The 72,089-nt window shown below is 34.1% G+C and overlaps 1 long non-coding RNA gene across 1 annotated transcript; it reads left to right on the forward strand.

The window, feature by feature from the left end:
- The first annotated feature begins 3,240 nt into the window (after window positions 1-3,240).
- On the forward strand, window positions 3,241-36,093 carry LOC129229402 (uncharacterized). The gene is made up of 3 exons (XR_008581092.1): window positions 3,241-3,367; window positions 17,820-18,048; window positions 35,896-36,093. It is a non-coding gene; the product is annotated as an uncharacterized LOC129229402 (long non-coding RNA).
- The last annotated feature ends 35,996 nt before the right edge of the window (window positions 36,094-72,089 follow it).

Genomic DNA, 72,089 nt, shown 5'->3' on the forward strand with positions numbered 1-72,089 from the left:
GCATTAAAAAATGTGTGTGTGTGTGTGTGTGCTAGGGCAATGTTCGAAAAGAGCGATAACGAGCCCCTCCCGAAAAAAAATTCTGGATACGGTCATACCGCAGGCCCCACAACACTAAAAGGCCGACGGCCCAAGAAACCAAGAAAAAATCAAAAAATAAAAGAAATCTTCACACAAATTTTAAAGGATTTAAATATTTTTGTAATGTTTTAGTAAAAAATTCAGGAAAATTAAACGCATACTACGCATCAAGAACAAAAGCGAATCTTAACTAATAGGAGCCGACATTGAAATTACAAGAATTTTTGAATTTCGGGAGAGGGGAGCAATGTTAATTTATGGGAGACTTGTTTCTTTGCTAACATAATTCATAAAATCGGGTTTAAAAAGCCCACATAACTATCTAGGAGGTAGAAATATTAAAGCAGGGGGGGGAGGGGGAGGTGAGCAATCCCGTAGGCTATTATGGGCATTGCTGATTTTTTTGCAGGAGGGCCCAAAATTTTCAGATCCGGGTCGGCAAAAACTATTTCTTTGCGAATTTCAAAGCAGTTACAGATTTGTTTTTAAAGCCATGATGCAGTTGAGGTGACATTTTGAAACTACCTGCTGTTTCTATTAATATAATTGTTTTACAAAGAAACTACCATGTGAGTTCTTTCATTTTGCATTTTTATGAGCTGAAAAAGAAATCTATTATTTTGAAAATAGCTTCTTGATAGAAACGACTGTTTTAAGAACGTCTACATATTTTTTAAAAAAATTATTGATTCCATCAAAGAAGAATTAATGGACGAATCGTGGTATTACGTTCCCTTGAATTCGAAGCGAGTAAAAATGCTTTTATTCAAAATATTCTGTGTATGTTTGGTGGTCTTTTTAAGCAAAAAAAAATTATGTTATACAGAAGTCAATTAAAAATAATTAATGAATTAATTTATCCTTTTGGGGGGGCTCTGCCCCCCCCCTTACTCTTCCATAATCCGCTACTGATCTGTGAGTATGAGAATCATTTTGGTTTGTAGATATTTTTTCCTGCTAAGTTTTCGGAAGAAACACGTTGAATTGTTTGAAGCTTTTGTTAATAAATAGTTTAAACTAAATTTTATTTCATACCCATGTATTAAAAAAAAAAGATAATGAATGCTGTTTAATGGATAATTGATTTACGTTTTTTTTCCGGTAAAGGTAAGCGGTAACCACTTTTATAGTTTGGACTTTTAATTGGGTGATTTCATCTTGAGGTGGATTTAAATCAAAATTCATAACTCATGTGTGTGTTTTAAGTAGTTATCATAGTTATCATATTAACAATAGAACATGAAGCATTTCACGTATGACAAGAAAATATATGCAAAGATAATTCCCAAAATTATGCAAAGTTAATTCCCCCTGAAACACTCACAAACTTTTTTTTTTTTTAGGTTTTTATTTTTTCAAGAAAAATTTGTTTTACAGCTGTTTGAAAATAGAACGGAAAATTGTTCAAATCAAAACACATTATCTATTTCTCATCAAAAGCTCTTTCTTACAAAGTTTTATTGAAGCTAATTCGCCTCTAAGTTCAAAATTTATATTTGCCTTGAAGTTTTTTTTGAACTGTTCAAAACTGAACGAAAAATTGTTCAAATAAAAAATAAAATGTGGGAATGAAGTGTCCTCTTTCGATCAAAAAAAAAATGTTCAAATTGGACCGTTCACTCAAAAGTAATAGGGGGGGACAGAACAGACAGACATTTTCCCCCATCTCAATACCCTACTTTGAAATTTTTAATTTTTCGATATTAATTTATCTATTTTATTTATTTTTGACTTTTTTTTTGTTTGTTTTTCGCAATGTATTTTTTAAGTTGCAGAAAGCCTTTGATGATATTTTCTTCTTTCTCTGACTTTTAGTGGGAAAGTAAGCTAAAAATGAAAATATACAAATGTGCGCAGATTTAAATTGTATATTTAATTCAAATTTTTTAAAATTTGATTTAAATTTTAATTTTTTAATATGTTTTTTACGAAAATTATAGGTTTTTTTTAAATCTTAAACTGAAGATCATATTGCTTTTAAGAAATGAAATCAATCCCTTTACATTCTGCTTCAAATAATTCTTAAAATCCAAAAAAAAATAATAATAATTGATATTATTAAAAATATGTTTTTATTGTTTTATTATTAATTGTTTTTTATTAGTTTAAAATCATAAATTAATTTTAATAATTAAACTATTAATTTATCCCAAAAATTAATGTAAGAAAATATAATTAAAATAATTAGAAAATCACTTGCAAAATGCGTGATAAAAATATATCAAAATATATATAAATCGAAATGCGTGATAATACCAATTTTATTAAAAAAATCAACTTTCATGGTATTCGTATATGAAAAGAATGTTATACCTATGTCATTAAAAAAAGTATATCCGTTATGTCATTAAAAAATATTTAGTCGATACGTTATGTTGTAACAGGTTACAGAAAATTGTTTTTCATAGTCTATTTTCAACAAAAAAAGAAAAACGAAACTTAATTTCGCTCTTCGCGACGCGGCAAACGAAGAAACAAAACTTGGCGACAAAAATATCTTCAAGATTGAGCTACGTTTTGTAAAGTACTTAAAAGAATTCGTTGGCCACAGAAAAAAATCAATCCTGGTAGCTCAGAAAATGAAGAATTTTTAATCACTTATTGCGTTTGTAACTTTCGAAAAGATTAAAATAAACGTTCTGCCCGCATTTAAAGTCGAGCAAAATTCCGTAGGACTCCATGGTCAAGAGTGTCCGCTCGGGTGGGGTAGGGGCGTTTCCTCTAGGGGGTTGCTGGCCTTCATTTCCTCCACGAGCGGCGGCGGGGTGTAAGCCTTCCAGTTCTATTGAGTTCAGTGGTCTCCCCACTTTGTCCCCTGTGCAATCAAATCGAGACAATTGACCATTTCCTGCTTCAATGTCCCTGTCTCTCTAGCCTGCGTCGTTCCCTTTTTACTCGCCTCAATATCTCGGATCCCAATGTTCCTCTCGCCCACGTGATCTCTCGTATTTGTGCCAATTGTTCTTCCATCCGTGCTTTCTGCACTTTCCTCGCTTGTTCCAATCGCTTTTGAGTTTTTTAAATTTTTTTTTAATTTTTTTTTTTTTTTCCTCTCCCCCGCCCGTGCATCTCCCGAGCTCTTCCTCCCTTTTTTTCCTGCCGTGGTACAAGCCTCCTCTCGTAGGACAGGCAAAAACCACTCAACTCTTTCAATCAATCAATCAATCAATCTTCACTATGAAATGGCCACAACATGTGTGAGTGTTGAAAAATAGCTGGACAGGCGTTGAGTACGAAATGTTCTTCGTCACGTTTTAAAAAAAATTACTCTAAAATACAAATAGTGGTATGTTCCTGTTCTATATTTTCAAAAACTTTTGTTGTTGTGTTTTTAAATGTTTTTCATTTAACCTTCTTATTAATTTGATTACGGTCAAAAAAGCAGGGTAAAGGAAGGTCACGGTTTTTTTTCTCTTTCTTTTAAAATTTTGATCATTACAATATTTATCATAGTGTGCATATATACAAGAAAGAGAACGATGTAAGAACAATTGTTAAATATGTTTGTTAATGTCCTAAAATAAGACATTATATTGAACAATTTTTTACCCTTTGCATTGAAATTCACCTGCTCTTAAGGTTGAATAGATGTTTTATCTTTCTTTCCGTTATTTACTTTCCCCTACTATTCCAAAAGCTTTAAATTTGGCTTCTTATCAAGATTATTCCATAGGTAAAATTAGCTGTTCACCGAAATTTGACTGTAAATTAATGAAAATCAATACTCGTGTGTAATACATTGTAACTATGTACAAGAACACCCACAGCTCTTCTTTAATGATGAAATTCTTCATACGGTTGAATATATACATATCAGTTACAGATTGGAGTGGGTTATTCCGTGTCAAATCATCACACGGTTTAGGATGCAAAAACGTACCATCGCAGAACTGGATGAAACTTGGAACATCGAGAGATTTAACCTAGTTATGAATGAAAATGCTGGGAAAAAAAAAAATTCTTTCACCTCATTCAAAAGTTATTAATTATTCAAAAATTCGTTAAAAAGTGCTACACTTTAAGACGGTTAATTCTCATTTTCTCAAAAACTAAAAAAGATACAAGCTTAAATTTGGTCTTGTTTTAAAGCTCTTTTAATCTGTTTTAATTTGATTGTGCAACTTTATGAAATCAAAAAAAAAAAAAAAAAAAAAATATTTAAAAATTTAATTTTTAAAGAACGGACAATTTTAAAGATTTGAAAATTAAAAAAATTACTTTGTTATCCTCTCTCATCTCACCAAATTTCATAATGGGATCAGTTGATACAGAGAGGACAAGCTTCACATATATATCCAAATTTTCGCATTTTGGACAGATCGCTTTCTGATAGATCGATCAAACATTATTCTAAGTTATAAAAATCAGCCCAGCAAACTGTAAATAAACTAGTAATAGCAATGTAAATCCTTCTAGCGACTTACACTTACACAAATTGAATGAAATATAATAATTTAAAAAAAAAAATAAATAAATATTTTTTAAAAAAAAGTGTAATTTTTTATCAAGTTGAACATCAAATTAAAGCAGATTAAAAAAGCTTTAAAACAAGACCAATTTTAAGCTTGTATATTTTATAGTTTCTGAAAAAATGAGGATTAACCGTTTCAAAATGTAGCATTTTTTAACGAAAACTTAAATAATTAATAACTTTTGAACAAGGTGAAAAAATTTTTTTTTCAGCATTTTCATTCATATTTATGTTAAATCCCTTAATGTACCAAGTTTCATCCAGATCTGTGACGGTCCATCTTAAATTTGTTCCAAATTGTGTTGATTTGACGTGGAATGACCAGAGTATAAAATTAAATAGGATTTGTAGGTGATTTTCATGCATCTATGATGTAGCCGATCACCAGTGGTGACCCTAGGTTATTGCTGGGCACTGGGTGAAGACTTTAAGCGGGTTGAAAAACATTAACCCGTAACAGGGGAGGTGAAAAAGTGGGACGTGAGGTCTCGGAGACTGCTCTATTTAGAAATGTTTTAAAAATCGTGTAATTAAGATACATTCCTGTAATTTCTCGTAGACGTTTTTTAAACTTTTATTAGCATAGGGGAAAAATTTTATTTTTGAATTTTGAATCGAAATATGCCTTTTCCGAGGAAATTTTGCTTGAGTCTTAAGATTTTTCCCGAAAATCATATGCTGCAGTAAATTACTAACTACTCATAATAAAAATGAATCAGTTATTTATTAATGATTTCATTGTTGTTCTTTAATATGTACAGAACATTTTAATACCAGAAAGTTGATTATATCATGTTACGGAAACATTTTGACGGCCCTTTAACTATTTGTATTTCGCATCGTATTTCAAAGAATAATTCAACCTTTATTGTCTCTAGAACATCATTGCATAACGTTTGTGAACATTTCAAACAACTCTCAACCTCATCTAGAATATTTTGCACCTCTTCAGCATAACGTGGATAAAATGAACCTATATCTGCGGTTTTAACATTACTTTGAGCGATGTCTACAACTTACTGTCTAAAATTGCAACACTGAAGGGGAGGTGGGGTCTCATAGACCACTTCTAAAGAATGCAATGAAATTTAAACCAGATGAACTTGTCTAAAGACACTGACAAGCAAGGGGGGTGTTCAAGGTCACAAAACAAAATTCAATTTCAAAATTCAACCAAAATTTCATCATTGAAATGAAATAGGGGTGATCGGATGAACTTTTGAGCAGTTTGTGAGACCGCACCTCCCCTGTTAAGGGTTAAAAGCTAGTTTTTATAAGAATTGAGCGAAAATGGACATGGGCGCCCATATACAAAATTGTAAGGGGGGATCAGGATAAGGACAGATTCGAGTCGTTAAAATTTGACATTTTTAATTACTTATTCATTAATGGCTGGAGAGCAAATGTTTTTTTACATTTTTGCAAAGAAAAAAGTACTGAAAGCAAGGAAGCTCTAATTTCTAAGGGGGGCTGGCTTGAGCCCCCTCTTGCCCCCCTATATGGGCGCCCTTGTAAATGGAGTGTTCGGATATACACATTTTTTATTTTGCTCAAATTTTTATGGTAGATTCTTTTAAAGATTTTAGAAGACACATACTTTTTCTCTTCCTCCAAAATTTTTTTTGGGGGACTTGTAAAAAGCGTAGGTGTAGGTGAAAATGTGAGTAATTAGTAACATTTTTTTGAAGGTGTTTTACGTATACTTTTAAATATTTTAATTATGATTGCTTTTTTCATGTGATAATGACTTGTTTTCTTCCATTTAAGGCTTTGCTATAAGTGACAAAAAATATTTTCTCTGCACTAAACTACCCCTATAATTAACAATTACTAAGTCATATTTTATTACTTATGATAAAAGAAATATTATTACATTACGAAACAAGGGTATGGTTGATAACTGACTTGTGGGACAGTAAAAAAATGCAAGACAAAGCATATAACTTGAGTACAACTAACTGGATTACCCATTAACGCGTATGCAATTTCCTCATCTTGAATTACATTTTATGAGTCTGCAGAACCATTGCCCATTGTTATGTCCCTTGTTTGTCAAAAGACATACACTCTTAGTTTGAATTGCAGGCATCAAGTTCTATACTGACCCTCAGTGCACTAAGATACAGGCCCCTAAAAGTACACTTTTTATCATATTTTGCAGTTATAAGGGAAAGTTGAAAATATATTTTAGACATTATTTTGTTTTAAGTTAAATTAGAAATGCATTCTTCTGGTGATATTTTTTCAAAAATTAGAGAACAGATACATGTACGACAGGACCCCAAATTCCAAATGCTAGGAACGTTGACCTTTCCATATTTTGGATTCTGACTAATAAAAGCAGGAAAACCTGTGCTGTGTGGCATTTGTCGCTTTTGTTTTGGATTTGCTAATTGTCCGGCTAAATTTCTTAATTTTTTTATCAATCTGAAATCCGAATGGGGTAAACTTTATTATGCTAAAGCAAAAGTGTTAAAAAATTTGTAACTTGTCTAGTCTGCAGATGTTACTTTTTATTATTGTGCAATGTGTTGATCGATCCAATAAATAAATCATATTTTTATTAATAAGTTTGTATTGTTCAATAGGCTTTGTATTGCATATTTATGAGAAGAAAAAAGAGAGTATCATTAATCAAAAGGGAATCATGTTAAAAGATTGTTACACAATGGGGTCCTTTCCAAAATTTTAAAAGTATTTTTTTTTTTGAAAGAGCATGCTTAAAAGCATAGGATCTAACCATTTTTTAAATAATTTATTCAAGTTTAATATTTTAAAAATATTACTTAAATCGGTGCACTTTCATTGTTTACACTTCTGTCGTGTGACGTCACAAATGATGTAATGCTATTCAATGTTGCCATTCACAGAACAAAATATTTAATCCGCATCTTTACTCACGTGTATTGGCAACGATATCGTTGATAGCAAGCGTAGAGCGCAATTTTAATTCGCTGCTTAATTATCATAACGTGGAAACGTAGTAGAAAGATGCGCCAAATTGCATCATTTGTGACGTCATCAAGACCACGCCTTGTTTGAAAAATCGCACATTTTAAAAAATTAATTAAAAAAAACTATTGGGAAAATGAAAGTATTTTCTCGGTCCATGTTTTTTTCTTTTGCTTATTCTATCCATTTCAACGACTAAAAATAGTACTTTTGACAGAAGGAAACATCCGATTGAAACGAAATGCTTATTTATGAATAACATGTGGCATCAGAAAACTTTTAAAAAGAGCTGAACTGACTATCTTATTTTCAAAAAATAATTTCCTAACTTTACAATTTTGAGCTTTGAAAACTGAAAAAATTAAAAAAAAAAAAAAAAAATCTTTAAAAGAAATATTTTAGATTTCGTAATTTTGAAATTGATGTCTCATACTGTAGGTACTTATTTTCCACACTGTTATGCTTGCACCTGACTTTATCTGTTTGTCCAGCAAGCAGCAAGAAAATTCTCCTGGTGTGATAATGAAAAATGGCTGAATCAATGCTGTTGTAGTTATAAAAAATCTTTGGGAAAGGTTCAGAAAACCTTGGGTTTTGGTTTGGGTTAGACTTGCCAAAAAGAAAAGCTCGTTCGAAAACAATTTACGTAAATTTAAAAATTAAAAATTGAGCATTTTGAGGGAGCACGTCCTTTGACCAACTGCAGCACTGACTGTCATCGTACACTTATAAATTCTTTTGTTGCATGACTTAGACCTCAAGATTCAGAAAATTTTCAAGTGGCCAATGGCCACTAGACTCAAAAAACTTGGTGGCCACCAGTTTTACCAGGTTTTGAAAACAGCGCTCTAGTACAAGAATGGGGGGAGGAGGGCGATTTCGATTCGTATTTTCTGAAACAAATATTATGAAAGTGATGCTAAAGCAATGCTAACAAGAAATATAAGATCTAGTGTATAGAAATGTAGTTTTTTTTCTTTCTATTTTCAATGATGTATAGGATTTTTAATGAAATACAGGATTTATGGGACAACATGGAACGTTGACTATGGCAAAGGAATGATAAAACGGGGCGGGGGGGGGGGGGGGGGGGGGGGGGCTTTGTGCGGTCAAAAACAAGTTGCTTATTCAAGTTTTAAATTAATTAATTTGTTTTCCTATTCTGACGATTTTCAGAATAAAAGCTGTTTGAGTTAATTGGGAATCAATTAGGATCGGAACGACCTTGGAGGGTTTATGTAAAAAAAACATACATTATGGCGTGGTTTTTTTTTTTAAATACTTTCAGAACAAGATTTAAAGCAAAACATAAAATTGTTTTAGAACGAGAATTTGAAAAAAGTACAGGGTTCATACCCTTTTGGTTAAAAAAAATTCCCTGACTTTTCCAGGTTATTTTTTAGAAAATTCCAGGTTACTCTGTTCATTCAAAATTAAGTTAAAATAACATTTTTTTCAAAATAGTCAAAATTGTTCAAAGTAGCAATGTGTAAGAATTGAAACTTTACCACTTGTAAAAAAAAAAAAAAAAAACTGTCACAAGTGTTTTTTTTTTTTTTAAATTTTTTTTTTTTTTTTTTGTTTACTATTTGTTAAAAACAAAGTACTTTCAACTTGTTTTAACGTTTCTTTGATGCCACATGTCATGCATATTAGCCTTTTGCTGTAATCGGCAGCAATCTTTCTCCACTTTTGGTTTACGATTCTTCTTTTTATTTTCTTATTAGTATGTAACACAAAACATATTGAGCAAAGTACAAAGCTATTTTTCAGTATAAATATGATTAACTTGTTGCATCGATGGGCATACCATATAATGCATTCTAACAAAAGTCAACATCCGTCAATCATAGGCCAATGCCAATACTCGTTTTTTTTTTCCTTTTGCAAATAAAGGATGCTTGCATTAAAATTAAAAATTTTCTTTTTTGCACATTTACTTTCAATAGACATTGCTTTCAATAGACATTGAGATAAACATCACTTTTGTTTTTGTAAATTTTACTCTATTTCCATCTCGCAAATGACCAAATATGGCGACTAAGTAAAAATTTAAGATAATAAGTAGATTTTCGAATTTGTAGCATAAAAGTAGTTATAAATAATAATTAATCCTTAAAAAACTACGATTATAAGACAAAATAGTCAGTTTTTAGCACATAAGAGTCTAAGTCAATTAGAATTTTAAAAAAATGTTCTGGAGATAAAATTTCGCATTTTTCCAGAAAATAATTACGAATTACCCGGAAAAAAGGCACAATTTACGTTATCAATAGTTTGCATTGTAATAAATATCCAACGCCACTTTCGGAAACTTAGGCACTTAAAAAGTCTTGTGTACTGCTATCTTGGGAATGACCAAACATGGCGGCTACAACAAAAATTAAGAAATAATTTTTTGAATTTGTAGCATGAAAACAATTTAAAAATAATAAATCTTCATGAAACCACAATTCAGTTGAAAAGTTTTTAGCACACTTGCGTCCAAGGCAATGAGGATAAGAACAAAATTTTTCATTTCTCAAGAAAATTACATATTTAAAATAAAATCAAAAAAAAAAACAAGTTACAGCATATTTTGCGTTGTTTTCATTAGTTTGCAATTAAAGAAAACATCCAATTCTGCTTTGTTTTTGGAAACTTAGGCATTTAAGCATAGTGTCTAATTCCATCTCATGAATGACCAAAAATGGCGACTACGTTTCATTCGTAGCTGAAAAGACTTTTCGATTAAAAAACTCCCAATTGACCCTACCATCCGCAGGCTTGTGCTTTAGATGCAGGAAAATGTTCTTCTCCCGTTAAATTTGTGCATAATTCCTGTTCACCCTAGGAATTCTTTTCTTTGGAACTGTTGAGGGGCAAAAATGGCGTCCGCGTAATTTTTTTTTTTTTTTTTTTTTTGGGGGGGGGGGGGTCGCCTTTTTATTTTATTGCCTGCGTCATTTTGCCTCAAAACTTTTACATTTTTTTTTTCTTCCGGAAACATCGATAAAAACGAAGATTAGAACTCAAGGCACCAAATTTCCAGGGAAAAAATTTTTTGGAGCAAAATTTAAATCTTCCTGACATTTTTAACTATGTCATTTTCCCTGACAATTCTAGGTTTCCCGGGAGCGTACGAACCCTGTAATTTAATAACCATATTTTCCTGCGTATTATCCGCGGGCGGCCTATAATCTGCAGGTTCTAAAATGAGTCTGAAGAAAAAATAAAGCTTTATATAATCCGAGGCGGTGTATAATACGATGTAAAAAAATAAAGTTTGAATTTTATATACCATTTAAGCAACTAAACTAAAAACGTAAAAAGGTAATTACTTTGAAGGCATGATCAAAATTTATCTGAAATATAATCTAAAATATAATGATTTCTTCTTGAAATCATGATTATAGTAAGCTAATTACTTAAAAAACAAAGATTCAAGGCAAAGGAGCAAACGCTCTGATCTTGTGCAAATGGCTTCCTAATTCACTGTATTCTTGCTTATTTTACATGACCTGATTCAAGCAACGTAAAATAATCAACATACAGGCAGGCAGTGAGAAAGGACATGCAAGCTTCGTAAAATAAACAACATTCAGTCGGTGTACGGTCTCTATCGGTGAATCCTTATTGTACTGATGCATCTGTGGAGTGGTGTGGACTTCTTTTCTTAGGATCTAAAATAAAAATAACCCCCCAAAAAAGTTGGCGACTGTAGAAGTTTTTTGGGGTCGCCAATTTTGAAAAACGAGTCGCCACGTGGCGAGTGGCGACCGTAAATCTTGACCTTTAGCATGACTGTATTGAGTGAATTAACGGAAATAGTGTTTCTATAACTTATCCATGCTGTTTCTCTTTTTTTTTTAATGTTACGAATACAATTCTTTGTAAAACATTTTGCGCATTAAATTAATAAAAATAATAAGAGAAATTAATATGTGTTCCTGTTCATAAATTGAATATTCCAGGAGTTCCCAAACTTTTACAATTTGGGGCATTTGTGAAGAATACAAATTTTTTCACAGTGCCCTAATTTATTATATACATACAGGGTAATTCTAAACAAGTTTATTACTTCATAATGCTCCAAATTTAAACCTACCTGTCAGAATGGCTAGATGTGTCACTAGAACAATGACAAGGCAATGCAATTATGTTTAAAAAAATAAAACAAGTCCCAAAATATGCAGGTAGTCGGCACTATGTGTTTTGCAGTTATCTAACTACTAAGACGTGACATGAAAACAGCAGACATAGCTGTGATATCTTCTGCTCTTCAAAAGTAATTTCATTTCAAAAAATAAAGTATTTTAGCTCAGCAGGGGTCGATCCAGGTTTTATTTTTTGGGTCCCCATTTTATGAAAAAGCAAAATATTTTTGTGAATTTTCTTAATTTTTGTAAAAAAGAACTTCTTGTGTTTTTTTCTTGGAAAAGATTATATAAAAGCATTTTTAGCTGTTGTATTGTTATAGAAAAGCATTAGACAGGTTTCAGGGGGTGATTGCAAGTTCTTGAAGAATACCTGAAAGCTGTCTAGAGAAAATGCGCTGGGGGAGGGGGGAAGTAAGACCCTTAACATTTTAATTGTAATTTGATACACATTACATTTATTGTTTTTTACAAATATACATATGCAAGGCACACTTTCTTAAGGTGAAAGTCTCACAACAGATTTACTGTTTGCCCCCTCTCAAATACTTTTAGATCAATGAAAATTGCACATGCTGCTGAACGTAATGATAACTCCCAATAAATACAATATGAACAGACTTAAAGATATCACATATTTCTTAACACAAAAGAATGTATGTGTTTGAAAAACTTAAAAGTAATTAAAACCCAACATAATACTGCACCAGCATTCAGCGTTTAATTTTTTGACATTTGACGTTCTTACAGAGTAGGTATTTCGTTTAAAACTTTGCAATTTAATGATGTTAATAAATATATAAAGAAATTTTATTTGTTTGCCACTTAACAAGGTACAGTCAACATCAAAAATGCGAAAAATTCATTTACCATGGCGCATGTAAGGAAACCAAGATCTTCGAAAGAAATAAAAATATAAAAACAGCATATAAAAGAATTTTATTTTTAGTAAAGTTATTTTAGAATTGGATTTCGAAACTCAATACAAATTAATACTAAATATATATTGCGTAATCAAAGTAAAATTTAGGATTTTCCTGAAAACAACGGAATTTTGGTATTTTCAGAGATAAATGTTTTGAACTGAAATGTGGGATAAATACGTCGCATTCTTACCACAAGTTAGCAAATGTTTTTTCATTTCATTGTCATCTAAATTTACTCCCAAAAATCTAACTAGAGATTCAAAATTCTAAAAAATGGCCCATTGCTTCATGATTATAAGTACAAAATTTGAATAAACTTACCAATCAATTTTCTGTTTTTTTTTTCTGTTTTTTTTTTTTTTTTGCTTCATTTCCAATCTCTTCATTTTCAGATTTTTTTGAGAATTCCTTCTTTTGCACTAGATTTTTGTATATTGACAGCCTCTCTGTGATTTTTGCTGCACTCATGTTTTTTTTTAAAACTCTATAGGGTGACAGCTTTTCTTGATATCAACTCCAATATTTACTCAAGGTTTGTTCAAATCACTAACATTCATGAAAGATGAACATATTTTGCACAAAAAACCCTTAGCTGAATAACTATAGTAAAGCCAGCTATACACCTTTTCATAATTTGCAATGTACTTTTTATTTATTGCATGCTTCTTATTTCCATTTGTACTCCCAAATACAATGCTTGAATCATTATTTGATGGCTCAATCTCAATATCATCATCAATTGAAGTTGCTCCAGATTCACTTCCAGTATTTTCTGCTCAAAAATCGTTATACTTTCGCGAACTGCCTCACTGCCATTTGATGTACTATCTTTTACCGCATTTCCCGAGCCCTCCAAAACGGGAACATTTGCGTTACCGTTACTGCATGGTGAAGTGGTGGTAGCGATTTTATCGGGGTTGTTAATTGCTGACTTGAAGAAATTCACAATATTTTGGGACCGAACGTTCGAAGAGCGAAATTTTTTAACATAATACACACAATTTCGGGAGGTACCTCCCGTTGCAGGACGTCCTCGTTTCATATTTTAATTTCTTGAAGAATAATTTTCAACGAACAAGCAATCTCTCCAAACTGAGATTATTGCGGCTATCTCCAGCGCTCCATTATCCGCTAAAATTATCCATTATCCGCTCCCACACAAATTATAATAGAATAGAATATCAATTTATTCTTTGATGCGCCTAAAAAATGTCCTCTTAAACACGCGAAGGCGCGAACAAGCTAACTACGAAAAATATCGTCTGCGCTCCTAGATCGCAGACGATCTGTTACAAAAGAAAAATTAATACCCAGAAAGAAAACGAACTGGAATAATATACAATTACCACATTTTTTTAATTTATCGTCTGCAGATTACGCGATTCCCGCCACTTTTTAATAAAATCCCACTCAATAAAACTTACTTTGCTCGCTGTTCCCGTTGCTCACCATTAGCGGACATGCGTTAAAAAATTGTGAAATTGCTCATCTGGAAGTTTCATATTTATTTTAAGAAGACAGCAAGATTAAATAGAATGACCGACGATATTTTTCAGCTGGCATTGTATTTTATCAATAAAAGAAGGAATCTAGGAATTAAACTACAAAAAAAAATAATACCGTTATTCTTTTGGTTTACTGTATGCTGTACGCTCAAACTAGCGTGACTTTGGAAGTTATCTTTTGCTCTTACGCGTACAGTCTACAAGAAAAATAGCAGGAAAGAAAAAATGAATAATGCATTTTAAACCAGCAATTCTCCGTAGGCACCGGTCCGCGAGAAAATTTGACCGATCTTCGAAGAATTATACCCGTTTCCAATAAAATAAAATTTCCTTATTTTAATTTTATTCCTAATTTTATACGATATTTTATGCATTAATATATCCATTACTTTGCATACGTTTTGTGGTTTCACTATAAGATTTATTCGCTTATGAAAATTTACACAAATTATTTGTGCTTATTTTTACATTCAAAGTGTGTAAGTTATTTTTAAAAAATCTTACAATTAACTTTTGTAAGTTTATTTTAAGTAGAAGGGTTTTCTTTCTGGCATTTGTTTAAAAAAAAAAGGACAAAACAGATTAGTTTATTTTAGTGAAAAAAAAAAAAAATTTCTACCGGTCCGTGAAATTTTTTGACGAAGTTCTACCGGTCCGAGATTCAAAAAAAGATCAAGAAACGCTGCTTTAAACTAAAGAATTTGAGAAAAAGTGGGTACCCCTGGCCTAATCACACCTTTTTTTTTCATTAAATGCAATCGTGTCAAGTGAGCTTTCGAGAACGCACAGTATCAACTACAAACTGCAGGGAATTTCGCCAGTCGGTTGTTCGGCGTTTCCCGCGTAATCACTCATACTCTAACAGGATTTAATTAATTGCCATACAATACGATTTGCATCAGCATGCGCCAGTATTCAATGCGAATTTCTATGCAATTGATTAAAAAAGGAAAATATAAGATTTTCGAATGTTCTTTTTAACCTTCGTTCGGGAATAATTTTCAGAAATTTTGCTCGTCCGTTACGTAAGATAACCCCCCAACTATGAACCTTAAACTTTTTCAAAATAAACTGAAGAAAATAGGAACAAATTGAAAAAACAGGTGAATATTTTAAAAAAATTAAAAAAAAAAAAGAAAGATGAAAAAAGCTAGAAGATCTGCAACTGGCAAGGTTTCAATTTGCAACTACTTTTGAGAATTAAAAGTGCATAATTTGGCAAAATAATATGGATAAAGGAAGGATGCGTGCAACTAAGACACAATTGAAAGTTACAATGATTCAAAGGAATATTTAATTCAGAAGTATTTGGTCATTGAAGCAAATCAAACCAACAGAATATAGGCGATTAATTTGCCGTGGCGTGAAATCAGTCTTCAATTCGCACTCGTAGAACAGCAGAAAATCATCGAATCAATTCTTTTATCGCGTGCTCATTATTTTTCTTGCATTTTCGCTAGCCACCAATCACAAGCGTCCCTCTCTCGTCCCCCCCCCCCCTCTGACGCTCTCAAGCAAAAACACCTCACGCAGCAGGCAAAAAGATAAGATGGGGGAAGGTGGAAGAGGGGTAGGCTTTCGCGTAGATGCGTACACATTTGCGGTTAAAAAATATTGTGAAAAGGCAGCAAAAATTTTTATAAATTTTTGTGAAGGGGCTGCTTTTACGACGCGTAATTTTGTGAATGGGGCCGCTTTTGCGATGGGGAATTTTGTGAATGGGGCCGCTTTTGCGACGCAGAATTTTGTGAAAGGGGCGCTTTTGCCATGCGGAATTTTGTGAAGGGGCCGCAAAGTGGCCCCAATTTCGCGCTGGATCGACCCCTGCTCAGGGTTGTTCGGTTTAAACCAATTGGTTAAAAAAAAAAAAACATGCGATGTTTTTAAATTTTTTTTTTTTTAACAAGCCAAAAAAAAAAAAAAAAATCCATTTTACAGGTTTACATCGATTTTGAATAAGAAACAAATTAGGATTGGAAAAAGCTTCAAAGCTAGTCTTTTTGTTCAAGGCTTTCAACTAAATGAATTTTTTCTAAAGACTGTTGGAGAAAACAATGGTTCTTTTGGTTTAAAGCAAAATATTTTAAATCTGTTACAAACAAAAACTGTAAAATTACATTTATAAATAAATATACAGGGTGTCCGAAAAGTCCTTGACACATTTAACCTAAAATACCATTGTTATGTGTTGAGGACTTTTCGGACACCCTGTATATGTAATGTATTCAACTCATTTCAGAAATATGTGTATAAATCTTTTTACAATTACATAAAATCAACTTTATACCACGATAACATATGCATAAATACATAGCAACTTTTACGTTATAAATTAATATTATTTTTATGTTATTTAGTACTTTGAACAAAACGCAAGTTTTGAAGCTTTTCCAGAACCTAATCCATTTTTGAGTTATGAATGATATCTAAATGACGAAAATATATGGACTGCACTTTTCTGAAGCTGGTTTTAGTAATGTTGAAGACTTTTAAAGACTGTTGCATTGCATTTTTCAAATTCTTTTTCCTGGCTTTTCCACCACTCAGTCACTGTTGCAGAAGATATAACATTTTTGGCAAAAAATTTTTCTTGAAATAGAATTTGCTACACATTTTTTTGTTCTAAAGAGTTTGCATTTAATATTTTTTAAACTTCAATGCTGGATGCAACATGTGTGCAGTAAATAAGCTGTAATTAAAGCCATGTTACACCAATTTTTGTATTTTTGATTTGGTTCTTTGTTTTAGCGATAGTCGATATCTTTTCCAAGTCTTTCCAAAATAAGAACGGAGTCGAATATGGAGCAGCACTTTTTTTAAAACTTTGTCAGTACAACAGCAATCGATTTTTTGACTGTTCAATCATGTGCTGTTGTATATTTTGCTTTACTTCAATATTTGCGACATTGTGTATATAAAAATCAGTGTTATGTAAGATCAGAAAGAAAAAATATGAAAATTGTTCTTTTAAAAAGATTATGCTTAAAAATATAACTTTTACCTTTATTCGATAATTATTCATATTGTGTTGATTTTTTAAAGTTTTTTTCTTGGATCTTCATTATATTTTATCTTAACCCGCATCACAACCACTTCTTGAAGTATTTCGTATCATAAAGGGTCTATACATACATGCATACTAATATGTTAATCAAGTCAAACATTTCAATCAATATTTCCCCTCAGAAAGCTATTTTAATTATTTAATTTAGTTACAAGATTTTGTTCTTATCTCTTTAATTAATCAAGAAATTAGGTATAATGTGACTATTGAATAACTGTTAATTACATGGAACCTTAATTACCTTCCGAAAATTGTTTTTCTCGCAAGTAGTATTTAAACCAAAAAAACCCCGGTTTAAACCAAAAAAAAGCTGGTTTAAACCAAAAAAACCGGTTTTTTTACCAACCTTGCTTTAGCTGCATTTTTCGTTTATAGAGTATTTTATTCTGACAGTGCAATTTCAAATTAACATTTCGCCTTTGCCAAACAAAATTCCATTGCCTCCTGATTATTCTGGTGAAATATGAAGTCATTTTGACCATAAGTTTAAAAGTTAAGACATTTTGAAATAAAAAAACAATCACTGTTTGTATAATGTTATAGTGTTACCATGAGCATTGTGGCCGTCATGACACTCTTTGCCACATCTTGTGACACTCCACGGTGCCATGACGCAAAGTTTGGGAATACCTGGTCTGTTCCAGTTTCTAATGGCATTGTTTTCTGATTATTCTTGTATTTCAGAATGATATCCTTGTGTGCCAAATGGGTCTGACTGGCCATATTCTGCGGGTGTTCTTTCGGTCCCATTTTAAACCAATAAGCCGTAAAAAAGCAGAGAAAGGTTATTTCTATTCTACTACACTTTATTTTATTACTGCATGGACTTGTTTCGGATATGCAGTGTATCATTATACCCAAGAGTATGAAAATATAAAAGACTCGCCTTATGCTCATGGCAAACTATTTACAGGTGAGTATTTTAATATAGTTGTAAGTTGCATGTATCAGTAACTTATATATTGTTAAAATAACAGTATTAAGTATCCTTTCAAAAAAATACTTGTTGTTACTTGTCTGAGGTTCTCTAAAAGTGCCGGGAAAGGATCAATAAACATGTTCACCTTATATAAACTTCATTTTTAGTTAAAAACAAAATGGTTTCAACAAGAAGCTAACATACACAAAAAGGGCTTCTTCGGGTTTTTGAGGGGATTATTATTGTAAATATTGGCTAAAGGGCAAGTCTTGTTTCTATTTAAGGGGTTTTGAACTTTTTTTTTTTGATGTATCAGTCGCCAAAACTCGACTTTAGACAAAATTTGGTTGCTTAAGGGTCGTTATTGTTAAGAAAATCAATTAAATTATTAAAAAAAAAATAGATTATGATCACAAGTAAAATTGTATTTTAGAAAAAAAAAACATTTATATATATTTGTATAAACAATTATAATAAAAAAACACTGTTCTCATTAGGGGGATTGCAATATTGCAATACCGGCATTCGTTTTTTTTAAAATTGTGATGCTGGTATTAAAACTGGTATTAGGAATTTCTCAAAAAAGATGATTGTCTTTATTACTGGAAAATCATTTTAGCGCACTAATTTCTTGCAGTTGAAAATACACTTTCTGAATTTATGCAGGTCTGTAATACTGTAACAGTGGGCAATATAACCTCTTTTCATTTTCTCTACGTACTTCATCGTGAAATATTTCGGTTTCTTGAGTGTTGTTTTTGGATAAATCCTTTTTGAATGTGTGTTTCTTTTGTATTGTGTGTATTATTATTGTTACACGTTCAATGCCAACTTCAAACTTTATTTTGGTCTGCTATGCTGTTCAGATGTCTTGCCAAGTCACCAAGCTGTCTCTCAAGTTCAGCGAGGTGTGACGACCTGGACTCAGACTCATCAGCTTCCAGAGTCTGGATTGGATGGTGATCCACACGGATTGCTTCGTGTGAGGCCTCGTATTTCATTGCTTACGCCAAAGCAGATTTCAGGTCATTTACATCCGCCATCCGGAGGGCCTTCTGGATTTCAGGATCCCAAACTCCGTCAATGAAGTAGTTGAGTGCCAGGTTGTCTCGAACATCTGCAGGACAGTCGCAAAAAGCAAGATGAGATAGTCTCTCGACGTCCGCCGCTAGCTCTTGCAGGGGTTCTCCTGTTTTCTGGAAATGGGATTTCAACTGGAGTCGACTGAAATCTTTCTGGCACTTCTCACCTAAGCGAAGCTCCAACGCAGATGTGAGGGCGGCGAAATCCAGGCGCTGCCTTTCCGGAAGAGTCTGTAGAATGTCCGCTGCATCACTTCTCACAGATGCCGCAAGATGGCACAGTCCCATCCATTTGCTTCGGAAACTATTAGAAACTGGGTCTTGTACACTTGCCATGTGGATTTGCTGTCAAATGTGGTGAGCTTAATTGAAGGTCGTGTGGCCGAATGCACAATGTCAGCAGCACCACTTCCAAGCGTCACCTATTTCCTTTCTAGTAGATAAAATTTTCTATCTTCTTCCAGTTTATTTTCTACAGCATTGTATCGGCCTTCAACGGTATTGAATTTATCTTCAAATTTTTCTTCAATTTTGTTTTCTACTGTGATGAATCGGCTTTCAACTGCCTCAAATTTTCCTTCAATAGCATCAATTCTATGCTCTATCTCATTAAATTTATTTTCCATCAGTCTTTACCGGAGTAAGGTCGTTTTTAATTTCTTCTTGGTTAGAAGTTGTCATTTTTCAGCACTATTAAATCACTTTTCAATTGTTCTTGATTTGCAGCTAAATCACTTTTTAATTGGTCTTGATTGGCCGATTACTTTTCGCTGTCAGATCACTTTACACAGCGTTAATTGCTTCCAATAATTTCCTCATCTGTTCCTCCATTGCGCGAGTGATCACCATAAAACTCACAGGTCCGAATATAAATAGTCTTCAAGATGAAATGTCCAAGGTCACACTGATTATTTCAAGAAAGTCCTAAAGAAGCCCCACGTTGGCTTCCAATTGTTGAGTTCCGGTGCAACTTTCTTTAAATGACGACACAGCAGACTTAGATAAAATAAAAAGCTTTCTGCAAACACAAATTCTAACTGAAAAATTTTCTGCAAGTAATTATTTTGCCCAATTCAACCCTTGAATAAAGAATTAAATTTATTCAAATATGAATGACAAAAAAATTTTTTTTTTGCAATACTATATAGTGTATGCTTATTTTTTACCGATTGAAGAAAACTGTCAACTATTATTGTTTCCTAAATATTAATCACATGTATTATTTTTATTTTAATTTTGTAATGAAAAAGTTCATGTGTTTCTGAAACTACTCTCAAGTTGTTGACCAAGATAAAACATGAGCTGCTTTTTACTTGAAATTTTTGTGAAGATTTTTCATTTTGTAAACAAATCAACAAAAACTACTCATTCCTTTAAAATTAAAGTATTTCTGCAAAAATATATACATATTAACAATTTAGAGCAAATTTTAAAAATTAATGAAAATAAAATACCCTCCATCCAGCCCCTGACGAAAGATTTCAAGTCATCAAAGATCTCCAGAAGTTGTAATAGCAAGACTCCGTATTGGTCATGCAAGATTTACCCATAGACATTTGTTTTGCAGTAAAACCAGCTCCTCTATGCAGCATATGTAATGTCAGTCCGACAAAGTTGCATTTTTTTCCATATTGTCCATGTTTTTATCATATTAGTTTAAAATTCTTAAATCATTTTCATCCATCTTTAAAGGCACTGTTAGGGGACACTCCATGCAAAATTGTTCCTCTTCTTTCAAGAAAGATTTTTTCTTCAATATAGTATTTGTCTTTTTGTCCTAGTTTTTGAATGTTTTTTGAGATACTCATTTTTAAAAAAAAATTTTCGGTTTGGTTTGTTTTTTTAAATTTGAAATTTTGTTTATGTGTTTATTTTGGCAAAACTGTTCAAAATTCAAGAAGTTTTCTGTCTTTAACTTGTTAAATAATTTTGCTTTTTTGGCACATTTTTCTTTGGAAAAGTCTGAAATTTTTTTACAAAAACAATAATTCTTAAAAATGAGGGAAACTGTTTAATTTGAAAGCATAAAGGGAAGGGAGGAATTTCTATTTATTAATTTATCCACACATTTTGAAACGGTCCAGTCTTTTATATTATGTGTTCGTTTTACAAAATGCCAATCTTCTTGCTGAGCAAAATAACTATTCATTGCTTCAGCTATTATACAGTCATAACTTGTAGGGAGAGGACCATTAATTGAAATCATCATCTCGTGGTGAGATGTTTCTTCGGTGAGTGGTCGCCTCCTGTTATTGTGATGTTCATAACTTGAAGTTAAAGATTCACATACCGATTCCACAGATGAAATTGTTGCTGCTACACAAATTGATTGCATGACAAGTTCTACATCTTTAAAAAGACATTGTTTGGTTGAAAGGAAAGTTTTAATCAGGTTATTACTAGTCACATCTTTAAATTCATTTGCAGGAATGGTATTGACTAATTCTGCCAATTTATCCAAAAAATTTCGACATTGCATTTCTAATTGTGATAGGGGTATAACTTTAAAATCATGCACTAGAGCTTTTGATGACAGTAAGAACTTCTCCAATTCAGAGGCAACTGTTTGAACTACCCCTTTCATTTTGATTTTTGTTGCAAGCAACTTCAAGTCTGTGATAGCTTTCACATGCTCAAAACATTCTACATCTTCTTTTGTGAAAATTTTGGTTAAGTTTTCTGCTATGTGGGATGAAAGCTCTAATAGTTCTTTCTCAACCTTAATTTTTGTAGCTGTTGAATCAATTTTTGCTTTTTTTGCACTAGTTCGAGTGCTAGTTAATTCTTCAGACTCTGATATGAAAATAGGGACACCTTAATATGTCTTATTAGACTCCAAAACTCGACAGTCTGCATGATAAAGGGGCCAAAAACAATCATCTGGAGAGTCAAGATTGCATGGACATTGTTCTGCATTGCTTGTGCAGGACATTGATTTTAAATAGTCCACTTCGGAAATGAAGTCTGCATAGCGTTCATGTGGGAGAACATCAACTTTCTGCAAAACACATATAATTGTGCTAAATTGATTATATAAATCACATAACCCGGAAATTTGAAGGCAAAACTTTATGTTAAAGATCTTATTCATTTTTAAATTAGCATTAGTAGCCTTTTCCCTTTGAATGAAATTTCCATCAATAGAGTCTACTTGTCGCTTCTCTAAAATTGTTATGATTGCCTTGAAATCTTCCCTAAAGTTTCCATAAACTAACTTGCAATGATTAGCAAAACGTGTTTCGCTGAAAAATGTGGGATTTTTGAAACAAGTTTTTGACTCATTTGGCTCCAAACTCAGTTGATAACTTGTATCTCTTAAATTTTCATACTCTTTTCTATAGTTGAATTCTACAAAAATTGATGTTACGGTCTCTGTGACTGCCACAATCCATGAAAACCTATTTTCTTTTCTGAGGTGACCATCAATGAGACCAGCTTTGTGCATGGGGTCCCAATCATAATGATGCGTTTTGCTTTCTTCTGCCGAAAAATGTTTGCTGAGATAATCGGGCACTGACAATTTAAAATACTGTCCATCAAAACTTCCACCATTGAATTGGGAATTGGTAACCCCATACTCAGTCATACATGAAATTATGCTTTCAGCCACTGCTTGGCCAGTATGTGCTTTAATCACTGGATGTCCTAAATACTAGGCCTGAATAAGTTCCTTAGAGTCAGGAACAATAGTGACAGCCATAATAAACTGCCGAGTACGATGTTTCCAAGTTGCTTTGTCAGCAATTATTTTTAAGGGTGGCTGAAATCCAGTTTGTGTTAAATGATTATTTAAAAAACTCTTCAGCCGATTTCTTACAGTATTTGAGACATAGGGCAAAAAGTTTTTCGCAAATGCTACGGAGTGATTAATATTGCCCATATCGCAACCATTTTGGATGCTTATGGCTATCTCTTCCTCAAAGTCAGTGTATGGTCGACCTTTATAATATATTCTGTAGGCAATACGTCTGATACGCATTCCTACATCTTCTCTTTTTGCATGTTTCCTTATTTCTTTTTCAGCTTCTTCTTTTAACTCTACAGATTTCTTATGTAACTTACTCAAGAGATGATCCTTCAGATGTCTTTTTAGGTTCCTGAATTTAGGAGGCAAGTTAGAGCCTATAGGAAAATCAGTGCCATTTTCTTTATTATATACAAAAACTGATGGATGACAATTCAATCCTTTTTTATCAGGTAGAAGGCAACCATCAGGAACACAAATGCGACATATGATGGTGTTGTCTTTTTCACTAAAAGTGAATTCATCAAAAAAAGAAGTTATATCAGAGATGGATCTGCATGACTGAAGAATATATGACAGATCTGTCCCATCAGCATCTTTTATGTTTGTTGAATTGGGACAATCAGTCTTTGAAGAAGTCTGAGACTGCATCATTTCTAATTTGTCTTCCAATCTTTTTATGTGCTGCAGAATGATGTCATATTTTTCGTTTTCATTTTTATTACTTTGCAATTCAATAACCTCTGCTGGGTTTTCTTTGCAAAATGTCTCATTTTCAATGAAAGTTGCATTATTTTCTGAAAAAGGTGCACTTTCTGCAGAGGATGTAGAATTTTCTTCTATAACAGATGCAGAGGATATAGAAACTTTTTCTGGGAGAGATGTAGAAGATGTAGAATTTTCTTCTGTAAGACATGCAGAATTATCGGTTACAAATGAAGAGACTTTTTTGGAAGGCACAAATGAAAACAAAGTTTTTTGACCAGCAGATCTTTTGTCAGCCGCAGTTTCGTTGGGATGTTTCCGCTGTATATGAGCTTGATAATTTCTTTCAAAAAGTTCGTCGCGGCAAAACCGGCATTTTATTTTACGTGCTAAGCTGGGATAACTCATATTCCAGACCAACAAGTGAGAAAAAAAACGAATAATCTTTTTCAGAAAATCAAGCAATGGTAAATGTCACGTATTGTTTGTCAACTCAGAATCAAACGCGAGATGCACAAGTGTTTAGCCCAGGGGTTTTGCCCGTCTCCCCCCCCCCTCCCCGGGAGTCCAAAGACTTTCACATAGTAAGTGTGACGATCCCCCAACCCTAATTGCTCGATCCCGAAAACCCCTTCCTCCTTCCGGATTCCCTGGAAGCAGTTGCAAACGTTGCGTTGCGAAGATTGGGCAGCGACGATTGGCTGCACTGGGAGAAACTTCGAATGACGGAGGTCGGAGGCGGCAAGTGACGTCAGGGTTTCAGCACAGTGTCGAAGGTTGCAAAGGTCAAAGGGAAAATACGAGCACGTGGCGGTGGAAAGAGCGGCTCGCTCCGCGAAAGAAAGAAAGCACGGCAAGAAAAGAATCGTACACAACAAAATATTCGGAAGGAGCAGAAAAAAATTGTGCTTTTCGTTTTTTTTTTAGATTAACGTTGGCAGCAGTTTAAAAAAAATTTCTGCAGAGTCAAATTTCTTTTCAACGTTAGCAGTTAAAAAATTTTTCTGCAGAGCCAAAAAATTTTCTGCGAACGCCGTTCGCGCGTTCGTCTATATTATGCAAGACTGCTACAAAGTTCTTGAGAAAACACAGGAGATTTATTTACAATTATGTACAAGAAATATCGTTAACAACTGCTAAATTAACCAAAGTAATTAGGCAAATATCTATTAACACCGTAAACTCAACGGTAAAACACGTATTTACATCAAAATACACAATAACAAAGCGCAACAAGAAACGAAACTAAATAGTTAGAAAGCAAACCAACTAACTCCTCCATTCACAAGACTCCCGGCATTTTATACAAGTGAAGAAATATTTAGAAAATCCTACAAATTTCTCATTTTTTCTTTTTATTCCATTCACAAACCTTATTGTTTAGAAATGGGCGGACCGTGTACTTCAGTCGAATGTTAGGGGGTTGTATGTACTTTACAAGAAACTATTTACAGGTTACCTTACTAAGATAATTTTAGATGAAAGATAGTGGAATGAAGGCAAAATTTAGCTAGATTACAACAAATTAATCAACAATAATTACTATTTACAGAATTTGTAACATTATTATTATTATATTTATTTTTGAATTTATAGCTAGTTGAGATTTCTTTTCAAAAGAGGGTTGATGTTGTCTAACAGCATTAGAAATTACTGCTGGTCCCAGACCAGTGAAACTTGCCTCGGACCACCATAAAAAAAAAACTGATCCTACGAACCATCTACCCCTGGCTATTTCTGATCACAATTGGCTAGAAAAAATTAAAAAGCATCAGTCTAGCCGATGTTTGGCTATTTATTGTGCTCTGAAACTAAGTAAAAATAGTCGAATTAAATTATCAAATCTTTGAGAGTAAAATTTAAAACGTAATTTTGCTGTTAAATAACCTTTGCCAGATTAGCTTCCAACTGTGACGAAGTAAGCTCGCTGTGTGATTGTGCCATCTAGTGCCCACAACAAAAGTACTAATATAAAACTGTTTTCATATACTGCAGTTATTTGCTGCTTTGTCAATAGAAACTATTATGAATTGTTTTTTCAGTTTATTTTTATATTCTAAGTCACATGTTTATACAGTTTTGATATTAGGTTGAATATCACATAAATGTGCCTTTTAAAACTTAATTTTTTATTTTCAAAATCTATATTTTTGAATTTTTACACAAGTCTGTTCATGCATCTTGAACAAAATCTGAGCTTGGCAGAGATCGATCATTATTGAAAAAAATTTTATTAAAAAATTTCAATAAGATTTCATAATTTTACAAGATATTTAAAATTATATCATTATAAAGAAAGATTTTTTTGAATTGGATTTTTTAAAAACATCATATTGATCATATCTAATCATTGTTTTTCGATTTTAAATAAAAAAAAATTTTAATTTTAAAATTTATTTTTGAAAAATGTACACTAAATCAATGTTAAATATCATTAACTACACATCTTACAACTATTTCCTGAAAGTTATTAGGTTATTTGCATTAAGTCTTCTATTATGGAATTTAAAAGACAGCAAAGAAGGTGTCATTGAAATGACCGTTTCACTGAAATGCAAAAAAGTGTTTTAGGACTTACTAATAACACAAGAGCATATCAGAAAAACTGAATAAATATTGTGAAAGGAATGGAAATAATATTGAGAATAGCAACCAATTTTATTACATTAAAATACATTTAATTTACTATATTTAAGCATTGAATGCTTCAAAAGCAGTTTGAACAATTTTAAAATCCTTTTCCTGCAGTTTCAAGTAACGTGCTGATGCGGGTTCTGGAGAACTCATGATTTTACACAAGATATGTGGAACTTGAATTTCCTGCACATCTTTCTTTGGCCATGCAAACTTGTTTCTCCCACATATTGTCATAAATGACATGTACAAAATATTTTCCTTGATATTTTCAATGACACCTTAAACAAAAGAAAAATACTGAAACTTTGTGCTTATTGTATTTTAATATGTTCTCTACTATGTATTTGAATTACTTTTTGACTTTTACCTGGATACCACGCATCTAGAAAAATTACTGCAACCCAATCATTAACATTCAAGTCTTCTTTAGTTTCACTGACCATATCTTTCAAATATTATTAAGAAAATTAATTAAATTAGAAAAGAAATAAATATTAATTATATTATCACCTGTGTATAATTGAATTTTAGAAAAAAAAATATATATGTATATATAACAACAATAATAAAAAGGATACCGTTGTCATCATTGAGCTGGTACGGTATGGCTGCATCAGAGAAATGCTGACAACCAGCTAGGCATTTCCAGCAGGACAATTCTCTGTTAAACTATGTCTCTGATGTTTTGTCCAATTTTACTTGGTGCATTTTTGAAATATTAGGTATTTCGACCATATAACTAGGCAGTTCTTTTTTCATGTCTTGAATTTTTTCTGCTGTTAGAAGCAAAACTTCAACTTTACTGGAATGAAAGATTTGGACAAAGTCCTCTGCAGATGCAATATCATTACCATGAAGAACATACGAATCGGCAGTTCTCTTAAGGGAACCACCAATACCATCCATAATACCCTTTCCATGCTCATTACAACTGAAGTTCCACAAAACTTCAACCAATTTCGGGTTGGAATGAGAACTAGTTTCACCATTAAATATATGTTGTACCGATTACAGTAAAACTGGAAAAAAAATGGACTTTTTGTATCGAGCTTTTTTCTAATTCAGGAACAGGTCATACTTGCCCATGTAGCATGGGCTTGGTGTGATGAGTCTTCTGATACAGTGCAGAAGCTCTTAGCATCAAGTTGGTTTCCAGTATTCCTGTATAAAATGACTGTGGCGAGTGAGAGCTGTTATTTTGGAAGCACCAAAATGCATCGACTGTACTTCCTTGCTAAGTTTGCATTGGTAATTCTCAGAGAAGTAGAGTTGAAATAAAACCTCACTTGGGTTCAGGTGTTCTTTAATTTCTTTTAGTGCCCTTGCTTGATGAGTCATCGTTTTCACGTGATTCTTTAACTTCGGCACTTCAACTTTTAATTTTTCAATTACTTCTTCCATTGTGAAAGACTTTTCCACTTTAGCCATTTTTGTTATGGTTTTCAAGTTTCCTTTTATAATTTTCTTTTCACTTATTGTTTGCCATGCAAAATGTTTAATGCCTTGTTTTAAATCGGTAGTTAATTTTACTTCTTCTAAATTTAAATGGAATGAGCAATCTGGCTTCTTGTCTTTAATAATTTTTAGATGAAGTTTAGATGTTATAAATTGTATGTTTTCGTGTTTGATGGAGGAACAAGTTTCTCTGTCCCTCATTTTATGTGGAACCACCCAAAAAGGTTTCATCCTGCAGGATGTTGTATAAGAAATATTTTTTTTTTCATGAATGTCTTTTAGACTGTCAGGATTCTCTTTTGCACCTTTTCTTTTGACCTTGTAATATAGTCCCTTTTGTATGTGGACATTCTGCTGCTCTCATCATCTTCAAAACATTCCCTAATTAACTTTTGGTAATGTTCAGAGATTGGCTTGTTTCGTTTTTTTCTTTCGTAAGTTAAAATTTTCCGCATCAGAATTTGTTCTTCTGCGAGAGAGGAAATTCCATGTTACATTCAAAAAACGATATTCTACAAGGGTAAATTGAAGACATCACTTTTAAATCTTTTGAGTCTAATTTTTTTTCCTCAAAATAAAAAAAAAATCTTGCATTCCTGGAGCTTGACTTGATATACTATCATTAGCATAAGACAAAAAAAAAAAAAAAAGCTTCTTCAGTGGTATCATCAATAGTATTGCTGTGTTATGCTCATTTCAGGTTATGAGGTACTTTTGGTGAATATTGAATTGCAAGTTTTTGGACAACTGCTGAACTCCTTTTCATGGACTGTTAAGAATATTTCTTATAGCATGCCATGTCGCAGAATGTTCCTCATTGATCTGCAAAAAAAAATTCTACCACTCAAAATTTCTCTGCGGCAAATACAGCCGCTTTAATCCATATTTTACATGCCATACCTGTGTGTGTATATATATATATATATATTTATACACACATATGAGGCCCCTAGTTTCAAAACCGGATACTTGCAAAAAATTTGATTTTCTTTTTTTTGTTAATCTTGTAGAGAATCATAAGGCCTATTTGCCTGCTCAATATTAGGTTCAAAAACCGCTTCTTTCCCCCTTGAAATGGGACGGGAAGGTCTGCCTCAGTTTCAAAACCGGACTTTCACGTCTCCTGTAAAATTTGGTTTTGTACAAGTATCCGGTTTTGAAACTAGGGGCCTCATATAATGAATAACATATATAAATGCATACTTATAAAAGTATTGAAAGAGAGTGAAATCTGCTTTAATGTATTAATTTGTTTTTGTTATATATATATTAGGGTGTCCGAAAAAAAAGAAAGTAGTTTTTTTTTTTAAACGCATACCCCCATATTTTTTTCCTTTTATATAAAAACCGTTGGAAAAAAAGTTTCATGCAATTTGAAGCACGGTAACCCGTCCCCACTTGCGCCTAAAGGCCTAAACGTGTAACGGCGCAAAACAGCTCTAAATAGTGCACAGAAAAAAATGAAAATGGAAAAACATATGTTGAGGGTGGGAGGCTTATCTGTGGCAATTTGCAAACCGTCAAATGTGTCAGTACGAATACATTCCGGTCAGCGAGCGCGGTATAGTCCTTCCAAAGGGAACGAAACATGCAGTGGAATTGCAAAGTTCGAAAACAGAGATATTTTTAATAGGAGTCGTAAAACACCAAATTACGGGCTTGAAACTTCCCTCTAACGTAAGAGTTCTTTCTGTTTTATTTTATAACATTCGAGAAGTAAATTTAACCATCAGGGAAAGTGCAGATCTCGCTATTCGAGAATGTTTCATCTTTTGGGAAAAGGCACGCATTCCCGCCAAGTTGTGTGAATAAACTTAAAATTCTGTATCAAATTTGGAGGGACATACAAAAAAAAATGCAAAGAAACTGAAAAGTATTCGGGCAGCGCCAACGAGAATTTGAGAATAATTTAAACAATTTATTCAATATTGCACATGCTGATGCACTTCGATTAATCAAAATAGAGGAAGATGGGATTTTCTGGCAACTCCAAAGAGAGCCCAGCTGACGTGGTCACTTTAGGTGGAGGGGATAAAAAACTGGCCGACAAAGAGGAAAGGGCTCGACTTTGAACTGTCAAAGAAGAAAACAGGTGCATGAAATATGATTCTGCTTCAACATCCTCGACATTGTATGCACCTGTACAAGAAGATTCCTCTTCGAGCTCTAGTGAAAATATTAATTCAGAGAATTTCCCTGAAACATATAAATCAGTACATGGAACAAGTTTATCAGAACCTGGAACAAGTACAGTACAACCTTGATATCTCGAATCTCTTGGGATGGGAAAATTTTTCGAGATATTGAGTTTTCGAGTTATCAAGGTTTTTAAAAAATTACACTAGTAACTCTCACATTTACACACACGTACGCTATATTCATTTATATATGTACTATCGGACCACTTCGAATTACGATCAATAAAGTAGTCTTTAATATTTCACTAGATTTGAAATTTTCTAATTGTCGAAAGTGCACAGGATGAGATTTTGAAATGAACAACAATTTCAACTTGGTTTTTCACCTAAAAATTTAAAAATTCTAATTTTATCTTTAACCAGTAACCTCACATTCAAAAAGTTCTCAGCAGCCATTTTGTAGGAGTTAAAAAAACTGAATGATGAAAATGAGGAACGCATTTTCCGTTTTTGCTTGAAAAGTGACGGACGAAAAATCGAACCCCTTTTCTCAAAATGAACAACATGTTCGAAAGAAATGCACTAAGATTCTAAACTCTGGGGAAAACACAGCACCTCCTTCATACCAACACTCCCCTATTATCTTGCCCCAATCCCCTATTCACAAAATTTCCAAGAAAAGGGACGAAAACTTTAAGCAATTGTCCTTGGAACTGGTTTTACTACAAAAACTGCCAAAGCAAAACGACAAATAAAACTTGCTTCCGTGCAAGCATTTCGACATATCAAGGTTTTCGAAAAATAAATTTCGAGATAACTATGGAAAATACATAGGGGTTTCTATAGAAAATGCTGGGGAAAATTTTTGTTTCCAGACATCAAGGGTTTCAAGATGAGGTTCGAGATATTAAGGTTTGACTGTATATCAGAACCTGCAGCAAGTCTTCCAGAACCTGGAACAAGTATTATCAGAACCTGGAACAAGTAAATATGTAATGAGGAGCAATTTTAATTCCTCCACAGTCAGTTACTGCATTGGACATGTGTCCACGTATACGAGATTATGTGTTTATTCTTGAAGCGACTATTGACGCATTTGGGTGTAACATTGATGAATTTCCTATAGGTAAATCTTCAATTCAAAGAATTCGAACCAAAAAGCGGAAGGAGCACGAGGAAAGAATAAAAATTGGTTTTCAGTACAAGGTACCATATGTAGCGAATTTACCTTGGGATGGATTGTTGCCTGCTTTGGTGCTCAAAAACTGAAAGATCGCTTATCTATAGTTATTTCATATGGATGTGACGAACAACTCATTGCTGAGTCTATACTGGATAATTGTACCGGAAAAGAACAAACACAAGCTATTTGAAAGGCAGTTTTATATTGGAATCTCGAAGACAAAGTTCAAAACTCTGTTGTGATACTTCAGCTTCCAAAACAGGTCCTTTAAGTGGTTCTTGCGCTATTCTTGAGCAAAAATTCTGTAGAGAAATGCTTTTCTTTGCTTGCTGCCATCATATAGATGAACTGATCTATCCCACTAAAATACAGTGCTATGGATGAGCTGCTGAGTTGTTCCGAACTGTACCCTAACTTGGAAAATTTATTTGACTTTTACCGTTCTGAACTTAGTAATATTACGGTCAGAGATGACTATCAAGAGTTGATAGACTTGCCTATCAAATCTTTAGGTGGAGATACAGAAAATGAATTTAAAATTAGACCACTGGAGCCATGCACCAAGCTCGATGGATGGCTCGAGCGATTTACTCCCTAAAACTATTACTATTTAGTTCACAACTAAAATTCGATACGAAGGGAAATGAAGCATTGTTTGATGTCTGCTTGTTTGTAGTGACAATATATGTGAAACCATGGCTTCAATGCATTTCGGCTGTCAAAGCGCCCAACAAAGATTTGTACTTAGTGAAATAAGTTAAAAAGTGTACGAAAATGTGAACCCGATTATCTCAAAAGCTGCTCTGCAAAAATTCATCCAGCTTTTATGGTTGCTCAATAATATTTCATTCCTTGATGTGAAAAAGACGGTCTCAATGCTTACCAGGAAACATCACGAGTTCAGTAATCATGAAAAAAGTTAAAAATGGTCGCATTCGAAAGAGTATCTTTAGAAAAAAATTTGACCCAAATATTGTGTGCCCTCGTCCTTTTGTTTTTGAGATATGGGGGGTCAAAGTCTGTCGAAATCTTACGAAAATTCGCCAAATTTTAAGACTTGGCAAGAAATGGAAAATACCACGTGATTTCATCGCCTGCGTCTAGCAAGACTCTAATTTCCATTTCTGGTCATCTGCAAAGCGCGTAAACGATGTTTCGAATTAACCCTTTACTTGTGTGGGCAAAATTAAAAAGTAACTATGAAGCCTGTGAAATGGAAACTAGAGAGCTTTATCCAGAGGAGCTACAACTTTATAACGAAATTGAACGTAGGATTTAACTTCGTAATCGTGATAATAATGCATTTCAGAATTTAAGTGCATTTCAAGTGTGTTTTACTTAACTAATTTAAGTTTGTACTCTTGTAATGAAATGTGTTGTAAGTAATTAATAATTATGTACGAGAATTAATATGAATAAGTAAAAAAAACATGCTTATTAAAGCTTATATATTGAAAATAAAATGGATAGTTTTTGATGTTGAAAGAACATGATCATGGATTGTAGTATCCCAGCTCTTATTTATTTTTTCAAAAGTTATTATCATTAATGAAGTTCTATTGTCTGACCACTGCTAGCGAAAATGTTTAATTTAAAAGCGAAAAAAATAATAATTAAAAAAAAGAAAACAACGGATAGTAAATGTCAAAAATTTGCACAGCAAAACCAACGATGTCGGAAATTACTTCATAACAGATTCTTATCAAAAATTTTATAGTCGACGTTCATTACAACAACCCCTGTAGTTCGAAAAAGTCTGTCACTGCAACTGAAAGTCGCTATAACGTAAATGCACATCATATTGCATGTTATTTAGTCATTTTTAAAAATACTGAAGTCACTTTTACCAATTATGTTTCACGTTAAAAGGGAATTCAAATTCGAGCGAAATAAAAATTAATACAGTTTTTTTTTATCTGACTTGTTAGAGGGTTTACACCTAACTTGAAAACGATACACATAACGAAAAACACACTGAAAATAACTGACAAAAATCGTTTTTTTTTAATTTGAGAACATGGTTTGAAATCTTTACAAATGTCGTTTTCTTCGTATTTAGATACTGTTGAAGACTTCAGATTTACGACTTTAAAAAAAAAAAGACTTTATAGTGTGTTTACTGTTTTTCTACGGTTATCATATTTTTTTCAAAACAGTTTCATCATCGAATAAACTCTTTCAGTGGAAATATTTCACCCGCAGAAGCATTAAAGTTTTAAACATCAGTTTTTTAACAGTCTTAAGAATAACAAAAAATTCCATTGTTTTTACAATAAAATAAAACAAATATTTCGGGCTGTGGCGTTTTCCCCTATACAGTTGCACGTTAATATCCCGGAACACAAGCCCCTAAAAATTTCAATGCCGACGTCTGTGCCACGACACCCCGCGCCATGGTAGCCACCCCAGTAAAGAATTAATGCGATATTTCTGACGCCTTTTGGTGGTGACCAAATATGGAAGTGAAATGTCTTGTCAGATGCAGATGTTGAATTCGCGCCGTACCTTCCATTTCTGAACAAAACTCGCTAAATTTGGCGATTTTACTAAAAATTTCGGCAATTTTTAAGACATCATATTTCGATAACGTGGTCACGAGGGCACGTAGTTTCAGTGCCATAAACATGTTTTCCAATGCTCTTTCGAATGCCACCAATTTGGAATTTTTTTGAATTTCCTTGATCGTGATGTTTCCTGGTTAGAGTAGTAAACAATGCAGCTGGAAGAGCGGTAAAAGATGCAGGCCTTTCATGGTTTGCTAACAGATGATGCAGGACTTTCATGGTTTGCTAACAGATGATGAAGAGCAAAAACAATGTGTTACGTTGCATTCAAGAGCACAAGACGCTCTATCCTGACTGCAAAAAGCAAACATTGAAATAAAAATATGTACAGTAATGTTTCTTGTAGTCTAATATTGTTGTAAATATCTGCTTTAAATAAATTGATGTCGTGTGTAGTAAGGAATTATACAGTTAGCAATCTTTCCACTCTAGTCGCCGTACAGGATTTCAGGTCCAACTTTTGACCTGAAGTTGGCACAGGTTCCTGTTATTTCATTGCAATAAAACTTTTTTCTCATGTTTCTGAAGTGAAATGGAAAAAATTTGGAGGGTACGCGTATTCGATTCCACAATCTTTTTCGCCATTATATCTTGGGATACCCTATATATATACAGTTGGCTCTCTGTTTAACGACACTCTATTTAACGACGGCTTTTCACGGTCCCAGATGGTCCACTATAGTGTTAAAAGCATTCTATTTAAGGACGATTTCTACTTAAGGATGATTTTTTGTGGTCCCTTGAAAGTCGTTAAACAGAGAGCCAACTGTATATACATATACAACATGAGATACATATTTTAAATATAAATTCAAAGACATTGAAAAAAAATGAAAGAATAAATACTAAAATGTACTGTAATGCCAGCGCAAAGCTGCTAGAAACAAAAACAGTACAAACATATTGATGAATAGACAATCTAAATAAAATTGAAGATGCAAAACACAAGAACATACAAATGAAAAAGGTGAACCAGGGACCAACACTTTCTCATGGGGAGGATTGGTCCCTAAGTTCACAAGGCCCTTCCTGTTTAGCAAGAGAGAATGTCCCAATAACTTGCTACCCTCCCCGAGAGCCTTGGAGGAAAATTGAACAAGATAACATACCTGGAAAATACTAAATTATTTTCCAGTATTTACTAGTTGTTTGGTGCCTGATGGACAATTTCTTTTCATGAATCGGAAGCACCACTTTGCATTTCCTTTGAAGTTGGCTATACTCATATTGGCAGCGATGTTTCAAGCCTACTCTTGAATCTGAGTCCTTTAGATTCTGTTCCACAATCCACTTCTTCAGATCTCGTTTCAACTCTGGCCAGTGAGCTGCTGTTTTCAGTCTTGCACATTTTGCCTTCAGCATCCCTTTGATGGTTGATTTCTTCCACCTCCAACAAGGAACGCATCTTTCGTCAAAGCCAAACTCTCTGACAGCAGGGCAATATACAATTGCTTCTGCCTTTGTTATTATCTTCAACTTAAAGGCTGCAGTATAACTTTTCAATAATTTAGGAGCCATTTCGAGAGCAACTCAGGGAAAGAATTCCATAGAAAAAGATAGGCTAAGAACACATGATCGATATCAAAAGATGCGGCAATGTGAGTGAATAAAATTAGAGCTTGTAGACGAAGAAACAAATTTCAATAAGGTCGCTTGACCACCCCGAGCAACCCACTTTTGTGAGAAGTGTGAATTCCCTTTACAAAAATGAAAGGAAACAATGTTGTGCCATGTTTTGGCAGCATTTTCAACTTTTTTTTTTAAACTTGGAATTTTTTTTAAGTTAAAAAACAAACAAACAAAACACTAGATCCACCGCGGCACTTACTCCCAAAAATAAGGCACTATGCACTAATATTCTAACAGAACAGGTTTACTTCCTTTGGATTTACCAGTTAGCATCATGAAAGTAAAGGAGTGACTCTTGGATCCAGTTGCCCAGTTTTATTGGGTTACTTGGGGGAAATTATTTAATTAAGCATAGTTCTTTAACATTGTATATCTTAGGGTAAATTGTAATTTCTGAAAGGTAATATTTTTTAAAGTTGGGTATTTGTTTATCTGTTACCCAGTGAAGCAAAGCTGACGGTATTTTACTGTTGCTGCATGAAATTACTTTTCCTGAACTCAATTATGGCAAGCTATTTTGGTTTTAAAAAGTTTTATTAGTTTCATTACTATTAATGTTTCATGATTTGTTATTAGAATATATATTTCTTCTATGACAATTTATTTTAGGACCTCATTTATTTCAGGAAGTTACCTCCTAAGCTTTTAAATGTATATTCTTTAAAAGTATATAATCTACAAAAAATCTTTTTTTTTTTTTCAGCTTATGATATGGCAAAGAGATTTGGAGCTGAGAAGGAAAACACAATTATAGAAATAACTGGATGGGGAAAGTATGAAAAGGAAAAACTTTCGCACCAAGAATTAGTAGAAAAGCAGTCTGCTTCATAGTATTTAACTGTGCATAACATATCTGTGCGTATATTGTAGGTATCAATTGTAAATAAAGATTATAAGTTTATATGTATGTCAACATGTATTATTGCCTATTGTCAACTGCATCTGCTACTGTAGGTTGATAAGGAGTCATTCCACATCAAATCAACCCGAAAGAAACAAAAAAAAAAAAAAAAAGACAACCCATAGTCTTTGATTTTGATGAAACTTGGTATAGTTGTTCCTTTTATGGATTCAAGAAAAAATTCAAAATTGTTTTGCTCTATCTGAAATGCAATATCCAAATTTTCGGAATTTTAAGTTTTTTGCCGATGGCGATGGGGAAAACAGATTGCATTTATGCCGAAAATAACTTCCTTATTTATCAACCAATATTGATAAATTTTTGTTTTGAATGTACTTAATTATACAAGGGTTAGAGGGTTAATTTAAACAGTAGATAGTGAAAAATCATACTAAATTTTGCTCAAGGATTTTTTTATTGAGTATGGACAGGGACTGTACTGATAGGGGGACTTTTGGGCAAGAAAAATGATGGTGAAGGTGCATGAGGATGCATATAATTTGCATTGACATCTTTTTCTTAATTTGTGTCATTCACCATGCCAGAATACCATAAATTCTCGTATGTGCAAGGAAGCATCCAGAATATAAAAGTTCTATTTTCACAATTGATGTTTGCTGCTTGTTGAAAGCCCCCAAGAGCTGGTTTTTTATCTCTACTAATTCTTCTAGCTTCAATACTTCCCAAATCGTCTATTGGTTGAAAATTGTGGAAAATCCTTATTCCAGGAAGGGTTTCAACTGATTTAAATCAACCCTTTTCAAGTCTGCCGAGTTGAATCATTTGGAAGTGGATACTTTTAAAACTGGATTTGCAAAACTGAAAAAGCTCATTTGTCGTTAATATTTCTTTACCTATTGTTGATAACTCTGTTTTCTCACTCCACATTTAACAATACCCCTTATTCCGTCACATTCCTTTCCATGAATCGTTGCTTGGAATGACCACTGTGCTTCAGGCTGAAAATCTCTCTCATGCAATCAAAAAAATTGAACTTGATTTTATATTACACAGCACATCCATCACTAAAGTAATCAACATCTGGGATAGAGAGATATTTCTCCTTGATGAAAGCAGTTACTATATCTTGAATTTTATGTACCATAACTGCATCATGTTTTAGATCATCTGACATTATGCGAAATGATGAAATAATTTTGTCATTGCTTGGATGTTAACAATGGATCATGACAGGATGAATAGTACATTACTGAGGCTCTGTAATAACCTTTCGCTTCATCTTGTGTTGTGAAACCATAATTTTCACTATAATCCATTGGTATTACTACAGTATGTGATGAAACTACTTCTTTCAAATTTTGAATGAAACATGAAACTTGTGATTCAATTTTTTGACTAACTTATCGATGAATTCCGCAACTTGAATTTCTTTATCTTATTTCAGTACGATCTGTAGAAACCTACCAACTGCACTCAACAAGGTTTTCAATTTCATTATTTTCAAATTTATAACCTACTCCAGTTTATTCTGAGATACTCTTCGCAGTAAGCATTCTCTGTTTGTGCACACAATGAAGGACCATAAGATTTTAATGATCTTCCACAATTCCTGTCCCCTTAATTATGCACAAGCATCGGCTAAAACACACCACTTTTGTCTCAGTGAACAAAATTTTGATAAACCTGTCTTCATATTTGGGTATTCCGACCGAACTTTTAAACAGTTCCCTGTGGTTACACAAAATTAAACAATTTTTTTCAAAAAAATTTTTTCTTATGCTCACACCTTCATTCCAGACAGAATTCAAAAATGTTCGTCATTTTCACTCTTGTAGAGCTATTTTACTAACTCGACAGTTTCAGGACTTAACAAACATTTTCCAACTTCTTGTGACTTACGTTCTGTTAAAAAAAACCCCTTATCTTGAAACAGTTTTTGTGCTTTTCAAACTGAGTAATCAGAAGCATTGAAAGTCTTTATTTTTATTTTTGACCACATCAATGCAGCTGGAATCGTCCACATTCGGATTTGTTTATTTTTTGAAGCATCACTTAACTCATGCTTAGTAATGTTATCAAGTTCGTCTAGGTCTTTCAATTTTTGTGTTTTGTTGGTTGGAATTTCTGCTTTTACGACTTTTCTCATTATTGTCTGTTTTATTCAATTGAGAAAACTTGTTCCTGCAACTTGCACAAAGCTTTTGTCCTTGTTTCACTTGTTAACATTTGCTGATATTATCCCACTTTGCTCTACATATGCAACAGGAAGACCTTTCTGAATTGGAGTCGAGTATTTTTGAACAGGATCACAACACTACTGTTGTAAAGATTCACTTTGGCAAATACACACCTTGGTGACAAAAACAAATCGTTTTTAACTTATCGCTTGTATCTGTTCTTAGTTTCATAGAAGTTAATTCAGTTTCTGAGATTTTTTATACTCTTTGTGTCTTTTTTCCCAACAAAACAACTAATTACAATTATTATGAGTAACTTCTCCAACACTACACTTCTCCATTTTGCCAGCTTGCAAAACCAAAACTTAGCAGCAATTTTTTTTTTTTAATATTAGAATAAATTTTATCTACATGTACAATTACAACTAAAAAATACTTTGTTGGAAAAAATTTTTGACTGCTTGATTGATTAAGGTTATGTTCTGTTAGTAAGAAAATTTCATGTGTGGGAACTCCCAAGCAAAAGAGCTCTGGGTGAACATATGCTATTGGAATTCCAGCCGCACATAGAAAATTTTAAAGTAGAACTAATTATATTATTATTATTATCCTTAACTTAATAAAGAATGTCTTTTATTTGGCCCACACAGTCGATTCTCCACAGTTGTTTCATTTTAGCATTAATAGCTAAACATAGTTTAAAATGTATACTCCCCTGTCTTGCCTTTTTTTCTTGTAACAAAATGTTACATTCATAAATTTTAAGCAATTTTACAAATTTTATGCATAGCAATGTGATTTTTTAAAACAAAAAACTGAACGTTTACTTTTTCATTTGACATTAAATTGAAGAAACTGAATTTAAACTTTTCTTGTTAGCTTCCTGATTTTTAAAAATTGATTTTTAATGCCAATGCGCCAAACATTAAAATAATAAATAATCATTTTTTGCTTTACTGCAAAGCATGAAGGAAGGGCTGAAATTTTTTAATTTTTTTTTCTATGAGCTATTCATTTAGACTTTTTCTGCAAAAATATTTTGTTTTAGTTGTTAGATGTGATTCTTTCAATTTCTCTACACACTCTATATACTCCAGAAGATGCGGATTTTAAGCCACCTTGGTTACAATAGTTACTTAGCAGCTGCCAATGCCTAGGTACTTCTGACTCATTAATATCAGTGCAATCTTTCAACAATTGCTTACAGTGCAGGCAAATACTTTTGAATTTTAATTAGTCATTTAGAGAAGAGCCAGCTATATAATGAATTTCGTTTTCTTTTGCTGCTATGCACGACTGTACACAATTTTCAGAAGATTTGTATCGTTTCGACACATTTAATTCCACAATATTTTCATGAACAGATTTTAGTGAGGAATTCAGTGACATGGGATCAAACAAATGAAAGTCACTATCTGACATGTAACTTGAATTTTTGATGTCGGAAGTGAACTGCGACACACATATAATTTTGATTGCAGATTTCGCTTGCAAAGCAGTAGGTTTTGTTCTCGACTACCTACGAACTTATGAGAAATATTTTCAAGAGCATTGTACGTCAGCCTTCCTAATAGAAAAATTGAACCCTCGAGAAAACAAAATGTCAGGTAGTTCCATGACAGATGTTGCTGATAAAAGTGTGTCTGTTTGGATAGACTTCAGTGCATTTTCAAATTCTGTGGTTTCTAAAAGATTTATGATACTTTAAAAAGAAGTTATTTTCCTTACTTCTTGCTGTTATCAAATTGAACTATTGAAACCATGCTGTGGTTAGAGCTTATGTAGAAATCTGTTTCAATTTCACAGCTTTTTACAAAGTATCTACTTTCATCTGCTTTAAATAGCATGCCATTTCTAGAGTGGTAAAATATTAACAGGGAATCTTCCACAATGCCTAGGGACTCAGATTCTTTCAAATGTTTAGACAGAATCGGAAGCATAGGGAAGTAACTTATCGCAATACTGTATTTCAGTTCTGCTGTGGTAGTTTTAAATGTAGAGTTTAGGATGTTATTGTTTCTTTCCTGTCTTAAATCTTTCAGTAAAATGAAAAAGTTATCAAAAAACATATTTATGTTTGAGTATGGTGCGATGTTTGATTTCAACCTGGCATTGAAAGCATTTAGTCTATTATTCCTTGAGTTAATGAAACTTCTTTGATATCAGAACGGTTCCATTCCTGAGGAGAAGAGAACATTCATAACAATTTAAAGCCTGAACGGAGCAGTCAGCATTTAATACTGCAGTACAGAAAATCAATGAGAAGTTATCTTAAAACACTGTAGGAATAAAATTACGTCGTGTGTAGGATGCCAATTCTTGTTAAAGTAACTGACAATAGAATTTGGAAATTCTATAAACTACTTGTATATATCAATGTATACTTCCTCGTTTGATGTATAACACATCCGAGACAGTAACTTTTGCATTTGAACTTCCTCTATTGTTGTTTGCATCTTGTCACATGTCACCTACATTAAAAATTAGAACGAATAATAATTTCAATTTCTAGAAGATAAAAATATTGGGTAAATATATATATATATATATATATCGTTCAAATGTTTGAAGCACATGATATAGGCGAATTGATAAAGTTGCTTGGGGGAACTGCTCTTTGAAAACAGATCTTTCAACTATATCTTTGCCCGTCATCACGACTCAAGTTTGGGGCCAGCAATCATTGAACTCTTTGAAATACACTGCTCGACATTGAAAATGCAACACCAAGAAGGAGTGGTCAGAAAGTGATGAAATTTGGGAAAAAAGACAGACGGAAATGGATAATAAACTATCTTAGTTTCAAAATGATAGGCAGAATACAGAGCGAGAACGGCGTCAGCTCATTCAGTAGGATGTAGGACCACCGCGGACAGCGATACACAAAGAAACACGTATAGGCATAGTCAATAAGGGTGCGGATGGTGTCCAGAGGGATGGCTCTCCATTCCTTTTCAACCATTTGCCACAGTTAAGCCTTCTGAACGAGGCAGGGCAAATGGCGTCCAATCATATCCCACATATGTTCGATTGGTGACAGGTCAGGAGAGTATGGTGGTCAGGGAAGCATCTGTGTGCCTTGGAGAGCATGTTGGCAGATGCGACCACTGTGTGGTTCGGCATTATCTTGCTGAAAATTGCATTAGGTAGGCCTTGAAGGTAAGGGATTGCCACTGGCCACAACACATTATCCAAGTATTGTTGGGCCGTCATAGTGCCCTGAATAAGAACTAGAGGTGATATGGAATTGTACGCAATTGCGCCCCAAACCATTATGCCACATTGTCATGCGGTGGGACGTTCCACAGTTACTGCCGGATTAGATCTGTCTCCATGTCGACGCCACACACGTATGCGGTGACTATCACCGGATAATCAGAAGCAAGATTCATCTGAGAACACGACATTTCGCCATTCTGTCATCCACGTCGCTCTAGGCACCATACTAAACATTGCTGTCTATGTTGTGGGGTCAATGAGTCTTCTTAGTGGAACCCGTGATTGCATACCACGTGTGACGAAACGACGGGAAATGGTTCTGGTTGACAGGGGAACATTCAGGGTATCTTGCACCTGCTGCAGAATCGAGGAACAAGTGACTTGTGGATCTGCTACAGCTTGTCGGTGGGTGTGTCGATCTACATGTTCTGACGTCACTCTGGCTTCCCCGGCACCCCTCAATCTTGCCACATTTCAGTATTCCAACCATCCTCGGCACAGCCAATGCATCAGGCTCGTAAACATGTGGGTATCTGCTGCGATTTCACGTACGGACCAACCTCCCCTTCTCAGTCCGATCAACATACCCCTCGTAAAATCGTCTGTCTGCTGGAAGTACCTTCGTTGACGGCGGCCTGGCATTCTCTCGTGTTACACGTATCCTCCAAGACAAAAACAAAATTTCTTCAGTAATTTTCCTGTCAGAAATAACGACACGAATAGTGCTCATTCTGCAAGTTCCTTCCCCTATATCTTACTTCATGTGCATCAGAGAGCTGCGCATTTCACATCATTTACATAACTCAGTGATGTACGTCTACTCTAAAATTTGTATAAATTTTTGAACACTCCTTCTTGGTGTTGCATTTTCAATGACGAGCAGTGTAGTATAACAGCCAAGTAAGAGGGACCTTATCCCGCCTGGCTAGCAATCCAACAACTGGCACTTCATTGTTACCTGAAAAACATTAGTATAACAAAATATTTATAATCTTCTTCGGAGCCTCCCAAAAATATAATTTTTCTATTATACACAAGGTAAAAAGTAACTAGAGTTTTTTTAAATATATTTTTTTTTACCATTCCCATCTACTGTTAGGAATACAAAAGAAGTTGATCGTAAATTGATTAACTTGTAAGTTCCATGGAAAAAAATTCTGCTAGAAACATATTATAGGAAGTATTCATTTCAGAATCTTAATGGCCTGAAATATGCAGTCTTCCACCAGGACAGTAACAATACAGTTGTATTTATGATGCAGGATGTTTACGATTCCTTTAGTATCTATGTTAGGACCTTTATATTTTGTGGCTGTATTTGACATCTTTTAGACCAATTTTGTTTGTTTTCTTCATCACTTCAGCTTGCACTAGCTTTTTCTTTCCTTGGAGTCTTAACTTTGCATTGACTTCTTTTTGGGTATCTTCAAAGTGCTTACTTTCTTTTGTATGCATTTTTAAAGCTTCTTTCTAAATACTTGTCGTGTGATTATGTTCGTGTGAAGCACCAACTACACCAAGATGTTTTCCGTTTTTTGTTAAAAGTAGCCTCACAAAAGTAAGACAACCAGTACGCAATGTCCTAAAAATAAAATAAAAACTTGAATATTATACCAAAATTACAGCACAATGTAAATACACATACATACAGGTATTTAAAATATTGAATAGATATCTTATGAAGCAATTCGGCATTAAGTGGTAAATAATTACCCATCGCTATTTTAATTAAGTGTTGAGCTCCAGGAGCCCTTAGTATAAAAATTGACAGTTAATAGCAATAAATGTATTATCAAGTACAATAGCAGCATTAATGTTGTTTAAACATACACCAAATTGAGGTTCTCAAAAACCCCAGATTTTTTTTTTTTTTTTTTGGTGACTAAACACAGTTCCTGAATCCAAACATTTATGTACTTAGAATCGTTAATGAATTGTGATATATTTTGAACAATGTTTTTTTATAACCTTAAAAAACATGTAATATATGTGTAACGTAATAATTTGTTTTTAAAGAGGAGGCAACTTACTAGAAGTTATACACATTATATTTCCCCCCCGTGTCCGTTTACCTTGTCGTGGTGGGGGGGCTTGCGGTGTGGTGAGTTCGGGGCGAGCTCTTGGGAGGAGTAGTGAACCCCCAGTTGCTCAAACAGAATATCGGCGGGAGGGGATTTTTCTCCCTTCCTTCCCTCATCACACTTACCAAATGCGGACGAAAACCCCTAAGCCAAGGCGTGTCAACCGTGCCGATGGCTGCGTGGTACCGGGGGTAGTCGGTGCCTCAAACGGGAGACTTCAGGGATAGCAGGCGAACCCTGTCGTACGCAGCCTTACCTCTGTGTGGGGGGCTACACAGGGGCTAGACCCCATCTTTTCCCCCTAGTTCTCTGGTTCGTTTATGGATGAAAACTCAAAGAACACTTCTCCCCCTTGTGGGGAGCGTCAGAAAGACTCGTTCAGCTCTGCAAAATTTTTTATAATCAAAAGAAATGAAAACCTAACATTCACTGCTGTCTCCCCATTCTTAATTAACAAAGCTTTAATAAATCTCATCGGTGAGTTCCAATCGGTTAAAAAATTACGTACAGGTGAATTATTAGTCGAAATAAAGCATCCTAAACAAGTTCAACCTATTCTTGCAATCAAACAACTAGGCCCATACCTTTGTACAGTTTCAGCACACTCAACATTAAACTTTTCTCGGGGAATCATTTCGGAGCCAGACTTTCTATTTACATCAGAGAAGGAAATTCTAGAGGAAATGCAAGATCAAAACGTAAGTGGAGTGAAGAGGATAACTATCAAACGCAACGGCGAAATGCAGAATACGAAGCACATCATTCTGACTTTTAGTACGCCTATCCTCCCTTCACGTGTCAAAGCTGGTTATCTCTCTTGTCCAGTGAGACCTTACATCCCAAATCCACTACGATGTTTTAATTGCCAGCGTTTCGGACATTCCAAGCTGTCATGCCGTGGTACAGGAACCTGTGCCAGATGTGCTGAGCCCGGCCACGACAGCAATGAATGCTCAAAGGAATTTAAATGCGTCAACTGCAAAGGAGACCACCCCTCATACTCTAGAAAGTGCCCTAAATGGCTAACCGAAAAGGAAATACAGGTCATCAAAACCATTCAAAAAATATCATATCCAGACGCGAGAAAAATTGTCCAATCTCGTACACCTACAACTGGACTTTCATATTCTGCTGCTGTAAAAAAAGTATTCAACTCCATAAGCACACAAACCGAACCTCCAGTAAACAAAGTAACCAGCAATAAAATACCAAACTAACCTAATACTATAACTGTAAACACAACCAAATCAAATAAACAAAATAATAGCCCCAAATCTTCTTTTCAGAAAACTAATCAAAATCAACAACAAATAAAAAAAACAGATAAAGTATCTCTTATTGTTAATCAAAACAAACCATCCAGTCAGAACTCGAAAAAACTAATTGAAAAAAAGAAACTTTTACAAACGCGCACAAAAATCGGGGTAGCCTCTAAACAGAGGCCCCCAAAATTTTATAACTTTAGAAAGGAGGACTTTTTGCTTTCTAGCAAGAAAGTAAAATTGACCAAATCACAAATAGAAACACTCCAACAACCTCCTCCCCAGGAGGAGGACGAGGATGTTGACTTTGAAGATCTTCCGCCATCCGACGATGAAGGGTGGACGGACCATCCTCCCTCATGAGCTGCTCCCTCTCCTTCCGGCCGTTTCTCCTTCCTTTTTTCTCCATGGCCCTGAGCATTCTCTCTTGGAATTGTCAGAGTTACTCGCATAATGTCACAGACATCAAAGATCTTGTCGAATACCACCAACCGGCCATATTTTGTCTGCAAGAAACATTTCTGTCCCCTGCTGATAGACCGAGGTTGAAAGGTTTTGACATATACCGCAAGGACTGCTTGTCAGGTGACCGTCGTTGTGGAGGAGTGGCATTGCTAATCGCTAATGATTATGCATCCAGCCAGCTCAATATCAACACATCCCTGCAAGCAGTAGCTGCGCGCGTTCACCTTCACTCGCTGTTTACAATCTGTTCTGTATATATTCCACCTTCTTACGATTTGAGAGGCGTGGAATTGCAAACACTTGTAGATCAACTTCCTCCCCCATTTGTCCTCTTGGGGGATTTTAATGGCCATAATCCTCTCTGGGGAAGCCCAGCCTCCAACAGCAGAGGTTTAATTATTGAAAATTTGATTGAAGACAATGATCTATGTGTTCTTAACGACGGTGAAAATACCTATTTCCACCTTCCTACGCAAACCTACCATGCCATCGATCTTGCAATATCCTCACCTTCCTTTCTGCCACTTTGGGATTTCCAGGTGCAGGGTGGTCTCTACACCAGTGGCCACTTTCCAATCAAAATAACTTATACTGGACGCTGCAGCTACCAGCAGCATCAGCAAGCTCGACTTCGTATTGATCGAGCTGATTGGACAGCATTCACCCAGTTGGCAGAAATTAAATCAGAAGACGTGACTGATATTGATATCGATGTAGCGGTCAAGCGAGTAACCGACATCATCTTAAACGCAGCTAACGCTGCTATACCAAAAACCACTAAAGGCAGGATCAAGTTTCCTAAACCTTGGTGGAACTTGGATTGTCAGGAGGCTCATAAGAAACAAAAAAAGGCATGGAGCACGTTTCGTCGTTATCCAACCACACAAAATCTCGTGGCACTTAAACGAGCTCGTGCTGAAGCTCGAAGGATTCGACGGAAGAGCCAGCGGGACTCGTGGCAGACCTATGTCAGCACAATCACGACGTCCACCCCATCAAAGACCGTATGGGGTAAAATAAAAAAAATCGTTGGCAACTACAATACATCTTGTGCACCCATTCTGGAGAATAATGGTCGTATTTTATCCGATTACAAAGAGGTGGCTGACTGCATGGGGACTTATCTGGCAGAAGTCTCCAGTGCAAATAACTATTGCTCAAAATTTTTAACCATCAAATCACGCAAAGAACAAAAAGTTCTAGATTTTAATTCAAACATTTTTAATCAATACAACACAAAATTCACCCTTCATGAACTAAATACTGCCTTACAAAAATCAAGAAACTCATCACCTGGTCCAGATCAAATTCACAATAGCATGTTAAAAAACCTAAGCAGGTCTTCATTAGAAAATATTCTGCAGCTTTTTAACAGAATTTATTCTGAACATAGATTCCCAAAATCCTGGAGTCAAGCAATAGTCATGCCTATCCTTAAACCAAACAAACAATCTGATAAACCTGAGAGCTATAGACCTATAGCTCTCACTAGTTGCCTATGTAAAGTCATGGAACGGATGGTAAACGCCAGACTGATGCACATTCTGGAGTCACACCATCTCATATCCTCATATCAAAGTGGGTTTAGGCGTGGCAGATGCACAATAGACAATCTAATGCTTCTCGAAACATCAGTAAGAGAAGCATTTCTTAAACGAAAACATCTTGTGAGCGTATTTTTCGATATTGAAAAAGCATACGACCGTACCTGGAGGTATGGGATCCTCAAAACCCTTCATGAGTATGGGTTGCGAGGTAATTTACCCATCTTTCTCTCCAATTTTCTGAAACATCGTTCTTTTCGTGTACGCGTCAAGTCTGTTCTGTCGGATACCTTCATTCAAGAAGAAGGAGTACCCCAGGGGAGTGTACTAAGCGTAACTCTATTCATTATAGCAATCAATAGCTTAATTGACGAATTGCCCCCCGCCGTAAAAGGTACCATGTTCGTGGATGATTTTCAGATTTCTTTCTCATCAACGAGCATGAGTATCATTGAAAGACAACTTCAAATTGCAATCAATAAAGTAACCCAATGGGCAGAAGAAAATGGGTTCACTTTCTCTGCTCAAAAAACATTCTGTATCCACTTCTGCCGTAAAAGAGGGCTTCACCCTGATCCGAATCTTCTCCTCAATAATCAACCAATAGCTGTAAAAGATCAAGGAAAATTCCTTGGTCTCACCCTTGATAATAAACTAAAATTTATACCGCATATACAAGAGTTAAAAAAGAAATGTTCATTAAAATTAAATATCCTTAAAGTCTTAGCGAATACTTCTTGGGGTGCGGATACAGAGTCTCTGTTAAGAATATACAGGGCTTTGATACGCTCAAAACTTGATTATGCATGTCAAATTTATGGCTCCGCTGCAAAAACCTATCTGAAAAGTCTGGATCCAATACATAATCAGGCACTGCGCATCTGCACAGGAGCGTTTCGAACTTCGCCTATCAACAGTCTTCATATCCTTGCGCACGAACAATCTCTAAACAATAGACGCCTCAAACTTTCTTTAAATTTTTACTTCAAAACAAAACCCTGCACCAATCACCCACTACATCTCCACATTTTTAATCCATCTAATGTTGCATTATTTCTACACCGACCTTCGATGACCCCAACATTTGGGATCCGAATACGTCGGGTACTCTCAGACCTGCAGCTATCGGATTTCAAAACCGTTAACACAATAAAACTAATTGAACCATGGTGCGAAGTCATACCTTCTATAATCAATGATTTCTCAAAATTCCCAAAACAAACTACCGCTAATACAGTTTATCAACAAGTCTTTCATGAGATCAAAAGCAAGTATTCTGGTTATAAACACATTTTCACTGACGGATCAAAAGGAAACGATCACGTCGGCTTTTCCACAATAATTAATGATCAAGTTACGGCAGAAAAATTAAACACATCTTGCTCTGTATTTACTGCAGAAATAAAAGCCATATTTTCATCTCTGGAATCAATAGCCCAATCTGTTCATAGAAAGTGGGTGATATTCACTGACTCAAAGAGTTCAGTGGAAGCCATCACTCATTGCAATAATAACAGCCATCCCATAGTCATCCAGTCATATCTTTTATACAAAAACCTTATGCAAAATAATTTTCGTGTTCTTTTTTGTTGGATCACTGGTCATGTAGGCATTGCAGGCAATGAGGCAGCCGACTTAGCTGCCAGAGCTGCAAGTATCCTGGTCGATAATAGTGTCGCTTTCGATGATATCAAAAACGCCATCGTTGTAAGCCTCAACACGTATTGGCAGGGGACGTGGAATTCAGAAATCGAAAATAAATTACATTCAATCCAGCCCTCCACTAGAGGTTTCGGATCATTAAATATCACCAGGAGAGAACAAGTCTTATTAGCTCGACTTCGCATTGGACATACCAGATTCACCCACAAATATCTCTTATGTCATGAACCAGCTCCAACATGCATTACATGTGATGTAAATCAGACAGTGTTGCACATTTTATGCAACTGCCCAAATTTTAATCTAATTCGTTATAAATATTTTAATAATTTTAACCCATCTTTGAAGGAGTTGCTGGGGCAGCCGCCCCATTGCAATTTGTACTCCTTCCTCCAGGAGATTGGATTCTCCTTTTTAATTTAGTGTTTGTCTCGACATTATGTGATTTCGTCCTTCCTTTGTTTTTCAAGATATTGTTTTGCCCATTTTGTCTTTATCTTCAAATTGTTTAAATGTTTTTATCGGCTGCACTTTTTAACACTAGCTCTTGAAGTTTTATGCTTCTTCAAAATATGCTTTTATTTACCTTATTCTTTAATGAAAAATAAATAGCATTATAATAAAATATCGTTTGGCGCAGTATAGCCCTCAAGGGCTCTTGCGCCATAAAAATCAAACCAACCAACCAACCAACACATTATATTTCTTACATGTCCGTTCGGTGTACTAGTTCAAAACACAAAACTTTATACTCACTTAGATTTCTTTCATTTTTGTTTTCTTTCCTTTTTTGGCACTGTTGCCCAGCAAAATCACCGGTGTATTTTATTTTGTAGTAAGCTCTTACGTACGGCTTCGCTTACATTGATGTAGATTTTTCCAATCGATTCAGGTTAATGGTCAACACAGGCAGAGGTCAAATATTATGTCCCCAGTTTGCCGATAGTTCCAAGTTTCCCCCCTTAATACATCAAAAAGTATGATTAGAACTGAAAAACAGGGGGGAGAGAATAAAAGAAATGCAGCGAAACTAGGGAAGCACCCAAAAAACTACACAATATAAATCGGGAAAACGTATAGGAGTACAGTAGAAGACCGTTATAACGCCGACCCGTATAGCGCAATTCTCTAAAACCGCACTACTTTTCAGAAGTAAACAATAGGTTTTGAAGTTTAAAAAATCCCTCTGTTTTGCTTTGCAAAAATAAAAATCGTTAGGCAAATTAAATTTCGGAAAGTTTTTCATGTTTCCATCTTATTTCAAAGCTTTTAAATTGAAAATGAGTCCTCATAGTAAACAGAAAATACCAGATGGCTCTTGAAAATGCAGCTGTTATGCAAACCATGAAGCTAGCAGAAGTGCAGGGTTTTGATTGTGAAACATATTTATTTGTGAATAACAAATTTTAATATTGGTGCTTTAATACTCATTGCAGATAAAACTCATTCTGAAGTGCTAATATATTATTATATATTCTGAATATTAGTTTCAAAATTTGTGAAATGATCTATATAACGCAAAAACCTGTATAACGCAAAAGCTCTGGTCCCAAGGTGTGCGTTATAACGGTCTTCTACTGTAATAAAATTAGTACAGGTAATTCTTAAAAACTCCATTTCGAGTGAGGTCCACTATTCTTAAATAAAGTCGAACATTTCCCTTATAATCCCGATCCTTGTCAAATGGTGTCCAGTGCTACGCCGGCTACCTAAATGATTGCATATCTTCTTGCCGGGGAAAGGAAAGGAAAGGAGCTCAGGTGACGCATGTCCCTCCTGAATAAATAAGGAGAAATACGCCTAAAATTGTAAAGGTAATCGTCCTAAAATAGGGCCAACTGTCACTACAAATCCTGATTCTAATAATGTCCCTTTCGAGTGAGAATATCAAATCTTTAAAATCTCCATCAAAAGGAAATCAACTGTTCCTAAATAACGTCAACGGTCCTCTTGAAAATACCAAAAAGTTCAGAGTAAAAATACTTTTAAAACCAGAGTAAGCACAACAGTTGTTTTTTTCTTTTTAAGTTCCCATTCAAATGAGTACAAAAGTACAAAAACTTCGCATTTCAGTAAGAGAAACATATCCTAAAGTCTCTATTAGAATGATGATATCAGCGTTTTCAAATAACATCGACCTCCATCTGAAAATCTCCATCGTGATAAATTTCAAAAATCTTCATCAGTAAAATGTCGGATCGCATAAAAAACAAATTAAAAATATAAAAAATTATTCTCCATTGTCGCCATTAACGTAAGGACATTAATTCCACAAAATCCTAAATAACATCATTAATCCTTAACCCCCCCCCCCCCCTCCCACACAGAAGAAAGATGAGAATTAAATGTTTCATAAAAATTTAAAATAATTCTCCAATGCACTAACGTAGTCACCTGGCGAGACTGGAGATCAAAGAAACAAAATGGATTAGGCGGATTAACTTACGTTTTAATAGTAGCTTTAATGTTATTTGAGCGTGTTGATTTACAAATTTCGCGGATTAATTTTAACTTCAATACCTTAACCAGTATTTAATGATTTTTTAATCAAAATTAATTTGGCGGAATTTTTACATTTTAATGCAATTTTTGTAATGACTATCGCGAAGATGTTTGAACACTCGTCACGACCACGTTATCGTAACTCTGCCCATCAAATAAGTTCTATAAGTTTATTTCACTTGAATTAATGTGTTAATTTTGTAATTGAAAGCAGCGTTAAAATGTTAATAAACCAAAATCTATTATTTATCGCAAAAGGACCACATTACCACGTATTCGGCAGATAATTGCCAAGTTTATGAAACTACGTAAAATGTTTGCTTAATGTAATTCATCAGACATTTTTTTTATTCCGAAGAGAAGATGCTATAAAGAAAATTTTCTGCATGTATTTGGCCGTTCTTCGGCGGTAATTGGGTGGAGGAGTGCAGACTCGGTTTAATATATTTATTTAGTTACCAGAATATTGTACATTTTATTGAAGGAATTCGATTTGAGAGTAATATGGCCTTATGCAGAACAAAGGATATGACCCGTTCGTAGAACGTGGTTGGAATCTCAGGTAATCGTTCGTACAGGAACTCCACATCAGGATTACTTTCCCTCTTAACCGGAGGGGAAAACGGTGTCCGGAAGTAAGGTTTAAACTTCTTTCTTTTTTAGTCTTATTTGGAGCCTCTGGGGTTTTCCCTGGCTCCTAAAAGAATTCCATATTTTTCGTAATCATTCTTAAAAAGGCTTGGTTTATTTTCGATGGCTTGCCTCTGATTCGGGACATCTCCTCAACAGCGTCGAGTTTCAGTCTTTGAGTTTCTTAAGAAACGTCCTCAACTTTATTTCCTTGATTTGGTGTTCTACAACCTTGCTACAACTGTGATGATCCTGAGTTGTCAGCGAACCGTGCAAACTTGAGTGAAACAGATTGCAAAAAACGTGTGGGAGAATTGTATTACAACAAACACAGCTCTTCAACAAATGCACTGAACTGGATGATAAAGGGTTTTCATATTTTAATTTTAGCATTTCTAGTTCATGTTTCATTTGGAATTTCTTTTCTTTTAACTCGTGTTCCCTTTGTTTTTTCTGTTCAGCCCTTTCTAATTCCTCTAACCTCACTTTCTGAGCTCTTCTTCGAATTTTCTAGTGGAAATTACATCTTCAAAAAAGGTTCTAACAAACTCCTCTTCATAATCATCGGAACTCTTAATTGCTTTTTTAATTTCGACCAGCGTATTTATCTGATATGTGAAGGTTTTAAGGGAAGAATTCAGTCTCGATTTAGCTAGACGGTGGCTGAAATATTAGAAAACATATCGACTCACTGTTAAAACATTACTGTCTCGATCATTTGTTCTTCAAATGCATTTTGAAGCAATCAATGTTATGTCTGTATTCCTGAACAATAATCACGATTTTCTAAAGAACAGTTATTGGTTGCTGGTGTCCACATTATAACGTTTGTATAAGTAGGGGTACTATTATTCTTCACAGTAATATTTTTTTTTCCTGCTGCAATAAAGAAATCTTATCTGAAACACCTTAAATACATTTTCATTAAACTTTATAAACGAAATTAATAAGAATTTAATAACAAATTATACAGTATATTTAAATCGAAAATATCTCACGGTAGTTGCAATTACCATTAACAATGACATGTTCATAACACATATAAACCATCGTGCACATTGTGTGCAAATGTTGTAACGTATTCATACCGACCTAATGCTCTCTGCATTCGGTCGACGTAGTTATGCAGTTCATAACGTAATCCATACACCTTCAGGTGGCCGATAAACTTTTTAAGTTCAGTAAAAAATTCCTTTCGGCAAATTGGGCATGTGGGGTTATTTATCCCCCAAAGTATTGCACATTTTTCATGGCATATATGGCAGCAATTCAGCTTCATAAACTCACCTTCCTCTTCAATAAGGCATATTCTACAGTCTTCCTCATAGTTACAAAAATATTGACTTCTAATTTCGAAGTATGGGCCTTGATCGTTGATAGTGAAAAAATTTTCGATTTCATCTCGAATCTTTTGCAACGAATTATATAAACGTATTTCTATCTTCGTATGTATTCTCAGCACTCAACCTTAAAATTTCATGTCAAATTTCTTCAAACAACACCATGTGTTCAGCCATTTTCACCATACTTTGTACGAGCAGGTTGGAAGTGTATGTGTGCGTGTGTGAATATTTACAAACTTTCTAAAGTAAAATAACCATTTCAACTTTCGCTCACCTTGATTTACACCCCGCTACACCTTCCCCCTCTCTGGGGTCAATTGTAAACAACTCAGTGATAAGGAACGTGGTTGTGTGTGTAAGGCATTGACGATGGTATTAGTAAGTACCCTGAGTCATCACCCCTCCAATTCCTCGTATTCATTCAAGACCAAAATTATAGCTTTTGCCATCTGCTATGATTTTAAATATTCCCAACTTCAATTTTTTTTAAATTTTTGAACTTATGTAATAATATCTTTTTCACAACTAGTACATTATTTACAATCCATTCTCACACTATACTTATGAAATACTTTACGTCACAACCATTTACGTACCTATGAGACTTACATTTAATATAGATATATATTATTTTACATGCAATTCACTACAAAGGGATTTTTACAAATGTTCTTTCCTACAATGAATAAACTTTCAATGGCTGTAACATTTATAGCATATTTTCCAATTTCGATCTCGCACGCGATCATTTTGTAGAGGCTTTTTGCATATATTACTTGTTGTTGCCCTTAAAAAATTTTGCAGTATCTTGAGGTGACATCTTCAATGGTGTTATATGTGCTAATTTTGCAGATAGTGCTTTTTCTTTCAATATTTCCTGTAGGAAATGCTCTATGCAATTTTCATCTCTATACACAGCTGCTGGTTTCATTGATTTTCCATCAGGCCCCACAATAACATATGAATATCCGCAGGCTTCATGAGAGGACTTTTTTTCAGTAAATGAAGCTTGTATGTCCGGTGTTGCTCCACTAATTTTGCTGATGATTGCCTCAAAGTCTGCATAAATAATGTATGGGATGGGATGTTGATGATGTTCATTTTTAAATTTCAAAATGGCATCTTCGCCTTCAGGCATTTTAATTTTTTGTGGCTTTAATTTGTTGCAGTATTCACTATGATCCTTTAACAATCTTTCCTCTGAAAAGCGATGGAGACATCTCTCGCAGTAGAATCTTGCACCATCGTGCTTGGTGAGATCGGCGAGGAGACGAGACATGTTTTTGATGAGGCAATAATGCTATAATGCTGCCTTTCTTCACTGGATATAAGAAGAAGTTTGATGCATTCGGTATTCACCTGCTTTGAAATGTACAATGGGAACACTTCAACTTCTTCAAATCCATATACATTAATCCGGAGATTATTTTGCTTCTCCACTTTAGGGATTTTACTCCCTTTATTTAAAGTAGAATCATTTTTATATTTTAATTCTTTTGTTTTGAAAGTTGATCTACCCACAAGCTACAATTAAAATTTGATCGAACTACTTCAATAAGTGTTGGCAACACAAGTAGGTTTCGACAAGATAGCGAAAATTCTTAATCTATTAATTGCTCTTTCCACATGAATTCAGATTGCTGCAAATTGCTTTGCTTTTTGAACTTCTTCGGCAGACATGGCTTCATTTTGAGAGACAGATAGAGGACGTAGGAAAAGACATTTCCATCAATGGGATATGTTCTTAATACCACGTTCTACCATTATATCTAACCGTGAAAATAACATCTGTAAGTAGCCATTATCTTCTACAATAGCAGCATATGTGGTACGTCCACTGATGCGGAGAACCTTGTAGTTCACATAGGCGAAACTACAGGGCCGTTGAGGTAAATCCGGAAAATGGGACACAAGTATTAAAACTCTTATAACGCAAACAAAAAAGATTTATTTTGTACACAACTTTGCAATATTATAGAAAATATGTTATGAAAAGAAATTATTCTATATAGCCGCCGTTAGCTGCCACCACTCGCTCAAGACGTGACCGGAACCGACCGCATGCATGTTTCACCTCCTTCCTGTCCACGTCGGGCACCACCTCAGTAATGGTGGCTCTCAGCGCGTCCTTGGTATTATGAAATTTTGCGTTAACCTTTTCTTCAACTACGCCCCAAAAGTAGTAATCGAGCGGATTGCAGTTCGGGCTGGAGGGTGGCCACAAGTCGGGTGCCCAGTGGTAGGGCACATTACTGTGAAGCTACGTTTGGGTTTTTCTCGACTTATGGGCTGGCGCCGAGTCCTGCTGGAAGACATAATCTCTTCCAGCGGCCACCATGTCCATCCAGGGCTTGACTACCGTTTCCAATACGTGAATGTATCCATCGGCGTTGATTCTGAGACCTTCTTCAAAGAAATGAGGTGGCATAACATCCCCTTCGCTGCTGATAACCCCAAGGACTATGACCGCTGCTGGAAATTTGGTGTGCATGACGGTGTTGCATTTCTGAAGCATCCACTCAACTGACCTGAAGATAACCACTCAAAAATCTCCTTTGGTGATTTACCGGCACGAAGGGACTCAAGGATCGCTGCTCTTCTGTCTTGTTCCCGGCTCATGTTGTTGCTTGTTGTAACGTGTCTATATGCGTGCGCCTCTTGACGATATGAACTACACATTAGATAACCTATTCGCAAATATGCACTCGACAACCGCGCTAGAGGGCAGTTAATAAACAAATTCCGGATTTACCTCAACGACCTTGTATTTACTTTATTTGCAGCTCTACATGGTTGGTATCCTACTGTACGTAAAATTTTAATACGTGGTACTGTTGCCATTTCACAATTGATTCTTCCAATTTTAAAGGTCTCAGAAGAAGCAGCCGAAGCTCGAAATGGAACTACTTTTATATACCCCAACCCCAAATCGGAAATTTGGCGACTTTTTTTTCGCTCGCCAAACAAAATACCCGTTTCCGACTCAAAATTCCCTGAAACTTTTCAACAACACTATATACAGTAGGCGTATTGAAAGCTAAAAGATAAAAATAATTAATAGAAAAAAAATATAATTGGAAAATATAACCAGATTTGTAGCAAAATACAGCAAGTCAGAAATCTGCTTGATCACTTACCAAATAAATGGCATGGCGCTAAAACACATGTGAAATCCAAAAATTGTTACCCCAAAACTTTAAAAAAACTAAAAAAATGGTACAAAATACAAGAAAATACTAAATTTAGCATCAAGAACCTAAAAGCTGAAAAAACTTAAATTGGCAACACCAAAATAAGAAGCAGCAACCCTATAAAATCCGTAGGGAGTGCCAGATTTGGCGCATATTTTTTTTTTTTTGGGGGGGGGCATATCAAAGTTATATCTTCGAAATAAACATTTAGGCGTTATAGATAAAACTCCTTTCGTTGCAACAAGGGATCCAAAAGATTACTGTGGCACGGAACAGGACGCGAACAACAGGATTGCTATTTATTGGCGCATTAGCACAACTCCGTGAGATTTAGATTGGCGGCCCCCAAAAACCGCTAAATATGTAGGCGGTTCCGCGGTGGCGTTAATACACAAGTATCAACAGTTTTAATATGAAACCACTTAATTATTTAAACCGACTCGCTGGATGGCGCTTCCGCTTCAACGACTGAGTATGAGATCTAGGGAGACCATTAGTGATGAAAACTGAAGTTTAGTAGTTCAGATTCATAAGTTGCTGGTACTCAATATGTGAGACGTTGATTTAAAACGCTTCGTCCCATAGATTAGAATTTCTAGAAGACCAGTGTAAGTCGTTTGATGTCTTTATTTTTATGAAAAACCAACGTACATATAATATTTTAAATTGCCGAATTAATTTTATTTTTCACGTATCAAGTATATTGTTGGAGTACAAACTGCGCCTTAGCGACTAACCGATCTTTATACACTCAATGCATTTCGGGAAAAATTCTCAAAATTGTAGAAGTTTTATGTCCTTAACATCTTCAACAATTTTTCTTCTTCTGCACCTTTTTCTAGTTTAAGCAATCGTTTGGCGCAGTATAGCCTATTAAGGCTCTTGCGCCAAAAACCCAATCCAATCAACCAACCAACAGGATTATAAAATTCTGGACATAACATGCGAAGTGATGTATCAATACACCATCTATAAGACTTCACTACGCAACATGCTGCTACACAGGTTTAGTGAATAAAATCTCACCAGTAATATTTGAATTTTGGTAAAATGCTTTCATATTTCGTTCGTCGATATTGTTTTCGTGTATCTTCTTCATTTCGCAGTATTTATTGGCGTTATTATTACATTCACAGGACTATTAGGGATTAAAATTATCGGTTTATTATCATTGTTAGCGAAATTTGTTACACCCCACATCTGGACATCCCCATTGGATAATACCACATTTGTTTCCTATGCCGATTTATCATAACGTGGACACTAAGTGTGTTTTCAAAATGTCGGATTAAGTTAGTCTAAACCATAGAGTAAAGAAATATACAATGAAAGGCCCCGTCTGTGGTAAAACGGAGATGAAATTGAAACCGGAATTATGGGATACAGCGGTGCAATTATGGGTGCTGTTATGATAGGAATCAAATAAAGTAGCTGACCGATTGGTTTACATTTTAACTCGCACTGTTAAAAAAAATTCCTGAAAATAACGGAAAAAGTACCGGCAGCAAAGTTGCCGTAAATATTACGTTTACGTTCAATGACTTTCGTTACTTAACAGAAGTTCCATTTCTTATTTCTCCGTAGTTGTAGTTTTCCCGTGACTGAACGAAAATTCTCTTTATTTTTCCTTTCATTTATGACCTTTCTGTGTTTTAACAGAATTTACGTTCCTTTTTTTTCATTCGATATTTTTTTTGTCCATTTCTCACTTTGCCGTATTTAACTAAAATTACAATCTCGATTTTCTATCTACAATATAAAACAATTTTCTTAAAATAACAAAAAAAAAAAAAAAAAAAAAAACCCCATTCCCCTGCATTTCTCTTTTTTCTATTGACAAACTTTTTCATTTGTCATTTTTCTGTTATTTGACTTTGCCAGTATTCAATTTTCTCTGAATGGTACAAATAGAATTAATTAAACATTAGGTTATTCACAAAATAATGCTGTAATTTCATACACACACAAATCGTTATAATTAAAATAAAACCCTGTGCAAGAATTTAAAATATTAAAAGTAAAAAGATTTTATTTTCAAAAAATATTTAAAAAGTTATGTCAAGTATTGACTTTTCGTTTCATTAAAATTTAGTTCTTTAAAATAATAGTTATAATTAACTATTCTAAAATTATTACTTTTTTTATTTGCATTTGCTACTCAAAGATTTTTTAAATTAACAACTGGAGAGAGAACTTACCTATCTCTACTCCGAGCATCCATGACTGACGAAAACTTTTTATATTAACTTCAGATGAATCAAATTAATCAAATAGTACCAGCAGAAAAATTGATGGATTTGAATAGGATACCAATTATCCCTGCTGATACTGTTCGATATTCCCTTCGTCGTACATTGTCTGGGCTGGCACGAAAAATATGATATTTTTATTTGCAGAATATGTCAAATAAAATGCTATTAAAAACAGGTTAAGGGGGTCCGGGACACATTATGGAAAACAATTTATTAAACAGTTTGGAGTTTGAATTTTTTTTTACTGATTCGCCATCTATTAAATAAGCAAAATCACAACATAAATATTTTTTAAAAAAATGATGTCGCTTTAAACCGCTAAAACTCAAAATATTCTTAGTCAATTTAAAATTTTTTTTCATAAAAATAAACACGCATAACTAAGCTTTAATTTTTATTCGGCGATTAAACATTTTTTAATTCAATAAAGAGTAAAAAAAATTTTGAAAGAAAATTTCAAAAAATTCTAAGATACTTTTTTTAAAAAAAATCATATTTTTTGAAAAAAACATTTTTTTCAAATTCGCCGAATAAAAATTCAAGTAAACTGTTTGAATAACATATGCTCCAAATTTCATGACTTTATCTTCATTAGTTCTGGACTTATAAGAATTTGAATGCAAAAAATCGTGGAAAATTGCATCATGGAGAAAAACGCGCTTAAAGTTTTAAAGTTAAAATTTACGTTGATTTTATGCATAGATACCTTTTAAAAGCATCCTGAGGAGTAAGATATTCCTTCTTTTTTCTTCAACCTTTGGTTTACCTTCATTTTAGCCAACTTTTTTACGATACAGTTTAAAGGTTTCCGTTGACTTGAATAACGCTTTTCGCTGGTGACGCGTTCGCAATTTTCTTAACAATGTTACTGATGATTGGCAGGGGGACAAGAAACCAAAATCAAATAAATTCGTTGTTGAAACCTTCACACCGTTGTTAAAATCAGATATTCCTCTTGCCGCGGCAATATCTACCCTCACTTTTGAGCAGTACACGTTTTTTGGACAACGGCTCCAGATAACGCTATGAACTGATTCATTTCTATTTTGTGTTTCCCCTTTCGAACACCTTTCCAACAGACTATCTGAAGCTAGCCGTTGGAAAATTGGCAGCATTTTAACCATAACATGTTCTCGAAGAGGAGTTTTGATGCCTGTTTTATGAGAAGAAGGTTTCTGATTCAATGCGATGGCTCGATTAAAGAAACACCAAGATTCAGGTCCAGCAGGGCAAGTTGAGTGTCTTGGTTTAGAGTCTGTGGATGCACAGTGTTGCAGAATAGCATAGATATCCCTCTTCATCCCTTTAACATTGCTCTTATTCCGAACTATGGAATTGCGGAAATATCGTGTAATTTTTTTTATAGTCGTATCACTCAGGCTTCCATGTTTTATTCCACCGAGTGTAACGCCTCTTTTCTTTTCAGTATCTACAAGTGTACGTAGAGCGGTTCCCATTCTTTTTCCGACATGATTGATGCATTCAATTTTTTCAAGCAGTACGTCTTTACCGTACGCTTCCGAGGCTTGCAACTGTTGCAAAGTTTTTGCATCTCCGTCTGAAACCATTTCAACATATCGAAATCCAAGCTTCTCGGATCTTTTCCACAATTTCAGCGCCATGTCGGGTTCCATTTTACCAGACGTTCCTGCATAATTAATGTGGCAAACGGGAGCATGGCCTTCATACCACAGAGCAAATTCCGGGAACTTTTCGCCTAAAGCTTGCTTACTTTGCGCACATAAGTAGCATATTTTAGAAGCAACTTCGTGATCAATGACATATTCAGTGAGAACGTCTATAACACACCCAACAGCATAGTTGGATGTATGACCCCTTTTATGCCAAGTGGCGTCATAACTTACAGCGATATCCAATATATTCGAAGGAGATTTGTCGAAGACGGAATGAGCGTCTTTAACTTTGGTACAAATAAGTTTCTGCTGTTCATGAAAATTAGTCAAAGACGCAGAATGGAAATCTTTGAGGTGTCTGGTGAAAGTTTTTGAATCTATACATGGTAAGTTCAAAATACACGATAGCTTTTCCAGTCCTGCGTGTCCTTTCCCCATTTCGGTAACTGCAACGACTGCTCTGCGGTTTATGTCGTATGACTCCTTCTGCCCCATAACTTTACCTGAGGAATTCTTCGAATATTCAAAGTCGCAATTACTACAGAGAACACTGATGTCTTGAGCAAAACCAAACTGTTTGCCAAATTTAACTAGTAATGTTTTTGTTTGCATTTCTTACAGCAACAGTTCGACACAATGCTATTTAAAACAGTATTTTTAATAATTAAGTAGTGTTCATCGAGTTCATCAGACAAATTTGTTTTCACTGGCGATGTCATGTATCGATCAGACACTCGCTTCACAACAGTTTCAACTGCCACTGATGGATCAGGTTCTGTTTTTCTCATTTTTTTTTCATCCTTTCAGACCTCAAATTTCTTCTTTCGAGGCATTTCAAGCTGTTTTTTTCAACAAAATTGCGGAAAAAGTATCAAGTAATACCAAGATAAAAAAGCACTTTGGCAGCCGACAGCGTAACTTTTCTCGACCAAAAACTCTTAAATAAACAATCTATCTCTTCATTTCAGTTCACTACTGATAAAGTTGAGTTGTATAGAAATAAAAGATGTTTAATATATTTCTCTAAAATTGGTTATAAAAAATGTCAAATTATATCTGAAAAAACTCACCGAAAAATGTTTGTGTACATTTAAAGGGAAGTCGTTGCCACGACAACAGCTGTCTGCCGGCAAAATTTTCAAAACAACGCGCAAAAAAAAAAAAAAAATGATTATATCTTTCGTTCTAATTAAGATAGAAACAAGATTCAAACATCATTTTAAGCAGAAAAGATCAGAGAATTTTTTGAAGCAATAAAAAAATTTGTAAAATTTGATGATTTCTGTGTCCCGGACCCCCTTAACGTTATCATTTAATAATATATCTTTCGTGTTTAAAAACAGAATCATTGACATGCACGTGAAGAATTTTTGGTTCAGATGCTACATAGCCCCCCCCCCCAATGATATCCAAATTTTTCACTCATTGGAATCGCAACATAGATTTTTAGTACATAATCATTATACTTAAGCATATCAATATCAATCAGTTTGGGTAAAACGAACTGTTTTTCCAAAAAACTTGAAATAATCTCAAATAAGTTGTTGGATAAGATCCTAATAGATTAAGTACTTATTGTTGCCAAAGCTTTCATTGTATTTTTAAAGATCAACAATACACCTTTATTTAGAGATTTAAAATAGTTACTTTCAGTATTCCAAACTGTGAAGCGACCCCCACCCCAAAAAAAAATGTGATTTTTCCTATCTTGCTCGCACACCACGATAATCTCCGGTATAGATACGAAGTGGCATTTAGCATATTAATGACTTTCAAGAATGCAGTGCGTAAGAGAAATAAAAAATAACTCTATAATAGTTGTATAAATTCTAATTAAATTATCATCGGAATTCTATCAAATGTATATTAACAAGGAAAATACATTTGTATATTAACATGTACAAAGATATTCAACAACACTTACATGTGAACAGCGGTGCTAAATGTATCTCCATTGCATCTGGATACAACTAATCCAATAGGCTTTATTTTAAATTGATAACACGAGATCCTAAAACTATTCTCACTGCTAGAGCACACAATATGACTAACGAATAGAATTGTTCAAAGTATTGAGCAAAATATTAAAACCAAAAAAATATTCTAATACTGACTCGGTAAAAACCACATCAAATCACCTCGGCGATCAAAACACATCTGCCAGTCTAAAAATGGCGCGAACATTTTTCCAAACCTACAAAGCTCAAAGGTGTATAAACAATTTCGACATACGAGTATATTACTCTCCAGACATAAAATATCAAGCTATCTCTTTGTCTACAGCATCTGAGTTGTTATTCTAAATATGCTTTTAATTAGCAAAATGTAACAGAGTGCGATTAATAAGCACTATCAATAAGTGATGTTTATCATGACTTGAAGGCTAATCAGAGCAAAGTGCAGCATAGCGGCAACCCTAGAAATGGAAGAATTCCGTTTTCATTATTTCCTTTCGTGATGTTTACATTGTTGTAAGGAAAAAATACGTTTTGAAGCATTACGGAAATATTCTGTTAAAATCAGCCAGAAAACTACTTGAATTGTTAGTTTTTTTTTTTTTTAGCAGTGCATGTTGTAATGCAATTTCAAAAACGTGCCTCATAAACTTGCAACAATATCTAAGTTTAAATTAACAACCAATTGAAATTCAGTAATAGAACATGGTGAATCAAAATGCTAGACCGAGCTAGCTTGCTGGTGAAAAAAATGGTTCATGGATACATCATGTTGCTGGTGGGAGGCTTGGCGAAAACTTTGGCAGCATGGTTGCTAGATGGAAACTTTATCTATAGTTTGGCACTCGACATGTATTTTAACACGTAATGTGTTTTCATTATAATTCCCCCCCCCCCCTCCCAGGTGCAGAGATTGAACTGTTTTTTTTTTTAGTTTTGCATTATTTTGACATTAGTAATTAGTTTTTAATCACAGTTTTCAGTAACTTTTATTTCATTTGGAACTGCTACGTCAGCATTGGAGTGAACGTAATGGCGTAAACGTTTTGCGTTAACGCAAAAATGTACTAATCGGTATCTTAAATGGAAATTGTGCGTAAAAATCTTACTTTTTGCCTATTCTTTTTGGGCGATTGCATCTTTAATTGCTTAGAGAGTTATTGAAATTGACTAAAGAAAATGCACATACTATCTAAACGAAAAACTCACTATATTAGCAAAATATTTACAACTTTGAATAAACAATTTACAAATCGTACTCCATAAAAGATCATTCTTCCGTTTTCCATCAATTCTATTCCGCTGTTCCTTAGGATATCCACCAGTCACATGGTTTGGTTTATGAGCAGCAAAAGGGTTGCCATAGCTCGTCTATTCTTATAATTAGTCTATGATCTCAAGATATTTTACAAGTTAAGGATCTTGGGATACAACGGTGCAACTTCCGGCTTCAATATCTTAGTATAACGGGCCTCTATGTAATTTCTTTACTCTATCTTACTAATATTATATATGCGAAAGTTTGTCTGTATGGATGTATGTATGGATGTATGGATGGATGTATGGATGTTTGTTACTCTTTCACGCAAAAACTACTGAACGGATTTTGATGAAACTTTACAATAATATAGCTTATGCATCAGAATAACACATAGGGTAGTTTTCGTCCCGTTATGGGGGGCAAAACCCCCTTAGGGGGGCAATAAAACACAATTTTTGTATAAATTCTCTAATATTGGGATGAAAAAATACTTGCACATATTTACATTATATGTCCATCGAAAGCTCTGATTTTTCTGCTGAAGATGGCACCTGTTCGAAATTTCTAAGTAGAATAAAAAACGAGTTATGAGCTTTTTAGATCCATGTTCGAAGGCTTTCCTCAACTCAATACAGTATTTAGTGTATCATCTCCACTCCCTGTCGATAGCGACAATTGTTGTATTGTTGACTTTCTTTGCTTTTCGTGATTGTTCAAGGCTTTTCTCAAGTCAAATCTTGAAGTAAGATTTTTGCACAAGATTGGCAAATAATACATGATTTGGCTGATGATTTTCCATTTAAACGGAACTTTAAAGTAATTAATGGTTTTTATTATTATTTATGCTAATTGAACACTTACTCATTATCCAAACAACCAGCAGATCGCCAAAATTTTTGCAGAAAGATTTCCGTAGCTGATGCATTTGGCAGTTTTTTCAACGTTGCTGTTTTTGAAGCCGAAGACTACGTCATAATGTTTCTCAGCTTTCACCATGTAAACAAAATATCGCCAATCAAAGAATTTTCAAAAGACTTTTTTTACTGTGTTAAATAATCCAGCAACTAAATTAGGCAAATCCATAAACAGCACAAAAACTTCCATTAATTTTCCTTTTTGCACAATTTCAAACAATCACCAAATTTTATTACTTATTTTGGTAACATTTCGGATGAAACTGTTTAGCGCCATTTTATGGTGACCGAAAATATCTCAGCATCTGGCGACGATATCTCTGTAACGAAAATTAATATCATATCGTTTTACAAAGTAAGGAAAGAATGGGGGAGCATCATCGAAGGTACCTCGAAACGACTTTCGCAAATTCGGTAAAATTGCACCAAGAGCCACAATGATTGAAATTTCCCGAAATAACTAAAGCAAGTAAAAGGGGATTACGAGCGCAGCTACTTTTTTTTAATCACTTCGTACTTCATTAGCCGTACAGAGAAGGTTTTTGACTCCATGTTAAAAAAAAGAAAGTATCAACAGATTAATCTTTTTAAACATGAGAAGATTAATTTCATGTTTTTTAAATTTGTATATGCTTAAATATAGTGCTTTCGTTTCTAAATCAATACTACTTTGTTTTTATACTTATTGCTATTTTAGTTTTATGGGTAAGGAAGAAACTCGATTTTTAATCACGTCAAAAAGATGTGTTTTAAATTCTTTTACTTAAAACAGAAAACAAAAGCAAGTAACGATTTTTTCTAATAATTATTACTGACCCAGGCAACGCCGGGTATTTTTGCTAGTTGTCTAATAAAAGCTCTTATCTGCTTGCTAAACGTTGCCACAACCAATATTTTTGATCGTCAATCTAAATTTTTTGTTTAATTTTGAAACAAAACAAGATATTAAACAAGATTAAAAGTTCCATTTAAACGAAACTTATTTCAAGCACAAGATTAAAACAAAAATATTTTCGTCAAATAGTAGTTGAATTTTGCATTTATGTCAGTTTTATTTATTTTTCATATATTGAGTTACTTTAAGTATAAAGAGCAGAAATAGCGTTCACTATTTCAGCGATAGGAAATATTTTCGCCAATTTTATATCTCCGCGTTGTGTGAATTCTCCGGTTTCAGTTTGTCGTATTCTTGGTCTTCGCTGAAAAAAGTCGATATATAACTAGTTAGTAATTAAGTTCAAACCAATGCTTCCAGTGCCCGGAAGCATTGGTTTGGACTAGAAAAAGAGCTAAGAAACACTGGGAAATCCAGTGTCCTAATTCCATTCGCCAGCTGGTATTTTCCGTTACAATTACGTCGCTTGGCTCATTTTTTTTTTTTTTGGTGATTTTAATTTATTTATCACTGTTAGCGACATTCACCAACTTTAATTTCTAAACTCTATGATTGCCGTATAATTATTGATGCCAACAATCGCTTTGAGCTATTTTCTATTCTCGTCAAGGTAGAAAGTAAACAAGTCTTCAAACCTTTAACGGAAATTACTGTATTGCATTTTTTATTTGTTGATGGGCAGATTTACAATAACGTAGTCGTGACATGTGTTCAGAAATCTTGGTGCTATCGCCATTACAAAAGTTGCATTAAAATGCAGAAATTTCGCCAAATTAAATGTTGTAAAAAAATCATTAAATACTATATAAGGTATTAAAGTTAAAATTATTCCGCCTAGTAAAAATAAAAGAAAAAATCGCAGCTTTAAAACAATTCAAAAATTGACACAATTTTTTTTCCTTTTAATTTCCTGTGCAGAGGTTGTTTTAAAACAACCTGTCAATAAACATGTTTATTACAGTGAGTTTTTAAATAGCATTTTACAACTCCCAAAAGCAAGAAATGAAATACTTAATCATTTTTTTTTACACATAGGAGCATTTCCGGGAAAAGTGTCATATTTCAGACCTCTCAGTTAAAATGTGTTTTATATTAATTTTTAAAATTGCTATTGTGTGTGAGTATTTAAAATGCGATTCGAAAACTAAATGAACTTGAGAGCAAATCATGATTTTAGCATGTTTCAAGTCCATGTTCGTTCACATGATAAAATCTAAATTGATCGTTAGGATCATATTTATTTTTAAAAAAATGTGCGTTGAAGTTCATATCGGTATAAATGTTGCTATTTTCACTAATGTTGTAAATAATTATAACAGGATTTTTTTTTTTTTTTTTAATCGGTAATCATCACCAAGGATGCGCGAACCCAAAATGGATCGCGGAACGTTTTATATTGGCTATAGTTCCAAAAAAAAAATTTTTTTTTCCTTCAGGCACCTTGAAACAATGGATTACGAAAATCTGGGAGAAATTTCTTTGGACAATGAAGAAGAAAAGCACAGCTTGTATAAGCCAGAGAATTTTGAAAAACAAGCTAAAGCTTCAGAGAATGAAGTGGGAGCAGCTAAAGCATTTTTATCTGTGGTTGATCAAAAGACTAAGATTTCGCTGTGAGTTTCGCAATGTATTTTTGTACCATGAATTGTTTTTGTAATGTAATGATTAGCAGTTGAGTTGCGTTAAGTACTTGTATAGCTCAATCTCTGAACTGAATTGGTGTTTAGATTTTTTTTCACGTCCCTCAAAATATAGCAATAAAGCCGCTATGCATGTCGGAAATTCCGAGAGAATTTGAATCGAGAGGGGGGGGGGGGGGGACTAATGTAAAAACTTCTGTAGCATAAATTGAATTGTTTATTTCAGAAACCCGTCCAAGTGCATTTTTTTAAATTTTCGGAAAACTAAAAAAAACTTCCTGATTTTAATGTTTGTAATGGTTTTGGCGTGGAAAAAAATTCAAGGTGTTTCTTATTGTATTTGCAAAAGCAAATAATGCTTGGGGTCACTTCTAAATATTTTTTTTTTTTTTTTTTTTGCGAACCTTATAAAATTTTTGTACTTAACCAGTTTCTGCAATAAAATAAAACTTTTTGACTATAATATTGATTTTGAAAAGATGTTGTTGGTTGTAAATCATCAAAGAAAAAGTTGAAATATCAGTTAAATGAGAATCGCAAGATTATAAATAAAATAAATAATCGAAGATTATTCGATTGTTTATTATAAATATAATAAATAATCGAAGACATATGAGACAGCATAAAATATATCTTCTATGCATATAGGCCAAGAGGTTTGAGTTTTTATTCTACTTTCTTTCATAGACTACTTCGATGTTGCAGGCGGCTTGGGCCTGTATTCATTGCCTGTAGTATACTTCGCCAACTTTTTCCAACAGGTCGTTGATTTTTTTTTTTGCGTTGATCTCTATCGTTCCAGATGGAAGTGCGATCATTATTCGGAGCTCCGGAAGCTGTCGAATATTTTTTGAAGTGAATGTTGAAGAGGTTAAACCATCAATAAACTGCTTTGTTTCCACTTTTCCTCGTTCAGTGTTGTTTTAATAAAACTCTTTGTAAGTGGACACTTTAACAAGGAATCCTTTTTTTATGGTTTGAATGCCCCAAAACAACTGAAAGCTAATTTATTGATGAATCCTTGAAATAACTTTAACTACTTCAAAACATTCTGCCTTCCAGTAAAAAAGTTCAGTTGTGTTTTTTAAAGAACATTTTCTCAGTTTTAATAAATGTACTGAATAGAATTAGAAAAAGTTCGGCATTACTTTCTGCTTTCAATCCATCACAAGGTGTCTACAGAACTTAATTTTATAAATAAAAATCACTTTTTTACTCTTAATATCCTTGAAACTGATATTTTGTGTGAACCGCGCAATTGACGTTACTTTTTTTTTTCTGCAGGTATGACCATATACTGTCAATTTTAAGAGTAGTTCTCCGCAGTAAATTAGAGAATGCTGTTGAAGAATTTGAAGATATTAGTTTAGAGTTGAAAAGAAAGAAAACAGAAACAGAGAGTGAATTTAGAGAAGTGATTCTACCTGATGAGAGAGTGAAAAAGTTAATTGAAAATAAAAAGCAATTTCTCAAGGTTATAACTATAGTTTAAAATGTTGATAACATTTAAAAAATCTTTTTTTTAAATATACTATTATGTAAATTTATATGAGAGTCAATATGCAATTTTATTGAAGTTTCCCTAACTAATAATATTCTTAATTGGGGTTAATAGTTTTGTGTCGGCTATGCTAGGCAAGTGGCAACTGTATCAGCTACCAAAGATATAAGTACCCATGTCGATGATCTTGTTCCTTTCTATGCCATTACAAATTCCAGAATCGACTGTCTAAACATATATTGGTAGTTGGACTTAAATGTAGAAACGTAGAGTAAATTATTCTATCAGTCCTTGACGAATGGCATAAATTCATCTACGGTTACGAGAAGAGAACATGGAAAAAGCTCGTCTTCTTATTGATCATGCCAGAAGTACCCCTTACACATATTCTCTCCCCCCCGCCCCAACTCCCCAGCCAGAACTTACGTGCGATGAAACACCTGTATCGCAATCAGTCCGTGTCCTATATAGTAGTTCAAACTTCAGTCGTAGTTGATTTGAATTTTTCAATTATTTCCATTTTATCTTTGCAGTCATTGTTAGGGGTCGCGCTTCATTGCGAATTGTTCCCCCTTCTTTCAGGAGATCAACTTTCTGTCCAAAATGTTGTGTTTGACCCAATGTTCTTGTTTTCGTACCGTTTTTGTTGTGTATATATTTTTGTTACAGTCAAGTGTCTATACTTGGACAGTTTTAAACATCCACACTTTGATAGCATATTACGTTTTCAACTTGAACAAAATATCTTATTTTATGGAAGAGCCTCAGTACTTTACATCAGGACTAATTATAATTGTGTTGATATGTCTCTTAAAACAAAAAATATTCATTGTCCTAAGATAGAATCCCAAGCGTTTGCTTTTTTTTTCGTATATGCAGCATATACTAATTTGGGACTCCTACTTGACAAATTCGAAATAATTTTTAATTTAATTTTTGAGTTCTTAATTATTAAGACTTCATTTCTATGTCTTTTCAATTTTTTTGCGAGTCCAATGGGTTTTCTGTTAGTTCTTAGATAGTCACACCACACACTTCTACCACCAGACTGTCGATAACGTAATGCTTGTGTACAACAAGGTTTGTTGTATCTTAAAAACAGTTTTGTATCCATTTCAGTTGGAGCAGCAGGATATTGTTGAAGTGAAAAGCGATGACGACGATCATTATGATGATGAAGAAAATGAGGATGACGACGATGCTGATCAAAATGAAGAAAAAGTAAAGCACCGGTTATGAAACGTTCACATGATTTTAAATTCTAAAATGAACATTAAGACAATCTTTACTAATATTATAAAGAGAGAGGGCGGATTTTTGTGTGTTTATATGTTCGAGGTAATCTCCGGAACCCCTGCACCTATTTGAGAAATTCTTTCACTATATGAAAGGTGCTTTTTTATTGAGTAACATAGGCTATAGTTCGAAAAAATCCGATAATTAGTTCTTTTTTTAATTCCAATTTAGACCCAAATTTCACGTAAATTGCTTATTTTTGGCTATTAAAGGGGTGAAAAATTACTTGCACATATTAATATATTATATCGTTGAAAAGAGTAGAAGTTTTCGCGTTCTAAGCAATTTGTTTCAATGCTCTAACTTCATTACGACGGGAGCAATTTGCGTTTTTAGCTCGAACTTTTTTAGGCTTAGCTGAAATTTTGGCAATACTTTCTTCATTAAATTTATACATGTTAAGATTAAATGTAAAGTACATGTTAAGATTTAAGAAACACAAAATTGTGCATTTTTACTAAGTTTCTTCTCTCTCATTAGGTGGAACCAAACCTATGTGACGTGTTACAGGACCTATTCTATACAATAGATCGTTTTAAACTTTCCGGCATTGGTTTAAGTAGTGAAGAAACTTTCGAACTGTGTTTAGGAATGAAAAAATTAGCTGAAAATTTGAAACTGCACAAAGTTAGGTTCTGGGGGAAAATGTTCACGTCGAGAGGCTGTTATTATATAGTTGAATCTCCTTACCAAGCAGATGTGATTATTGAGGATTTCGGCTGGAAATATGAAGACGAAGTAAAAACTCAACTTAAATCGTCCGGATCAGAGGATGACGATGGAGACGACGACAAGTCGCCTGAGGTATTAGATCACTTAGAATTGTAATCTAGCAGCACATTATGATGAAGTATTTTATCTGTTAACTGTAGTGGCGATCTTTTTCTCTGCAACGTGTGTCCTGGTTTTATTATTTTTCATGCTTTTACAGTAAGAAAGGAAGAGGGGGGGGGGGGGATACGAAGCACTGTGTTAGTCGGCTTCTATATGTGCGATAAACTGCCCGTACTTGCGACAGTTTTGAACTTTTACCTTCAGTAGCATATTAATCATGCGTTGTTCTTAAAACAGCTATTTTCACCCGAAGTTCTCCAACAGTATCAACTAGTAACTAATTCGTTAATTCTTCTTATTAAACCCTACATTTTAAAATATTAAAGCACTTGTCAGAAAAGTTAAATCTAAGTAGTGAAAAGCAGACTTATCCCTTTTATTTGTCTTTCTGGAATGTGTGGTTGGGGGAAAATATAATTTAAGAATAGGTTTCAATAGAACAAACTTACAATGTCTGTGCAGGTTTTTACCCTGCAGCACCCCCACCTATCCTATTCAATTTTCTACCGATCAGAAAAGCATGAAAACTCTTGTGATGTAACACAAAATTATGAGTTATTAACATTGTTTTGCTGATTACTATTGTGTCAGTTTGCAAAACTATGTGCTCCCTTTAACGGCAGCAAAATTACTTTTTAGGCATATCATATAATCTGCTGACTTTTTTGAGCTAAAATGTTGGATACCCACATAAAAGATGTTCTATTTATTGTTTTTTTCATTGAATTATATAATAGTTTCAGATCGTATCTTTTTTAATATTTTATCGATCTTATTTGTAGTATATTAGTTAAAGTGGATTTATTAATGAGTGCTAATTGTACATACGGAAATTCCAACCTGAGGATTAATACCGAAGAAGCATTAACACAATCTTCACAGGAAGACACATGTTAGTATGATGTTCGTGAGTTTTAATTGGATTTAGACCGAAGCTGAGTCATGTATATAAAATGTTCTGTAGCTTAAAATAAGGTTTTGATAAGATTACTTTTTGCTCAAAAGTATATTTCTCAGGGAGAAGAAAAGGACAACGATGAAAGTGTGGAAGAAAACGAGGAAGAAGATACTGGCAAGTATCACTTTCTAAAATATTTGAGTAATATTTTGACTAGCTCGTAAATAAATAAGTTCTTGTAGTCACTATGTTGCATCGAATAGAGTTTTAAGATAAAAATTTACTTTTAAACCCTGACTAGTAGGTCAAAAGTAATGAGAAGCAGATGTGTAATAGTTAAATTTTTTTTTTTTGCAGATAATTCTTACAATATGTGTTCCAAATATAGTACCCAAAATGTATGCATACTTTCTGCAAGAAAAATCTGAAGAATTCTTTCGCAGATTATTTCTGCAAAATATGTGTTCCAAATATACCCAGAATTTATTTGCTGTAAAACTGTTTTTTAAATAGACTGAAAGTACTGTTCACGGGAATCAATACATTGTTTAAATTAATATGGCTACTAGAATTAATGTATTTCTACACACATTTTTTTAAACTATCCGCCATTCAGGACATAGAAAAGAAACAGGTGATGAAAAAACCTTGTCACACCATAGGAGATCAATATATTATTTTTACCTATATACACTACACGTAATCCAATCAATTTGAAAATTTCAGTTAAACTTTTCATTGATGCTAATTGAAAGATTTTTTTTTCATGCTTAAAATTATGTATCTAAACTTTTAGAATGTTAATACAGGATTCAACTAAGATCTTAAGTGCTATGGAAAATATTGAAGTAGTGCCACACATGTCAAATTATGTTCTTC

The sequence above is a fragment of the Uloborus diversus genome, chromosome 9, assembly GCF_026930045.1.
Source record: "Uloborus diversus isolate 005 chromosome 9, Udiv.v.3.1, whole genome shotgun sequence".
Lineage (NCBI taxonomy): Eukaryota > Metazoa > Arthropoda > Arachnida > Araneae > Uloboridae > Uloborus > Uloborus diversus.